This window comes from Gracilinanus agilis, chromosome 1 (assembly GCF_016433145.1).
Source record: "Gracilinanus agilis isolate LMUSP501 chromosome 1, AgileGrace, whole genome shotgun sequence".
In the NCBI taxonomy this organism is placed as follows: Eukaryota; Metazoa; Chordata; class Mammalia; order Didelphimorphia; family Didelphidae; genus Gracilinanus; species Gracilinanus agilis.
This window is the reverse complement of record NC_058130.1, coordinates 617,130,740-617,199,419: the sequence shown is the minus strand read 5'-3', so window position 1 is coordinate 617,199,419 and position 68,680 is coordinate 617,130,740. Positions and strand designations below refer to the sequence as shown.

The 68,680-nt window shown below is 35.8% G+C and overlaps 2 protein-coding genes across 6 annotated transcripts in view; one reads left to right on the top strand and one right to left on the bottom strand.

The window, feature by feature from the left end:
- Window positions 1-10,434: 10,434 nt before the first annotated feature.
- Window positions 10,435-61,695, bottom strand: LOC123231863 (oocyte zinc finger protein XlCOF6-like). Of its 2 annotated transcripts, XM_044658167.1 has the most exons (7): window positions 61,583-61,695; window positions 45,845-46,993; window positions 43,635-43,734; window positions 41,782-42,027; window positions 25,049-25,182; window positions 13,465-13,588; window positions 10,445-11,476 (listed from the first exon to the last, which is right to left on the bottom strand). In XM_044658167.1, the coding sequence occupies exons 2-7, from the start codon at window positions 46,965-46,967 to the stop codon at window positions 11,317-11,319; spliced, it is 1,887 nt and encodes a 628-aa protein (XP_044514102.1). In that variant the 5' UTR covers window positions 46,968-46,993; window positions 61,583-61,695; the 3' UTR covers window positions 10,445-11,316. The 2 variants fall into 2 exon arrangements, with proteins under 2 accessions (XP_044514104.1, XP_044514102.1); XM_044658169.1 differs by lacking the exon at window positions 43,635-43,734 and having other exon boundaries at window positions 10,435-11,476; window positions 41,782-42,022.
- A 4,582-nt stretch (window positions 61,696-66,277) lies between these two features.
- The window catches only part of PRPF4B (pre-mRNA processing factor 4B), a 66,583-nt gene continuing 64,180 nt past the window's right edge, over window positions 66,278-68,680 (top strand). For 3 of the 4 annotated variants that reach the window (XM_044668003.1, XM_044668012.1, XM_044668029.1), the window contains exon 1: window positions 66,278-66,435. In XM_044668003.1, coding sequence (XP_044523938.1) covers window positions 66,311-66,435 — 125 coding nt within the window. In that variant the 5' untranslated portion in view covers window positions 66,278-66,310. Of the gene's footprint in view, window positions 66,436-67,030; window positions 67,074-68,680 lie in introns of all 4 variants that reach the window. The other variant, XM_044668021.1, reaches the window with a different exon arrangement.

Below are 68,680 nucleotides of genomic sequence, written 5' to 3'. Positions count from 1 at the left end.
GTAATAGAATATCCTATTTTTCTTATTCACTCAAGTTTCTCTTGGTGTCCCCTACTATTCACCCCCCTCTTTCCCACCCCCCCATGTCATCTTAGACCATTTAGTATTCTGTCCTCTCCCTATGAATTATTCTTCTGATTGCTATAATAGTGAATAGAGTTCACTACAGAAAATTATACATAGCATTTCTCCACATAGGAATACAGATAATTAGATCTTATTGAAGCCCTTAAAGAGTCAAATTTTAAAAATTATGAGTTTTCTTTCTTTCCCCTCTGTTTCTTATTTACCTTTTCATGTTTCTCTTGATTTTTGTGGTTGAATATCAAACTTTTCATTTAGTCCTGGTCTTTTCTGTGCAAATATTTGGAAATCTTCAATTTTGTTGAATGTCCATACTTTCCCCTGGAAGTATATAGTCAGTTTTGATGGGTAGTTGATCCATGGTTGAAGACCCAGCTCTCTTGCCTTTCTGAATATCATATTCCAAGCTTTGCGGTCTTTTAGCGTGGAGGCTGCCAGATCCTGTGTGATCCTGATTGGTGCTCCTTGATATTTGAATTGTCTCTTTCTGGCTTCTTGTAAGATTTTTTTCTTTTACTTGGAAGCTCTTGAATTTGGCTATTATATTCCTGGGTGTTTTCCTTTCTGGGTCTAGTGTAGAGGGTGATCTATGGATTCTTTCAATGTCTATATTGCCCTCTTGTAGAACTTCAGGGCAATTTTGCTGAATAATTTCTTTTAGTATGGAGTCCAAGTTTCTATTAATTTCTGCTTTTTCTGGAAGACCAATGATTCTCAAATTGTCTCTTCTAGACTGGTGGTTTTCTTGATCTGTCACTTTCTCATTGAGATAGTTCATGTTTCCTTCTATTTTATCATTTTTATTTAGCATTTTAGCATTTTATGCTCCTGCTGTCTTGAGAGATCATTAGCTTCTAATTGCTCTAATAGCCTTTAGGGACTGGTTTTCGGCTATGATCTTTTGGTTTTCCTTTCCAATCTGGTCATTTCTGGTGTTCAATTTGCTTATCAGTTCATTTGATTTCTGAGCCTCACTTTCCAATTCTGCCTTTTAAACTGTTATTTTCTTGCCAGATCTTTTCCATCTTTCTCAACATCTCAGACTTGAACTCTTCAATAGCTTGTGACCAGTTTTCATTGTTTTGGGAAGGTTTGGATATGATTACTTGTTTGTCCTCCTCTGTTGTCTGGATTTTCTCTGTGTAAAAGTTGTCGAGTGTTCCAGATTTCTTCCTGATGATCTTTCTCCCCTGACCTTCCCGATTTTGGCTTGCCATTGTTAGCCCAGTGCCTTCTGTGCTTTATTCTCACACTCAGGGTCTGTCTGAGCTCTCTAAGCTCTGGAGGTTTCAGGTCTCTTTGTTCTCGGGGTAGAGCCTCCTGGTCGTCCCTGGTCTGCCCCTCTGCCTGAGGCTTCTTCAGCAGTCTCAGGGCGCTGCTTCCACAGCTGTGCTTCCGTCTGCCCCGGGTCCCCACTCGAGGTCCAAGCCTGCGCTTGAGATCCTAGTCCGCGCCTAGGGCAATGCTTTCACCTGCGCAGATGCTCGGGAAAGTCCATGTGCGTTCTTTAGCCTCTTGGGGTCCTAAGTCTTGCTGCTCTCAGGAACAAGCCCTGGAGCTGCCAGTGACTTAATGGGTGCCCCAAACCTGCTTTACCTCTTGTGAGCTGGCCTCAGCGTTGTACGTGGTGTGGGGGTTGGGGGAGGGGCTTCTTCCTCTCGTGTTTTAGTGAGAGCTGTTTCACCCCTTTATAGCGTGGAAATGCCCCGATTCCACGTACCTTCAATGCTGTGCCCTGTTGTGGGGTCCCTTCATTCGTCTGGATTCATTTTTATGTCCCCTTGAGGAGTCCTGTATGCTTTGGTTAGGAGAGATCAAGCTGCTGCTCCTTACTCTGCCGCCATCTTCAACCCTCCAATTTTTTAAGAATGCTATATATTTTTTAAAAATACATTCTCACCCTAGAAATGACCACTCTCCTAGGATGCATAATTTCCCCAAGCCATCAGGGATCATGACTGAAAAATACTGCTAGTACATGTTTCTTCTCCTTTCTTTGTGTTCATCATTCTGTTTAGGTTTCAGTCCTTCAGTTTAGAAAAGATTCTTATTTCTCTGAGCCTTCATATCTACAATACTACTTCTTTTACATATGTACAATGCTTCCAAATTTTCAAAGAGTTTTGACATATATTTTGTCACTTGGTTTATTCATGAACAATCCTATAAGTTAGATAGGTCAGATGATCCTAGTTTTGTAGATGAGGAAAATGAGTCTCAATCTCACCCAGGAGCAGACAGTCAATCCATGGCAATGAAGTTGAAAATCCAGGTTTTTTTACTTCTATTGCATTGTCTTGGCCACTTCATGATGTTTCCTTTCATCAATACTCATAAATCATTGCATTATTTTAACTTTTGCTGAAGTATACTATTCTTGTTTTAAGCCATCTTCTATAAATGTGAGTCCTTTTTAATTTAAATATTTCTATTAATCACAAAGTAAGCACACTACATTGCGTATAATCTAGTTTCTGATATTGTCATTCCACTGGAACTGCTGTCTCCAAAGTTACTAAAGATCTCTTAGTTACCAAGTCTAATGGCCCTTTCTCATTCCTCATTCTCCTTGACCTCTCTGGAGCCCTTGACAATGCTGTTTTCTCTCTTTTCCTTGGTATTGTTTTTGCTCTGGGTTTTCAGGATCCTATTCTCTTCATAGTTTTTTTTTTCCTACCTACCTGACCATTCCTCTGTCTCCTTTGTTGGATCCTCTTCCACCACTGGAATAATTGTATAGCTTTTGAAGTCAATGAGGTTCATTTGTATTCATTCAAGTAAGTGCTGATATGTCTATTAAAATCCAGTCTTGTCTTTGTTAATTTAGTTGTTTCGGTGTCTGGTTCTTCCGGACCCTATTTGGGGGATTCTCTCGGCAAAGACACTGGAGTGGTTTGCTTTTTTCCTTCCCCAGCTCATTTTACAGATAAGAAAACTAAAGCAAACAAGATTAAAGTTACTTGTCCAGGGTCACAAAACTATCTGAGGCTGGATTTGAACTCAGGACTTCCTGACTCCAGGTCTGGCATTCTATCTACTGGCCACCTAACTGCCATTATGTACACAAATATTTAAAGCAGCTTATAGTAGCAAAAAATTAGAAACAAAAGGATTTCCCATCAATTGGGAAATGACTAAACAAATTATGGTATGTTTTGCCATATGGATGGTTTTCGAGAAACCTGGGTAGACTCCTAGGAACTGATGCAGAGCAAACAGAACAAGGAAAACAATTTATACAATAATAGCACTGAAAAATAAACAATTTTGTAATCAGTTAACAAACATTTAAGTATTTGCCATGTGCCAGGCAGATTTCTAAGATCTGAAAATACAAATGAAAAGATATTCCCTACCTTCAAGGAGCTTCCAATTGAATAAATAAAGACAACACATGTGTACACACATGCATACATACACACAAGCTGAAAATTAGGGAATGGGGGAGGCAGTGTACAGGAGCACGGAGAAATCCTGGTGAGAGATAAGGAGCTGACTATCCTGGGATTTCTCTTAAATGGAGATATTTGACCACAGAGAGTTATCCTTCTATCAAATGAAATGTAAGCACCAAGGCTAATTACCTTGAAGGACTAAACTCTGATGGTGGGGCAGCTAGGTTACTCTTTGGATTGAGAGTCAGGCCTAAAGATGGGAGATCTTGGGTTCAATTCTGTCCTTAGAGACTTCCTACCTGTGTAACCCTGGGCAAGTCATTTAACCCCCATTGCCAAGTCCTTCCCACTCTTCAGCTTTGGAACCAATACTTAGTGTTGATTCTAAGACGGAAGGTGAGAGTTTTAAAGAAAATAACTCTGATCAACCCAATAACCTAATATATTTCCAGAGGACTGATGATAAAACATAATACCCACATTCTAACAGGGATGGCAGATTCAATGCAAAATGAGACATTTCTTGCAAAAAGCAAACATGGGACTTTATTTTGCCTTGCTTTTTTTTTCTCCAAAGGGTAGGAATGTGTTGCAAGAAAAATAGATTTTCATTAATTGAAAATTTGAAAAATATAGAAAACATTTGCCAGGTCTTTTTAGATTTAATCAAAAAGGCTTCTAACCAAGAAGGATGAGTGTGGGGAGGGAAGAGTACCTATGTATCTCCTTTCGAGTTATGTACTATAGAATAGCCACAATTTCCCAAACCCAAATTTCAGTAGTAAAACCAATGGCCACAAAAATTAAGAAGACCTGGAGGTCCCACCCCAAGTAGACAAAAGTGTACTTCTTAGGCGATCTCTTAGACTTGGGATGACTGGGGCATGGTTCTAAATGGATATACTTCTTTTCAAAAGGAATAGCATAGGGGGCAGCTGGGTAGCTCAGTGGAATGAGAGTCAGGCCTAGAGACGGGAGGTCCTAGGTTCAAATCTGGCCTCGGCCACTTCTCAGCTGTGTGACCCTGGGCAAGTCACTTGACCCCCATTGCCTACCCTTACCAATCTTCTGCCTTGGAGCCAATACACAGTATTGACTCCAAGACGGAAGGTAAGGGTTAAAAAAAAAAAAAAAAAAAGGAATAGCATAGATAAAAGGAAGTGGGGGTGGCAGTAAGGAGTAGCTAGCATATATTCCTCATGTGAGGAAATCCAGTTGCCTTTATGTTTGGGTGAAGAACAAAGGAGGAAGAAACAGACAATTTTGTCATTTGTCAGACCACACCTGGACAGAAAGAATACATAAAGGATTTATATATTAAAAGAAACAAATCACACTGGGCACAGAGATATGATGTTATTAGTGACGGAAAATTTCAATAATCCAGAGCTAGATATCCAAATTATCCAGATCCAATTATCCAGATACTAGAGCTCTCTCTCCCCCCAAAACAAAGCAGTTAATAACTTCTCGATTTGCCTTAGTTATTTCATCCTCCAAAAGGTGGAGGAACAAAATGAAATTCTATTCTAGCTATGATTAACTGACTGTATTTTATTCAATAAATAGTTGATATTAAATCAAAGATCTAAAGACATAGTATTGATATTCTCCCCCTCCCACAGAGAGGAATATGTGTGAATAATATATAATAATGTATAATATTAGTAAACACAAACTTGCATTTATATTCATTAATCCCCCTGCCCCTATCAAAAAACCATGCCTTTATTTCTGTCAAACCCCAAAACCAGAAGACATAACTTTAAGCGTGTATTACATGGCGATAAGGATACAAATACTATAAAAGAAATTACAATTTTTTTCTAATATTTTTATAATTAAATTTAATTAATGCTGACATAGTATTTGCTTCTATTATTAGATTAATGATCACTACCCATTAATGTAGCTTAAATTTAAAGCAAAGCACTGAAAATGGACTCTAACATAGTGCCATGAACAAAAGGTTAGGTCCTAGCCTTACTATTCATTTCAATTAGACCTTTACATGCAAGTTTCTGCTGCTCAGTGAAAATGCCCCCAAAACTACCCCTGCTGGCTGAGAGGAGCTGGCATCAGGAACGCTATTAGTAGTCCACCACACTTTGCTTAACCATACCCCTATGGGATATAGCAGTGACCAACATTAAACCATAAACAAAAGTTTAACTAAATGATAATTATCTAGGGTTGATAAATTTTGTGCCAACCACTACAGTCATACAATTAACCCAAATGACAGAATACTGGCATAAAATTAATACTTAACTAAACTGTTCTATAATCAATAAACCTTGATAAACTCTACCCTTTCTTGCCAGTACAGCCCATATGCCACTATTATCAGCCCACATTAAAAGAGCCAAATAGTAAGTAAAATTATTTTTTCCACAAAAACATTAGATCAAGGTGTATAGCACATGAAAGAGGAAAAAAGGGGATACATTCTCTATATTAGAGAATAACAAATCACTTTTTGAAATCACAAGTGCTCAAAGGAGGATTTAGTAATAAATTAGGGATAGAGAACTTAATTGAAATAGGTAATAGGGTGCACACACACACTGCCTGTGACCCTCCTCGATCTAATCAACTTAAATTACTAATACATTTATACAAACCAAAAAGATGAAAAGTCGTAACATGGTGAGTGTACCGGAAAGTGCATTTAGAATATCAAAATGTAGCTTAATCAAAAGCACTTAGATTACACCTAAAAAATTTCAGTTAACTCCAACCATTTTGAGCTAATAATATCCCTAATAAACACCAAAACAATTATTATTAAATAAATCTCAAACCATTAAAACTATCCTAGTAGAGGTGATAATACAGACATCATAGGCACAATAACACTAGTTATACAAGGGGGAAATGAAAGACTATATTAACAGCATAAAAAAACAAATATTAATCCTTGCACCTTTTGCAGATGATTTAGCCAGTCAACCCAGACAAAAAGAAGTATGCCGCTTCCCCAAGATCGAGTGACCATAAGACAGCATACCAGAGCCAACATGTCTATATAGCAAAATAGTAAGATTTTATAGAAGTGAAAGCCCAATTGAACATAATGATAGCTGGTTATCCAAAACACGAATTTTAGTTCAACTTTAAGTTTAATCTAAGTACAACTATTTAAAACATAATTTAAACTCAAAAGCTAATCAAAAGGGGGACAACTCTTTTGACTCAGTAGACAGACTCAATTAGAGGGTGATGATAAATATAAACAACATCCCAGGCTTAAAAGTAATCCTCATTTAAGAAAGTGTCAAAGCTCAAATCCACTTATAATTTAATCTCACAAGCTAATCAAAACCCCTAATATTATATTGGATGATTCCATTAACTTTTAGAAGACACATTATCTAAAATTAGTAACAAGAATCTTATTCTCCTCACACAAGCTTATATTAGTGAACAGATAACCCACTAACAATGGACAAATTCATAATCATAAACAACTAGCTAATGACTAGTATAATTGTTAATCCAACACAGGCAAGCATCATTAAAGGAAAGATTAAAAAGAATAAAAGCAAGTTAACCTCAAACCCTGCCTATAGCATACCAAGTAGAGGCGGCACCGGCTGCCCAGGGAGTTCACTGCAGCAGCTGCGGGCTCATACCCTGCTCAGGTGGTGGAATCACTTGTCTCCTAAACAGACTCATAGGAATGGCATGAGGACAGTTTAACTGTAACCGACCCTCCTGTGCAGAGGCGGCAATAATTATATAAGACGAGAAGACGCCGCGGAGCTTAAGATTCATAGTTTAATTTATAATAATTAATTAACCTAAGGGAATAAACCCATCAACATTAAACCATAATCTCTGGGTGGGTCTAAAGCAGGGGTTGGCAACGTATGGCTCTCGAGCCATATCTGGCTCTTCTGAGGGTCAGATATGGCTCTTTCTGCAGGAACCATAAAGTCAATTTTTTTTCAGGCACTTTTACAGGAGTGCACAGTGTTACAGGAGCGCACTGTGAGCACTGTACGGCTCTCATGAAATTACATTTTAAAAAATGTGGCTTTCATGGCTCTCACGGCCAAAAAGGTTGCCGACCCCTGGTCTAAACGACGGCTAGACAGCGGCTGGATGTCTAGATGGCTAGCCTCGGTCTGGTCGTCTAGCCTACTGGCCTTCTAACCGCCGTCTAGTTATCTAGACTTTGAGTCCAGCCACCATCCAGCCTTCGATGTCCAGCTGCCATCTAGCTGCCATCTGGCCGTCTAGACCCTGTCTAGCTGAGGTCTAGCTATCAAGTTATTGTCTAGCCTTCTAGCCATCTAGCCACTCTCTAGACATTTGTATTCTATTCTATGTACATTTGTAAATATACTTGTATTCACTGATTGCTAAAAATTATAAATTATTCACACGCACTCTTCTCTCTATAAGGGGTGGGGGGAATATGTCTTCAGATCATTGGTTTAATATCAACTATTCACTGAATTAACTATAATTAATACTTAGTCTTCGGGGGGGCGTCTGGGGGGCTCAGTGGATGGGAGAGTCAGGCCTAGAGACAGGAGGTTCTAGGTTCAAATTTGGCCTTCCTAGCCGTGTGACCCTGTGCAAGTCACTTGAGCCTCATTGCCTAGCCCTTACTGCTCTTCTGCCTTGGAACCAATACACAGGATTGATTCTAAGATGGAAGGTAAGGGTTTAAAAAGTGTTTTTAAAAAATGCTTCATCTTAAAACCATGTATTATTTGTATTCTATGTCTTATTAGCATTCATTCATTCTCATTGACTCTGCATTGGCTGTTACTTCTTAGATGTTGGTGTTCCCAGGCACTGCCCAATGGATAAAGCTCACCCTAAAGAATCTCCCCCACGGCAGTTAGGCTCCATTATGCCGCATTATGGGCTGATTGGTAAGTTTAGCATCGCGATGCCTTATTTAATGCCAGTCTGGATGCAATGAGTGGCTATGTGGTTCTGAAGAGCGAGCCAGGAGCCAGCTGAAGGAGTGAGGTCTGTCCCCATTGATGGGCTTCCTCTGAAGAACTGGTGATCTCTGGTGAGGCGAGGATGGAGGCCCTCCTGATACTTGCGAGAGGCTAGAAATAGAAGGGTTTTTGATGCTGTGACCATGGATGTAATATATATTTCCATCTAATGTTTTATGTAAATACATGTGTGTTAAATGTATATATGTAATTATTTTTGTGTCCCCATTTGAGGCTTTCCTAGCAAAGAGACTACGGTGGTTTGCCATTTCTTTTTCTAGTTTGTTTTACAGATGAGGCAGGCAGTTAAGTGACTTACTCAGGGTCATATAGGTATTAAGTATCAGAGGCCAAATTTGAACACGGGAAGATTCTTCTGGACTCCAGGTCCAGCACTCTAACCATTGCACCACCAGTTGTGTCCCTTGTCAATACTGGATAAATAGTAAATAATTGAACCGGGGATGGCATTAGAATTTTTCTTTAATAACCCTTATCTTCTAAGTAAGTATTCTAAAAAGTATGTAAGGACTAGTCAGTTGGGGTCAAGTGACTTGCCCAGAATCACAAAGATAGTTAGTGTCTAAAGGTCAGATTTAAATCCAGGTCCTTTCAACTCCAGGTCTGGCTCTCTACCCATTATTCTATCTAGTTGCCCCTAAGGCATTAGAATTAATGGAGGTTGGGGAAAGGCTTCCTGTAGAATATGGGATTTTAGATGGAGCTTAAAGGCAGACTGAGAAGCCAGCAGGTGAAGATAGGGAGAGCATTGGAGGTTTAGAGGTCAGAGAAAATGCCTGAAGCTTAAAGATAAGAATGGTGTCTAGGGGGCAGCTGGATAGCTCAGTGGATTGAGAGCCAGGCCTAGAGATGGGAGGTCCTGGATTCAAATCTGACCTCAGACACTTCTTAGCTATGTGAGCCTGGTCAAGTCACTTAACCCCCATTGCCTAGCCCTTACCAAGTCAATCCACAGTATTGACTCTAAGATGGAAGGTTAGGGTTTAAGAAAAAGGGGGGTGGTGGTGGTCTTGTTCCTGAATAGAAAGAGAGCTGGTGTTACTAGATTGAAAAACATTTTATGTGGCAGGGAAAGAGTCTAAGAAGAATGGAAACACAGGAGGACACTAGGTTATGGAGGGGTTTGAATATCTGTTACTTAAATAAAACTTGATTCAAGAAATTCATGTCACAAGGATAATAAGGTAAAGGCATGGTTAGAACACATTCTGAAAAAGATCTGGTGGTTTTGGTGGACTATAAATTCAATGAGTCAGCAGTGTGTATGTCAAGCAAAAAAAATTAATAGGAACTTGGGCTGCACTTAGAGGGTCATGGCTTCTAGGAATCAGGTAGTGATAATTCTACTGTAATCTGCCCTCATCAGGAATTTTGAGTTCTGCTCTGGGCATCACAATTTAAGGACTTTGATTAATTGGAATATCCAGAGAAAACATCCAGGATTGGACCTTGAATCCATGACATAGGAGGCTTTAACTGGAGGAATGTTTAGCCAGTTGATAAGAAGACTTACAAGGAGAGGAAGAGGGAAAATTAAGATTGTAGTCAAGTATCTGAAAAGGAATATTGTTATCAAATAGTGATTAAACAGATTGTTTGGTCCAGAAGTCAAAATTAGGAGCCATAGGTGGAAGTTGCAGAAAGGCAAACTGAGATTTGACATCAAGAACAACTCAATAACAATTAGGGTTGCCTAGAAGTAGAATAGACAACCTTAAGGAGGTTGGCTTCCCCTCTTTGTAAGTTTTCCAGGAGAGGATGATACTGCTAGTTGGGTTATCTTATAATGGTGGTTTGTTTCATGTATGGGTTGGACTAGATAACTGCTAAGATTTTATATAACTCTAAAATTCTGTCATTCTGTGAATTAGGACAACCACAGAAACATGATCTTTTTGGCCACGTTGATGAATTTAATCTAAATGGATGGCTTTCCTAAGAGTTAAATTATACATATATCCAAGTTTTAAATATACCCAAAATATATAATGGAAGGAGACCACTTAGTTTGTTAAAGCAGATTTATTGGATGTTTCTGATAGCATGCTTTGGGCATTTACTATTTTACTACCTGAGCAAAGTGAATAATCTGCATATGATAAATTGGTTAGAACATAACTAATCAAGGGTTCTTATATATCTTTTTCACTCTGATAGGATGAGGAAGAAAATCATGCTAATAATAAATGTAGCCTGACCATTTATTACTTTAAATAACAGCCCTGGGAGGTTGATACTATCAAATTGGCATTTTGATTAGTTCCCATTTTACCTTTCAAACTACTCCACAAAGCAGCAGGAGGTATTAAAGGGGGAAGGGAAGCTACTTAATACTGTTCTACCATTTTCTTTAGAACTCAGAGCATGCTAAGATGCTAATAGCAGAGAATTACATATCATGAAGAAAACTCACATTTTATATATCAATCTAAGTTTTAAAAAGCAATTTCCTCACAATAACTCTGTGAGGCATATAGTGCAAGTATTAGCTCCATTTTACAGATAAGGAAACTGAGGCTCAGAGAGATTATAACTTGTTCAGGGTCCCAAAGCTATCAGACGTCAGAGCCTAAACTCAAAGTTAGATCTCTTCAGAGTCCAATTAGTAGTGTTCTTCCTCTATGCTGCACTCCCACTAAGCAATCTGTAAAGTCCACAGTTCAGTTGTATAATTAGTCATGAATCCTGATCTCTTCAGTGCCTTGACAAAGGTACTCCCTCTGGTCATAATGAAATTAGTAATGATTTGAGAGTGTTATAATGGCATCCCTTTTGGAAAGACTTCCACAAGGGAAATTATGGACTTAATGGATCCAGCGATCCACTGGAAATAGTTTGAGAGTCAGGTTTGGCTAAGTGTCAGCCATTGGAGTTTCCAAATTGAGGTGATACTTTTTAATGTGTTTCCGAAGGAGCTGCTTATCAGGAGAAGAATAACAGCAAAAACTACAGCCAAATGTCTCGCCCGTATGGTGTCGTCGTACGTGAAGGTCCAGGCTCTTCTTCTGGATGCTGAAATAAAAATAAAATGGCTAAGTATTGTGAAATTTTCTTAAAATGGTGGCAGGAGTATTTATGTTTCTGAAACAAGGAACTTTTTTATTTTAAATTTTATTTTATTTTTTAAAAAATATTTTTCCACATTTACATGATTCATTTTCTTTCTCTCTCAGGGCCAACAAGCTATTCTACTGGGTTGCACAAATATTATCATTTTATACCTATATTTCCACGTTATCCATTTTTACCACAGGGCAATCTTTTAAAGCCAAAATCTCAAGTCATAAACACATATAAACAAGGGATAAGTAATAAGTCTTTAAGTTTTGTATTTCTACTCCCATAGTTCTTTTTTTCAATGTAGATAGCATACTTTCTCTTAAGTCCCTCAGGAATGTCCTGGATTATTCTATTACTACTAGTAGTAAAGTCCATTACACTAGATAGTTCCACAATGTTTCACTTTCAGCGTACAATGTTCTCTTGGTTCTGCTCATTTCGCTCTGCATCAATTCTTGGAGGTCTTTCTAGTTCATATAGAAATCCTCCAGTTCATCACTCCTTACAGGACAATAGTATTCCCTCACCATCAGATCCCACAATTTGTCCAGCCACTCCCCAATTGAGGGATACTCCCTCATTTTCCAATTTTTTTGCCATCACAAAGAGTGTAGCTATGAAAAATTTTGTACAAACATTTTTCATTTATTTCCTTTGACCATTTGTCAATTGGGAAATGATTTGTAGGCTTATAAATTTGACCCTCTATATTTGAGAAGTGAGGCCTTTATCAGAAAAATTTGCTATAAAATTTTTCTCCCAATTTGTTGTTTCTCTTCTAATCTTGATTATATCGACTCTTTATGTTTTAAATTTTTGTTGTAAATTTATTGTTAGATGTTGCCTTCTAATTTATTCCGGTAACTTCACCTGCTTTATGGATGAGTACATCCACTTTACAATCATGGTTATGACTATTAATTGTGTATCTTACTCCATTAATATCTTTTTTAAAAAAAAACCCTTATCTTTTGTCTTAGAATCAATACTGTGTATTGGTTCTAAGGCAGAAGAATGGTATGGGATAGGCAATAGGGGTTAAGTGATTTGTCCAAGGTCACACAGTTAGGAGGTATCTTAGGCCAAATTTGAATTTAGAGTCTCCCATCTCTAGGTCAGGCTCTCAAACCACTGAGCCACCTAGCTGCTCCCCTACCTCCCATTTATATCTTTTTTTTCTTTCAAATTAAGGATAAAATTTCAACTACCTTCAAACACCTGGAATCATGACACATCTTAAAACCTGTATAAAAGGATAGAAATTCTGATTAAAAAATAATCTCAAGCCTCTTCTCTAGAAGACATTGGCTTTGCTTGGATATCAGATTAAGTAGTATAATATTTCATGTGTGTGTGTGTGTGTTTTCTGCCTATTGCAGGAGTTGACAAATATAATTAAAAAATTGTCTGACCTGTGAAAATGTTCTAAAGTTTCTGAAAAAATAAAACATTTTAAGGTAGAATTGGAAGAACTATCCTTGCAGGAAGTAAGTCAAATGCAGAAAACCTAAAAAAATTATCTTCTCCTGTTCATGAAAAAAAAGTCCTATAAAAATATGTTTTCCATATTGACTCATCCTACAGCAGGTAACATACTTATATAGTCAACCTCAAACATTTCATTTTATCTTATGAAAATCATAACCATCTAGTTACTCATCTCAGAATTTCTAGAGGACAGAACCTTAGAAGAAACAATGAGGATGATTATAACTGTGAAAACAAGAAAAAGGGTATCCTCTTGAAACAGAGAATTTTTAATAAACTCATTCATAGCATTAAACTAATAATTTTTCTATTAGTATATACATATACATGCACACATAGGTGTTTGAATGGCCTTATTTTTTCTTCATTTCTTGTCAGAAACAGCAGAGAGACTTGACTCCTACCTTATTTATTTTTTCCCTTGATAAGAAATGGGAAATTTGTAAACTTACCTACTATATGAACAAAGCTGGCATTTGTAGGGTCTCTCCCTTGTGTGAGTCCTAAAATGTCTTCGTAGGGAACTGGCATCAATTGAGGCATATGAGCAAATTTCACACTTAAAAGGTTTTTCACCTATCAAGATATGTAAAGTCACCATTGAGGAGGTCAATTGCATACAAAGGATCAGTTCTTTAACATGAAAGTAATATATTACATTATAGGATTTTATAGAATCAGAACTAGAAATTGATAGCATTTAAGAGAGCAGTAAAATCAAGAGTTTTTTAAGACATAAGGTAAGGAAGATCTGCATGTGTTAAAGACACAAGAGGAAAAGGAATAAAAATAGAGAGGGATAAAGGATGAAAAGGTTATTTATAGGTAGGAATGAATGAAATCTAGAGCAAAAGTGAGGTCAAGGGGGATTGTTTCTTATTACTTTAAATGATTCTATTCATCAATAAAATATTAAGTCTTTGGGGGCATCTGTGTAGCTCAGTGGATTCAGAACCAGGCCTAGAGACAGGAGGTCCTGGGTTCAAATCTGACCACAGATACTTCCTAGCTACGTGACCCTGAGCAAGTCACTTAACCCCCAATGCCTCACCCTTACCACTCTTCTGCCTTGGGACCAATATTCAGTACTGATCTAAGACAGAAGGTAAGGGTTTAAAACACACACACACACACACACACACACACACACACACACACAAAATTAAGCCTTTAAAACCATAAAATGGAATTTATTTCATGATTCATCATGGTCAAAAGAATTAATCACCATGTAATTAACCCACACAGTTTTTCCTTAATTAAATAAAATTATCATGCATACAAAATCAATAAGAAACATCACTTCATGGGATATTTGGTCATTGCATATTGCAGTGCTAATAAGTATTTACAAAAATACCACCATGAAAATAATAGAGGTCTATGTATTATTATCTGATAGAGGATGAAGCGGTAGACAAATTCTATAAAGAACTCAATAAAATCCTTCAAATTAAATCAATATATATCATGATAGTCAGTGACAGCAATACAAAAGTAAGGATGGTTAAATAACTTTTAAAAATAGGAATCTGAAATAAGAAATGAAAAAAGCCAGAGTGAAAATTACACAGAAAAATTTCACCTATATTATATGAATACTTTCTTTGAAAAAAAGAAAAGGTATTAGATAAAGTGAGCATCTAATAAAATCCCCCCCAAAAAGTGACATGATTGTACTTTGAAAGGAAACTACTCATTACAAATGTGCTAGTCATTTTTTAATAAGCTGTCATATAGATATATAAAAAGTCCACCAATTTGCTGTATAAAAAAATGGAGTAAGAAAATATAAAGTGACTTATGCAACAATTACAAAGCCTAAATGTCATTTCAAATAGTAACACATGACTTACTTGCCTAGCAGAGTAATAGAGCAGCTATTAGTAACAATTTAAAAGAGAATTCTACTCATCTTTAAAATCTTATGGTGACGGATAGCTAAAGATTTTCAGCAATATTATCTCATAAAGCAAAGAGAAGCAATAGTAGATTTAAAAAAAAAAATTAGGGCTGCATATAGAGCACTAAGCCTTAAGTCAGGAAGATCTGAGTTCAAATCCAGCTTCAGACACTTAACTATGTGATGGTGGGCAAGTCACTAAACCCTACATGCCTAATAAATAAATAAATAAACAATAAACAAATAAATGAATGAATAAATGAACAGGCAAGCAAATAGATAAATAAATAAACTTTATAAAGAAACCTGGCAAAAGACTCAATAAATCAGTTATACCAAGAACATTTAGGGAGAATGGTAGGGTGGTACCAAAATGATGGAATAAAAGTAACAATTAAGTTGAACTCTGCCAATATTGCCCTCCAAACAATTTTAAAATCATGTCTTAAAATTGAATTCTGGAGTGGCAGAGCAAACGAAATATTAGGGTGGGAAATTTTTCCAACCTAGAGAACTTAAGAGGCTGGTAGAAAAACCCTATGACACCAGGGTAGGGGCCAGTCTGAAGCACACTTGAGAGCAATCAGAGTGATAGACCTTGGAGACAACAATGATAGTAGCAGTTCTGAGAGCTCTTAGCCCAGAGATTTTAAAGGGGTTGGAGACAACCAGTTAGAAAGAGATGACTGGGGACCCTTTCCTGGTACTAGGTATAAGACATGGTGCTGTTTGTCAACTCTATTGCCCATTGGAGCTCTGAGTTTCAGTTCTTTGGTGCAGAGGAATGCTAGCACTTATAGCTGCAGGGAAGCAGGGGCACACCCTATGTAAAGACTTGAGCTGGAGAGTAGTAACCACACCTCTTACTAGATAACACCACTTTGGAAACAATGAAAACTTTCAGACTCCCCCTCTCCCCAGAACTAGTTCTGAAAATAGAAGCACACAAAAAAAGCCTACAGCTTGAGTCAGTGCCTGCCACCCCAAGGTGAACACAGCCCATTTTTAACATACAGTTCAAAGTCAAGAAAATAGGCTGGAAAACTGAGCCAACAACAAAAAATGAACTAGACCATAAAAAGCTGCTACAGTGGTAGGAAGACCAAGTTATAAACACAGAAGACAAAAATGTGAAAACATTTTCACATTAATCGGACCCAAACTCAACAAGACTGGCTAGAAATTAAACAAAGAGATAAGAGTGATAGAAGAAAAACTGGGAGAAGAAATTAGAGTAATGAAAGAAAATTTCAAAAAGAGAATTTAATGACATAATAAGAGGCATAAAAATTACTAAAGAAAATAATATCTTAAAAAGAATAGGCCAAATGGGAAAAAAAAATTCACCAAGAAGAACTTCTTAAAAAATAGAATTGGCCAAATAGAAAGAGGTAGAAAAGCTCATAGAAAAAAAATACTTAAAAGTTACAACAGGGCAAGTGGAAGCTAAGGAGTCTATGACATATCAAGAAACAATAAAATAAAGTCAATAGAAAAAAATAAAAAGGAAATGTGAAATAGCTCACTTTAAAAACAACTGACCTGGAAAATAGATTGAGGAGAAATAATTTAAGAATAACTAGACTACCCGAAGGTCAAAATCAAGAAAAGAGCCTAGACATTATATCTCAAGAAATTATGAAGAATTGTTCTGTTGTCTTGGATCTAGAGGATAAAATGGAAATCAAAGGAATCCACTAATCATCTAAGAGGCTCCAAAATAAAAACTCCTGGGAATGTTGTAAATAAATTCTAGAGCTCCCAGGTAAAAGAAAAAATGTTTCAAGTAAACAGAAGGAAACTATTTGAATATCATGGAGTCACAGTCAGGATCCCTTGAGATTTAGCAACTTCAGTGTTAAAGAAGCAGCTAGCTTGGAATATGATATTCTGGAAGGCAAAGGGGCTAGGATTATAACTAAGAATAACCTATCCAGCAAAACTGAGTATAATCCTTTTGGCAGGGGGAGGGGGGAGGAATGTATATTTAATGAAAAGACAAGAGCTGAATAGAAAATCTGACACTCAAACATAAGACTCAAGAGAAACATAAAAAGGTAAACATGAAAGAGGAACTTTAAGAGATTCCTAAGGTTAAACTGTTGATACTCCTATATGTAACTCCTAGTAGCTTTATCATTATTAGGACAACTAGAAAGAAACTACACAAAGGGCACAGGTACAAGTTGATTATTTTGGGAACAATCTCAGAAAAGAACAAAGGGGTGAGAGCAAAAGATGCACTTGGAAAAAAGGGAAGTGAGAAGAAGATTGGTGGAAATTATGCCTAATAAAAGATGTGTTCAAGGAAATGCTTTTACAGTAGAAGGGAAAATAGGAGGTGGGCAATGCCTGAACCACACTTGCATCAGTCTGGTACAAAGACAGAAAAATATATGTACACACTCACCCGAGTAGAGAAATCTATCTTACCAAACAGGGAAGTAAGAAGGGAAAAGGATATGAGATAAGTGTATGTTTGGGGTGGGAAAGGTGATTAAAAGAGGTGGGAGGTGGTAGTCAGAGGCAAAGCACACTTTTGTAGAAGGGCAGGGTAAAAGGAGAGAAGGATAAACAGAAAATGATGGAGAAAAATAAATAATAATCAAAACTATGAATGTGAATGGGATGAAGTCACCCATAAAGCTAAAGGGGATAAAAGAATGGATTAGAAACCAAAATCCAACAATATGATGTTTATAACAGATATACTTGAAACAGAAAGACAATTGTTTCTGGCCTTTTGTTTAAAGTTAAATGTAGAAACAGAAAAAGAAACTCATAGTTAAAATTAGGGGCAGAAGCAGATTCTATTATGTTTCAATTGAAGTAAAAAAAGGCAGGAGGAGCAATCATGACCTCAGACAAAGCAAAAGCAAGCATAGACCTAATTAGAAAAAAATAATCAAGTGGGATAGCTAAGTGGCTCAGTAGATGGAAAGTTAGGACTAGAGATGGAAGGTCCTGGATTCAAGTCTCAGACACTTCCTAGCTATGTGACCCTGAGCAAGTCACTTATCCCCCATTGCCTGGCCCTTATCATTCTTCTGACTTAGAACCAATACCCAGTATTGATTCTAATACAGAAGGTAAGGGCTTAAATAAAAAAAAGATAATCAGGGAAATAAAAGGTATCATAGAAAATTAAACAAATCGAAAATGTTTACAGATAATTTCTCTGATGAAGGCTTCACTGCTCAAATATATAGGAATATAAGGCAAATTTTTTAAAAATATAAGTCAAATTTTAAAAAAATCAATCCCCAATTGATAAATGGTTAAAGGATATGAACAGAGAGTTTCCAGAAGAGAAAATCAAAGCTACCTAGTCCTAAGAAAAAATGCTCTATTTCACTATGCAAAATAATGCAAATATAAATGCAAAATAAAACAACTCTGAATTGTTCTGGGATAGTCTTTGACCCAGAAATGTCAATACTAGGTCTGTGTCCCAAAGAGATAAAAGAAAAGAGGGAAGGACCTATATGTACAAAAATATTTATAGTAGGTCTTTTTGTGGTGGCAAAAAATTGGAAATTGAGGGGATATAGATGTCCACCATGAGGAAGAGCTAAACAACTTGTTTTACACGTTTTGATGGAATATAATTGTGCTGTAAAGAAATACCAAGTAGGATGGTTTCAAAAACCTGGATGTATATATAAATGAACTACTGCAATATGAAGTGAGCAGAGCCAGGAGATCATTGTACAAAGTAACAGCAATATTGTAATGATGATCAACTGTGAAAGACTTAAGTTACTCTAATTAATACAAAGATGCAAGGCCATGCTGAAGGACTCATGATAAAAAATGTTATCCACCTCCAGAGAATTATTGAACTCTGAGTGCAAACTGAAGCATAATCTCACTTTGTTTTTCTTGCTTTTTTTTGGTAATAGTTTAATAAAGAAATATTTTATATGATTTTATGTATATAATTCTTTTTACCTTTGCAGTGAGTGGGAGAAAGGCTAGGAAAACAGGGAGGGAATTTGGAACTAAAAAAAATTTTTTTTTAAAGAATGCTTGAAGGATAAAGTTGGAAGGAAGACAACAAAGAGATAAAAGCTATAAAAGATACAAATATTTTTTTAACAAACTTGTTTCACCATTTTTTTAAAAAGAAGAGCTACTACACTTGGACTCAATATCATTGTTCTGGATACATTCATCTGGAAAGTAAATATGGTGCTAGAGAAAACAAAAATGGGAAAAGTCACTAAATCAAGTATAAATAGATGGGATCAACTTACAAATTGTAGAATATTTATCAGAAGGCTGGTAATATTAGTCCCTAAATTTCTCCCTCAGCCAATTACCCAATCCCATTCTCTTACCCCTGGAAAGCAATGGGGACAATACCTATGGTCTTTGTTTAAGTTTATGAAACGGGAATATGGGCTGCCAGTGGAAAACTGCAATCTAGTTTGTGATCCTAAGGAAGAATCTGGCTGTTTTTAGCATCAATTATGGACAAAAGAATAGTACACAAACAACAGAATATTAAAAAGGGGAGTAACTGCATACTATCAACAGCAGCGTAGACTGTTCAGAATACCATCTTCAAATATGAGTTCTAGACCAAGAAAAAGGAGTTTGGGGATATTGTTTGGTCATTGTATTAAGAGAAGTAAGTATTTGTACGAGAACAAATCTCTCGAACTAGTGATGCCTTGAAATAACTGTCATAAAAAGATACTGATAAAGCCAGGTCTTAAAACAGTAACACTGTGGTCCACAACTATCACAGTTTTACCATCTTTCTTCTTGAAATTTGATTGGCATTTATTTTCATTGGATGCTTCATTGGATATAATGATGTGCCAACTGGGCAATGTGAACTGAATTCTAATATTGTTTTACTGTCTATAATATCTATGAGCATAGTTTGGTTTTCCTTTTTATTTTACCTATTTCTGTATTTGCTGTTGTTTTGTATGGGATCATAACTGTCATCTTTTTTCCCCCCTTAAAACTTCCTAGTTTTTTTTAGGTATGTAAACAGTTTACAGAATTCATCAGTATATACACAAGCCTATAATATATACCAAACAATGGAAATAGACAAGTTGAATCCATAATTAAAAAGAGAAAAAGCAAGCTTGAATATATGGAACTACAATACCTCTATTCTATCAGTATTGTATTACGTCATAGTAAAACACTTTATTTTCCAAAGAATGAAAATTGAGGATTTCTCAGAAGCCAATTGAGAAAGCAATAAGAGGTGTGAGTAGGCTGCAATGCATAACATATAAGGGATTTAACAAAAGTGCCTAGAGAACTACAGAGAAGATATGAGAAGAGCAAAGGAAAAACCAATGGATATCATATGTGTTTCACTGGCTACTCTTGATATTTGTAGAGAAATTAAGTATGGTTCCTAGTATACTAGGTGGAACCCTTGTGGCAAATTTATGGAAGGACATAGAGGAGTCATACAAAACGGGCAACATGGATGAAATGCAGTTTACATCACTAAAGAAAACATGCACGTCAGGGCAAGTAGGTAGCACAGTGGGTAGAGTGCCAGGCCTGGAGTCAGGAGAAACTGAGTTCAAATTTGCCATCAGATACTTCCTAGCCATGTGACCCTGGGCAAGTCACTTAAACCACCTTTTGCCTAGCCCTTGCCATTCTTCTGACTTAGAACTGATTCTAAGGCAGAAAGTCAGCGTTGGTTTTTTTTAAAGAAAAAGAAAATATTTACATCAAAGAGACAAGACTCATTGAGTATCTGAGCAAAAAAAAATTACTCTGGTAAGTTATCTAGATATTAACAATATGCATATCAAAAAGATTTTTAAAATGTGTTTATTAAAATAGAAGTCTAAAATGACCCCTGGAGTTGGTTGATCACCGGATCAGGGTAGAAAACATTGGTTATATCTTATCCTACCAATTTTCTGTATTGACACAACTACACTACCCTGCTCTTCTTACAATTGACTTATGGTTGCACCAGTCATGGGGTAGGGCAGAAATGATATGACCTATCTTGATCTAAGAATCATAAAGGACAGGCAAATTCCTGCCACTACATGTCCCTCTGTATAATATCTCTTTATGATCTATATATCCAACTCCAATTTCTCTCCAAACTATCTTTAACAACTTTCTCTTATATCCAATTAGTTAACAAATCTAGCCATTTCTATTTCCAAAGCATCTAGAAATCTGACCCCTTCTGTCCACTAACAGCCCCACACTCATTTGAGTCTTCATTACCTCTCACCTGGACTACTACAATAGCCAACAAGAACATGAAACATTAGGGAAAGAACACTCTCTTTGATAAGAATTTTTGGTAAAACTAAAAAGAAGTTTGGCAGAAGTTTGGTTTAGATTCTCAGCCTATATAACAATAAACTGCAAATGCTACCTAAATATAAAGTCTCCTAATTGATCTCTTACCACAAGTCCCTTCTTTCCAATCCATTCACCATATGGCCTGACAAAGTAATTTTCCTAAAGTCCATTTTGGCTATCACTTCCCTACAAAAATTTCAGTGCCTCCCTAATAACCCTAGGATCAATTATTATTTAATTTTAAATTTTCTATTGTAAAATTTTAATGTACATAATAACTGTTATAATATTCTGACATAATCAGAGCTAAGAAAACTGAATATACAGGGATTACAACAATGATAAGTGGAAATAATGAACAGTACAGAATAATAAAAGCGTATTTGCAAAATTATTCAGAACGAGCACAGCCCCAAAGAAGAAAAGAGAAGACAGTGCTTTACAGAGATGGATATAGAATATTGTATGTATTTTCATACTTTTTCAATGTATTGATCAATTTTGCTGATCTTTTTTCTTTTATTGCTTTTTTTCCTTTTAAAAAATCTGTTATGGGGGCAGCTGAGTAGCTTAGTAGGTTGAGAGCCAGGTCCAGAGATGGGAGGTCCTGTGTTCAAATCTGGCCTCAGACACTTCCTAGCTGTGTGACCCTGGGCAAGCCACTTCACCCTCATTGCCTAGCTCTTATTGTTCTTCTGTCTTGGAACCAATATATAGTATTGATTTTAAGGTGGAAGGTAAAGGTTTAAAAAAAATCTGTTATATTGAATGGTTTTCTAGGAGGGATTATGAAGATACTGGGTAAAATTCTGGTGATCTAAAAATAAAGGATATTAATAAAATGTATTTAAAATATAAAAGTATATTTGTTTACTATTCCCTAATAATATAAAACATTTTATTAACTGGGAAATATCTTGGCCAGGCCTTTTTCAAATAGCTTATTGATTCTCTCTGTGTATAAATATACAAAAAATGTTGCTTGAACCTGCCAATTAGTATTATATGTGTCAGAAAAGAACACAATATAAGGGATTTAAATTCACGGCATATTATAGCAATACTTATTCACATTAGGCTTAAGTCAGTCATTAATAGAAGACATCTGCCTGTTCATGTTATACCATCCAACTCCTTGGTTTTTAATTTCATAATACTCTTTAAAAGAGAAAAATAAAAATGAAAAGTGCCTGGAATATCCACAAATCCCAGATGAAACTAAATTGGAAAGACACTCTGTGGTAATCTAAGAACTCTAACACAAATCTCAGACAATCCACTCCCTCCAATACAGCAACACCAATGAAACAGAGTTCTAGATCTCTAACAGAGAACTTCAACATTTCCTGAAACAAAGCTCATGAAAAGAAAAAGGAAATGCTTCCTGAAATGAAATTTCAGGCTTGAAAGATCCAATCTCAGGCTTTTTTAGCTAACACAGATGCATTTTATTTAGGGAAATAAAATTTCTCCAAATGTCAGTAACTATAGAAAAAAGTATTTGTTTTTTAAAACACTAAACTATAAAATGGAACCTTTTCCAAAAATTTTTGCCTTAGTTATACTCTGATACTTCAGCTCTGGAGTGGATTTGGTCATTTTTGTTGTTTGCTGACATGGAAAAGTTAATAACATACCTTGATCTAAATCTACTTAGAAACATCTAGAACCTGGGCAAATTCATATAAGTTGGCACTTTCTTATGCCAAGGTGGTTGGTTGTCATGTTAGAACTTGCTTTTTATTTTCAACCAAACCACTAAGAAAAGAAAGAGAATAAGATGCTCTTTTCAGGACCAGGGAAAGATTATTCTTTGCCTTACAGCTCTAAATCAGAGCATACTCACAATGGGACCTAAAGAGTATTTCTCTGCCAGGAGGTGCCAAGAAATAGGTAAGGAGAATTCATAGCAAAAGGTGATTATGTAAATTAACCCATTCACTTTTTGAATCACTAAGGACTTTCCAAAAGACCTTGTTCTTTGAAGGCCTAGAATTGCTCTTTTCTTGTCATCAATCATGTCCAAATCTTTGTGAGTCCATAGACCATAAAACACCAGGCCCTTACATTCTCTATTATCTCTGGGAGTCTATTCCAAGCTCATTTTAGTTGCTTCTAAGACACTATACATCTCATCCTGTCACCCCCATTTCCTTTTGCTTTCAATCTTTCCTAACATTTAAATCAGAACACACCATCATATATATGAGTAAATGAACATTTAATAAATGCCTACTACTAATTATAATGCTCATACAAATTTTGAAATGCACTGTGGTATATTAGAAAAAGCACTGAGTGTGGAGTCAGGAAATAGAACTCTATTAACATGCTATCATTGGTAGGGGAAAGGAAGAAGAGATTATCTATCTATAATAGCTGCCAGAAACTGTCAGCACTAAAATTCTATGACTCCATATCTTCATAGAAACAAGTTTATTGGCTAAGCAACTGAAAATTTTTCAAAGACAGAAAAGATGAATAAAAAAATTAAATTATTAAGTGCTTATTATTCTAAAAAATTCTAAGCATACAAAATAATGAGCAAGATCTCATCACCTTACATATGTACAAATCATACGAGTTTTTCAATTTTCAAATGCATTATTTCTGATCGTAACAACTATGGTTATCCTACTTCATTTTAGACAGCAAGAAAGGGTCAGTTTTTCATGTAGTAGAAGGAAATAATTTGCTATCAAGGAAGAAATTTATTTTGGTAAAGGTTTGCCTATCATATGATCTATCCTAAATTATTGATATTTCCACTTTCGGCAGAAATATTTTAAAATATGCAACAATAAAATTCCCAGTTCTTCAAAACTAAAAAGGTCCTGGAAGAGCATGATGGAGCAGAAAGAGGAGCAGAATACTAGTAAGGAGCCTTAGTTCTACTTTTATGTAATTCACTTAACTATTCTAGACAACAACAAAATTATCACAACTTAATGCTTCAAAATTGTAATGATTGACCAAGCTCAGCCTTGAAAAAGAAATATGAGAAGGTACTTCCTCCTCCTTCTTTGCAGAATTGAGGAGAGATAATAGGTGTGGAACATCACATATATGTTTTTCAATATGTTGGTTAGTTTTGCTAGCCTTTTTTTCCGTCTTTTTTTATTCTTTATTTTATTAGATGACTTTCTTGAAAGGGGAGGGAAGAAGAACATATTGGAAATTATAAATAGCATAAAAACAAAAATAAATCAATCTTATTTTAAAAAGGCAATACAACCTTTCTGGGCCTCAGTGCCTTCATTTGTAAAATGAGTGGTTTGGATACAGGCTGCTAACAACACTCCTAGCACTAAAACAATGCTAATTTCCCCTGTGCAAGTAAAAGATAGGAGAAATAGAAGAGATAAAGAAGAAGAGACTGGCCATTAAAAAATAAACCTTTGGATTTATAGGCCTGTATGAAAAGAGAATGAAAGGCCCTTACTCCCAAGGATGTGGGGAAGAACTCAGCATTAGAACTTGGACACTTAAGTACTTAAGTAATTTAACTTGGGCTCCCATCTTTATCAAAGACAAGATTTAAATGGCTGTTTGAGGTAGAGGGATAGAAGAGAAAATACCCAGTAGTTACTCCCCTGGGCATATAAAAAACTAAACCATACTCTGCATTAAAAAGAGTGAATCCAAAAATAAAAAAAGAAGCAGCCTGGTCCAAGAGTTGCAAGCTAGCACAAGAGCACCACCTACTGTAAAAGGACCAGTTCTCTCTATAAAATTACAAATTGAGTATTTTTAAATCTACTGTTTAAAACTACTATAGTTCAAAGGCAGCTCAAGCGGGCAGATGAAAACTACTGGCTTACCAGTATGGATCCGCATGTGTTGTATCAATGAAGCCTTCAGTCTTGTTTTATAGTCACAGTGCTGGCAATGGAAGGGCTTAACTCCTGCGTGTATACCCATATGTCTCTGCAAGGCCAATTTGGAGGAACATTTCCTATTCAAAAGGAAGCAAGGTTTGTCATAACTTAGCAAAAGAGGGTCTTCGTTCCTCATCTGTAAAATGAAGTGACTAGACTAAGTGAAGTCAAAGGTATCTTCTAGTTCTAAATCTTAGGAATGTGAATCTAAAGATAAGACTACAATTTTTTTAATTACCTGGGAAAGTATACAAATATCACTATGGGTATTACTTTTCCAGTCCAAATGTCTAATAGGAGGACTCTTCAGTAAGAGCATAATGGAAAGTAGTAGGTGGTATTGTGAAGAGTGCACTGGGCTTGAAATCAGGAAGACTAGACTTCAAATATCACCTCTAGGACTTACTGTGTAACCCTGGGCAAGTCATTTTACTCTCAATGCTTCAGTTTTCTCACCTATAAAATTAGAAGGTTGGACTTAATAGCCACTACAGTCCCTTTCAGCTCTAAGTCTATGATCCTGTTTTCTAATGATTCTTAGCTTTCAAAAGTGAGTAAATATGGTCAGATTGCTAATTTTTCATGGAATCTTGTTCAAAATATTAACTCAGAGCAGATCCTATTATAGAAAACAACTTATTGACAAGCAAAGCACACTCAATTGAACAAGCCATTTGTGCTTAAAGCACCTACTTTGTGCTAGATAGCGAAGCATGGTGGATAATCTAGTGCCAGATTTAGACTCAGGTAGACTTGGTTCAAGTATTAACTCTGACACATACAACTACATGGCAATGGGCAAGTCACTTAATCTCTCCATATCTGAGGCACCTCACAGATGAGGGGTAGCTATGTGGCACAGTGGATAGAATTCCAGGTCTGAAGTTAGGAGGACCTGGGCTCAAATCTGGCCTTAGACATTTCCTAGCTATGTGACAATGGGCATATTCACTTAACCTCAACTGCCTAGCCCTTGCCCTTCTGTCTTAAGAGTTATTTCTAAGACAAAGTAAGCGTTAAAAAAGAAAGAATGGAAGAAAGAAAGAGAGAGAAAGGAAAAGAGAAAGGAAGAAAGAATAATTATAAATGAGTTCCTGATCTGTAACAATGAAGCTCTTACATCAATATTTATCAGAACAAAATTATAGATAACATACACCTGGAATTTTTTTCCCTCAGGCAGTTTATATTTGCATAAAGTGGTGAGAGTCAAAAGACTATATAAACAATGCAGTATTGTTGATTAGTTCTAAGTTTCAAATGTATTTATGTTTATAGAAGGAGATCAGGGAAATTACTGTCAAGAAGAGAATCAGAAACAATAAAAATTATGCTAAAAAACTTGTTATTGTTCAGTAGTTCAGTTGTATCTGACTCTTTTTGACCACATTTGGGGTTTCCTTGGCAAAAATACTGAAATGGTTTGCTATTTCCTTCTCCAGTGGTTTAAGGCAGATGGGGTTAAGTGACCTGTCCAGGATTACACAGTAAATGTCTGAAGCCATATTTGAATTCAGGTGTTTCTGACTGTAGGCTCAATGCTCTATCCTCTGAGCCACATATTAAACTTTAAATTGGAAAAGCTCAAAACTTTCCAGAATTTTTATGAAATTACATAGAACATAATTCTAGTGCTTACAAACTAAAAAAAGATAGCCAAAAAAATTCTACTAACTTAGCAAACTGACAAAATTTAAGAGCAAACAGTGAATACTAAAAGGAGCAGGTTTTTATATGACAATCTCAAAAGCTAAACTAGATATCCTTTAAGGTCCCTTCCAGTTCTATATCTATGATTCTCTCTCTCTCTCTCTCTCTCTCTCTCTCTCTCTCTCTCTCTCTCTCTCTCTCTCGATTTGAGAAATACTACTAATATGACTAGCCCCAGCTTTCTGTCCTATATGCCCCTCCTTTTTAAGTCAACTTCTGTTGTACATGGGGCAGCTAAGGGTGAAGCAGAACACAAGGCCTGATATCAGGAAAACCTGAGTTCAAATCCAAACTTAGGCAGTTACTGTGTAACCCTGGGCAAATCACTTAACCCTGTTTACTTTAGTTTCTACAACTGTAAAATAGCTGGAGAAGGAAATGTCAAACCTTTGGCAAAACTTTGTCAAGTGAATCCCAAATGGAGTCGCAAAGAGTCAGAAACAGCTGAAATGAACTTAACAACAACAATCTATTGTACATGATACTTTACAAATCACTGTTATGTGTGCTAACTGAAGTTACTAGGTCCCTCCATAAGATGGTTTTCCTGACCCATCACTAAATTCCTGTGCTTGGTTCTTCATCTGTAAAATGGAGATAATTTCCACAGCTTTGCACAGGAAAATCTTGACAAATTAACCTTTAAACATCTCTCTCATCGGTTTATTTCTTCTCACAGTTACTACCTAACTCATAGCCCAACCTATGTCTCACCTAGATTACTGTAACAGCATCCTTATCTTCTTCCCCCTCTCCAAATCCTATTTCACACAGTTGCCAAATTGGTCTTCCTAAAGCACAAATCAAACCACATCACTCCAGTACTCAAAACATTTCAGTGTCCCCTTTTCCTCTAGGAAAAAAAAACCAACCTTTTGTTTGGTTTTTCAAGTTCTCACTCCAGCCTACCTTTATAGACTTGTTGTACATCATTCTCTTTCATGTACATTTCATCACACAGATTGGCCTATTTGTTGTTCACTTTTTTTTTCATGTCTGGAATGCACTCACTCTTCAACTCCTCCTCAGAAAATTCCTACCTTCCTCCCCTGACTTCAGCACAAGTTCCATTTCCTATGGGAAGCTTGGTTCAAGCCTTACTCCTAACTCCCAGGACTAATGCCCTCCTTGCCTTAGAAATTATATGTTATATATGCTTATTGAACTGAAAATTGAATGTCAGAAATTACTTCAACTCTGACATTTTTAAAAGCTCCTATATTGAAACATTCTTACAATGAAGTTTCCTACAAGAAAATTGGAATATTCTCATAAACCATTTTTAAAGCAGACTTTTAACTTCCACTTTAAAAAAATAAATTAGTTTTACTTTTAAGTAACTAAAAAAGTTGGATTCAAATTTGTCATCAGTCAAATTTTATCATTCCCTACCTATTATCTTTGAGTACTCATCAAGGTGACAAGAACACAAAGCTATAGTAGATGAGTCATATTCAATTAAGGAGAAAGGAGTTCTTTGTTGGCACTTTTCTGAATAATCAAAATGAAATACTGAACTGCTAAGTGGTTCTGGTACTGAATGTATCATATTTTATTTGAGTTATCTACATTATTTACTGTACCATCAAAAAATACTGATGTTACAGCAGAAAAATGTCATGGTTCCTCTAGAGTTAGAAAACTCTAGAAAACAGTCATGAGGATGCTGAGAACATGAATTTCTTTTATCTGGGGAAAGCTTTGCTATCAAAAGGCACCAGAGTATTTGCTGACTATCTGCTGATACTTTCAAAGTGTAGGTTCTTGGCTTAGAGAGAGTTCATGTTACTTTGGAACTTTGCGTAAAAGATGAACATCTCTAATCACTTTAAGGTAGTATGTATGTATATACATACACACATGAACATGCCTACTTAAAAATAACTCTAAGTTTCCTAGGATATGTAAAATCTGTAAGATGATGTGTTACAGTCTATGGAATTTTGTTCTACTTAAGAAGAACAGTTGGCTATGTAAAACTAAAAAGAGTAAGGAGACACAGCTCCACATTTAGGAAATTAAAGTGCTACTTTGAGAAAGTAAAGTAGCAAGTGAACAATATGATATCTTCACAACTTAATTAACTTGTGACAAATATTTGTTCCTTAGTTCCCCAAGCCTACTATCTTCTGGTGAGAGAAATAAGGCATGTAAATAGCCATGATAAAAATAAAAATAAAGGGTATCTTAATCAAACTACATGTAAAATAGATGAAAAAATAGGCTTCTAGAACATATGCAGCTTTGGCAGGGGCAAGGGTTCCATTGAGAAAACAAAATTTAACATTTTACTACTCAGTGTCTTTTATGGGTAGTGACTCAGTAATCCATAGTTTTAGAATATTTTGCATAGCAACAGCACAAGTACCATTAAAACTTAGGCAAAGAAAAATTTAAATGATGAAAACTGTTAACACTGACTACATATTATTCTTTATACAAATAAGATTGATATTGAAAATGTGAAGAAATCGTAGTAATAAAAATAAGCTCAGCATGAAAATGTTATATGGTACAAAAGACTATTGGATTGAGAATTGTCATTACAGTATATAACTGAATGCTAGATTGTCATCAAAAGACAAGAGGTTCTTAGGATCACAGAAGGGTCTTCTGTGGGTTATCTAGTCCAATCCCTTCACATTTTATAGATGAGGAAATTGAGGTCAAGAAAGGTTAAGTAACTTGCTCAAGGCACACAGTAAGTAGCAGAACCATGATTTGAACCCATGCTCTCTGATTTCAAATCCAACATTCTTCCCCCATACCTCACCTCTGCCACTTTTAAGCTGTAAGACCCGAACAAGACATACAACCTAAGGCTTTGTCTTCATAAATGAGATAAATATTTATAATATTGATTTCTTTCAAAGAGTTGTGAAAATGCAAGTGAAAACACATTATAAGTATTAATTGCTACACAAATAGCTAATATAAGTTATGTATAATTTATACAACAGGATCACAGATGGCAATTAAAGAAAAAAGAAGCTCAAAATCAAAATCATAGTTTTTAGATTGTCTATAAATATTAACTTAGTTGTTGGTCCTCTAAATGATTAAAAGAAAGATGCAGACAAATGGAAGGATTGTGCACAAGATACCCTTGGGGAAACAATCAGAGATGCTGGCAAAGCTGGCTTCATTGTACATCAAAATACAAGAAGTATTTCACAAGACACTTGGTCACCTTATATTATAGAGCTTCTAATAATCATTTGCAAAAATTCTACCAAAAATAATCACATCTTATGCTCCAATATTTGTTGAAGATAACGTAAATAGAATTCTACAAAGAACTCAATTAAGCCCATCTAACCCTCCTCAAAATTATATGAATATTTATTGTGATATTTACTCACTTCAGTGCAATTGTGAGAACAGGTGGTTTAGAAGAAATGAAAGGCCAAAGGTATGTAGACTATACTGAAATCACACACCTATATATCATGATTATGAGGAGAAAGTCAGAAGGCACTGAACAGGGGAAACACCAAAAAAAAGAATAAAAAATTTAAATTATTATATTTTAAGATACAGCAAATTATAGTTAAAATAAAGTTTTTTTCCAAATAAGCAATGTACTATCAGAGCATTAATTTGTTAGTTCTAACAAGATCAATATTTAAAGATACTGAGTGACTGATTATGAAAGATAGCTGAAAAACAGGAGAATAATCAGTGCTTAGAGAAGGGGAAAAAAAAAAAAAGGCATGTGTATTCAATCAGGACAGCCCTGAAAGCCACTGGTTTATCTTATGTACTTATATAAGGGTATATGAGGATTTCAAGGAGGACTAGCACCTCTACTGTCAGGCCTTGCTGAGCTGTTTTTTGGGGCTGTTCACCTACCTTTGGTGTTTACCTTTCACTCAACTCTTACCTGTGGCTCCAAGAAGCTGTGGCATGTACAGTAGCTACTTCAGTAAAACCTCACCAGACAAGGCCACTAGGTTGAAGGTAACTGACAGGCCTCAAAATTGTCAATGAGTTAGTGGGGGATATCTATCTTAAATATGGGTAGACTTCCCCCAAGTGGAATAGGTGGATAACAATTTGTTCCAGGGGCTATGAAGGTAGCTGAAGCAGGCAATGTAGGGCACTTAGAGCCCTAGGTCAGACATAAAAAAATGCCAGTGTTGTTCATTGCATACCAGGCTATTGCCAATCATTTTGACTTCTGTCTTGCCATTGGACCTTGATGACTCTCAGAGCTACTGAGGCTGAGTTATAAAAACTGCGTGTACTTTTAGCCCGAGCAATACCATTGCTGAGTCTGCTTCTCAAGGAGATCAGGGAAAAAGGGAAAGAACCCATATATTCCAAAATATTTATAGTAACTCCCTTTCTGGTGGCAAAGAACTGGAAATTGAAGAGCTATCCATCAACTGAGGAATGACTAAACAAATTGTGGTACATGGTTGTGATGGAATACTACTGTGACATAAGAAATGATGAACAGATAAATTTTTAAAAAACGGGTAAAGAACTATATGAGATAATGAAAAGTGAAATGAGTAGAGCCAAGAGAACATTATATGCAGCTAAAGATTTTTTTTAAACATTTATTAACATTCATTTTTAACATGATTACATGATTCATGCTCCTACTGTCCCCTTCACCCTCCGCAATCCCCCCACCCATGGCCGATGCACATTTCCACTAGTTTTGTCATGTGTCCTTGATCAAGACCAATTTGCAGCTAAAGATTTAATATCTGAAGAATAACTTGTGAATGTTCACTGATGGAGAATGAACTGAAAAATGGAAACACAAAAGACATACCTATCTATTTGCTGGATGATATCTTCTATGGTATGGGGCTGAGATACTTATAAATAAATTACATTAACTAATTTTTTAAAAATGCATAACCAGCATACATCAGAGGTAAGACCTAAAACAAGGTTCTGCTGACTCTCAGACCATATCTCAACCCACTATATACCTTATTGCTTTCTCAATAAATATTTGTTGATTGAAAAAAAAAAAAAAGAAGATCCTATGGCCAAATAGGTGGCACTGTGGATAGAGTACCAGGCCTGGAAACAAATTCCTGAGTTCAAATATGGCCTCAGACACTTACTAGAGTCAATTAACTCTATTTGCCTCAGATTTTCAATTGTAAAATGGGCTGGAGAAGGAAATGGCAATCTACTCCATTATCTTTGAAAGAACAAATGAACTCCAAAGGAGGTCATGAAGAGTCATAAACAACTGTACAACAAAAAAAATAAAAGAACTTATGTTCCTAACTTGGAGTCTTTTGGCTTCTGAGTAGTCACTGACCCTTTTCACTGGCACATACCGACTTTGTTAATAAAGGGAACATGCTCAAAATTGTATTGCCTCAGTTTGCCTTACTTTTTATCATGACAAATGCTTTTTAATGATTCCTTAATTCCTGCCTAAAACAAAGATCCATTAAAAAAAACCATGAATAGTTTTCAGATTATGTTTTATATATTAAAGTCACAGCATATTAGTTTCTGAAGAATTAAGTTAAAGGTCTTTTGAAGGACTAGGCCAAGGGTTCTTAATCTGAAATCTAAAACTTATTTTTAAAAATATACTGATGGGGGCAGCTGGGTAGCTCAGTGGATTGAGAGTCAGGCCTAGAGACAGGAGGTCCTAGGTTCAAATCCGGCCTCAGCCACTTCCCAGCTGTGTGACCCTGGGCAAGTCACTTGACCCCCATTGCCCACCCTTACCACTCTTCCACCTATGAGACAATACATTGAAAGTCAAGGGTTTAAAAAAAAATAAAAAAAGTAAAAATATACTGATAACTGGATTTCAATATAATTGGTTTCCTTTGTAATCCCATGTGTGAGGATTACATAAATTCAACAAAGAGGTCTGTAAAATTCAACAGACTGCCAAAGGGGCACATAACATAAAAACAATTAAGAAACCCTAGGCTAGGTAAATAACTAAAGCTGACTTCATTTACCTTCCCCAACCCTTTAGAAGAAAAAGGAGAAGAAATATTGTGACAAGATTCAATGTGAGGAATAAACAAACTTTAATAGTCATGACTATGAATGGAATGAGGTGAACTCATCTATTAAATAGTTCAATAATTTGTTATTTACAAGTAATATTTAAAAAAATTCAAAAATATGAGGGTTGGCATATAATATAATGTCTCAGATAAATCTAAGAATCAGAGGTAGCACTAATTAGCTCGGACAAAGCAAGGATAAAAACTAATATAATTAAACAGGGAAACTTTACTATGCATAAGGGTGCCATAGTTAATGAAGCAACATGCTATTAAATATTTATGCACAAAAGATATAACATCTAAGTAATTAAAGGAAAAACTAACTGAATTATAGGACAGCACAGTAACAATAATTAGAAAATCCATGCCATTCTTTCAGATAGATACAATATATCAGAATGATAAAAATTGAGGTAAAAAAAGTTTTTTAAATTACAAAAATTCAATATGATAGAACTTTAGAGATTACTGATGGGTAAATTTTAAATACATAACTATTTTCATTATTGTTTATCACCTTTTCAAAAACTGACCAAACACTAGGGCAAACTAATATAGAAAGGCAGAAACAAAAAACACATAATACAAACTTTTCAAACTGTTAATAAAAACTAAAACCAAAAAAGGAGAAATGAACAAGTTTCATAATTGATAAAAAAATTCAATCCTAAACAATCAGTGGGGTGTCATTGAAAAAAATTATTATAGCAAAGAAAATGCCAAGACAACAAGCCTAAATTTTTTGGCAGCTGAGGGTTGCAGCTAACACAGTCCTTAAGGGAAAATTCCATTTTCTATACATTTATAACAACAGGGAGAAAAAAAATCTATGAATTAAGCCTACAATAAAAATCTAAATAAAAACCTAGATGAATCAAGAAATGAATAATCCTCTCTATACCAATTAAATTATAACTGCACAAAAAAAGATTTTTAAAAATTAAATAAAATACAAAGAAAGCAGAGTAACATATTTAAAAACCAATTCACTATAACCAGTTTAAATTTGTACCAGAAACATAAGGGCCATTCAACCTTAGGAAACTATGAATATTGTTGAGCTATTTGGTAGGGAGGAGAGGGAAAGTGAACCTCTAATTTCACCAGTATAGAACTGTTGTTTTTAAACTACTTCTATTCGGAACAGCTGGTTGGATCAGTGGATAGAAAGCCAAGCTTGGAGACAAAGTCCTGGATTCAAATTTGACCTAAGACACTTCCCAGCTGTGTGATCCTGAGCAAGTCACTTAATTCCTAGTTACCAAGGCCTTGCCATTCTTCTGCCTTGTATTGATTCTAAGACAAAGATAAGGGTTTTAAAAGACAAAAACTTTTTTCCAATAATACAGATTAGAAACTCATCTGTAATCTGTAATTTTTAGAACTATCTAAAACAAAGGTTAAATGATTTTACCAAGGTCTTCCAACATCATAGAACTGGGGGCCAATAGTATGTTAGATGTAGGATTTGAACCCAGCTCTTTTTTTACTTCATAGGTGGTCCTCTCTCCAGTATGCTAATCTGCCTCCATTGTTATTTAATAATAAATCGTTAACAAAAATTAAGATCATATATATAGATAGAAAGGGCTTTCAACATAACGTAGTACTCTTATTTAAAACAATGTGAGAAATTGGGGAAAACATTGAGGGTGAAGCAAAGGGGAAGAATAATTATCTCTATTTATAGATCATGATATTTTACTTAAAGAACACCAGAGATTAAATAACAAGAAATTTAAACTCTTTTAGTAAAGTTTATTTAATAAAGTGATAGGTTATAAAAGAAAATCACAGTCAATAGACAGTATTATTAACATAAACAAGGAGGAGCTAGGAAGAAAAATTCTATCCAAAATAACTATGAAATACAGCAAATGTCTAGTAGTTAATCTACTAAAGACAAACTTGAGACTTGATATAAAGTAATCTTAATAGAAATGATTCAAATAAATGGAGAGAAATTCATTGCTTTATGCCCAGGTTGTGCCAATATAATTTTTTTCTTTTCTTATTTAAAAAAACAAAACACCTTTACCTTCTGTCTTGGAATCAATACTAAGTATTGGTTGCAAGGCAGAAGAGTAGTTAAGGGTTGGGCAATTGGGGTTAATTGACTTGCTCAGGGTCACATGGCTAGGAAGTATCTAGGCCAGATTTGAAACCAAGAACTCCTTTCTCCAGGCCTGACATCCTTTCTACTGAGTGAGTTACCTAGCTGCCTCTGCCAATATTTTTTTAATGGTAATTTTATCTAAATTGGCTTACATAGTTTAATACTATATCAACCAAACTATCAAAGGTCTGCCAAGAGGAAACCAACACAAAACAAAAAACAATCTTTTTTTAAAAAAATTTTTTGAAATTAACTTAAAAGTGTTTTTGAAATAAAATGTCAAGAATTTCAAAGGAATTAATGAGAAAATAAAAAAAAAATACAGAGTCTAATGCAACAGGATCTTATGCTGTATTACAGTGATGGCAAACCTATTAGAGATGGAGTTCTGGGCCCACCCCTTCCCCCACACTACGTGCCATGCCTCTTCCCCCTACGAGTGCCAGGCATGTCCTTTTACCCCTTTGTCCCACAGAGAGGAGGGAGAAAGCACTCCCATTGAGCTGCTGAGTAGAGGGGTGGGTGAAGTGAGGAATGTCCTCAGCAAGTGTAGAGAGGGGAAAGGGAGTGACCAGAGCACTCCACTCACCTCCAGTTCTGCCACCTGTAGGCTGCCCACCTTATCCCCTGCAAGCTCTCACTGGACTGCTGGACAGAAGGGCAAGTGACGTGAAAAAATGTTGTCAGGCATCGTGGAGAGAAGGAGGGGAGCAGCTCCACCCAAGTCCCTCTGTCTTTCTAGTAATGAACTCTGGGGTGGGGTGGGAGGGCGGAGCACATGCCTACAGAGAGTGCTGAGTGTGCCATCTTTGGCATCTGTGCCATTGGTTCATCATCATTGCTATATTACAAAGTACTAGTAATCGAAAAAAGTTTGTAATGGGAGAAGTAGGACCAGGAATTAGATTAGATGAACAAGGTCTACAAACAAATTAACAATACTTCATAATCCCAAGAACAAACTACTGAAATGAAAGTACTCCCTGTTTCACAAGAATGACTAGCAAAACTAGAAAGTAGTTCAACAGAAAATAGATTTAGAATAGTATCTTATGCTTCTATCATGACCAGATGAAGTATGACCACTCCAATTCAATTGTTAAAGTTGTGTTTGTAGGTACAAAAATCTTTCTCACAATGATACTTTGCTATGTAGGATTATTACAATAGCAAGTACCCTCCTCCTTTCCTTACTGGCATGTAAGTAAACTGACAAGCCAAATGAGTAAATTATGTACAGTAAAAATATACAATAAGAAGGAAAACATGATGTTCTTTGCTGCCCTCTTAAAGAAGATCAAGCAAGTATGCCTAAGTTAAGTCAAGGGTGATTAAGACAGAATGTATGATCCTTGAAAAAAAGGTTTATTTCACTTTTTGTCTTTGTATACCCCACATACACAAACATAGTGTCTGGCATATAATGGGTGCTTAATAATTATTGCCATGTCTTTTGACTCCAGAGATACCACTTTTTCTATGATAATTGACATCATTGAAAATGTCATATAAGTAAGCATAGTTTTATTTTTTTAATTATAAACTTAGTAATAATTTGAACATATGCAAATTAACAATATAGAGCCATAAAATATCAACTATTTATATATTGATAAAAGTACTTTTAAACCACAATAACTATTTAGTTGCAGTGTCTTCTTGAGATCTTTTTAGACTGTATTTAAAGTTTTATACATATATGAATATTTTACATAATGTATATCATTTTTGAATCTTGCATCTACTCTCTGCCTCATTTCCCATATCTTCATATCTGTATTTATCATTTTTGTTATGTGACAGGCTATTATACTGTTATGCCACAATTAGTAGCCATATCCCAATTGTTAGGCATATTCTTTCCAGTTTTAAACAACTACATAGAAAGCATGTATTAATATTTAGGTACAAGTAGGTCTTATTTACCCCTTTTAATAACAACTTATCACTGAAAGAAGGAAGGACTATGCAATTGAAGGCATGATGGATTTGGAGTCAGAGGAACTAGCTTTGATTCCTGATTTTGCAAGTCAAAACCTCTATGGGCCTCAATTTCCATGTTTATAAAATGAGGGAGCTAGACAGGAAAGTTTCTTTTGAATCAAAAGCCATGACTCAATGAGGATCATAGAATCAGAGTTCACAGTCCAGAAGTATTTAACCTTATTTGTGTTGTGGACCTCTGGGGCAGGTGATAAAAAACATCAATCCATTCTCAGAATAATGTTTTAAATGAATAAAATACATAGGATTGCCAAGGAAACTAATTATATCAGAAGAGAAAGTTGTCAAAATGTTTATTTAAAAAAGTACATTCTGGAAAACACAAATTACCAAGGGAAAAAATTCTTATTTGATAAAAACCACTAGGAAAACTGAAAAGCATTCTAACAGAAACTTGGGTTTAGAGTAATACCTTACACCAGACTCCACAAAACATTCAAAATGGATATGTGACCTTAACATTAATTATCATACTATAAAAATAATTTGAAAAGAAACAGATTATCTATCTCTAACAGTTCTGGTTAGGAAATGTATTCTTAAACAAACAAGAAAGGCAATTAAAAAGATAAGAAATAACTCTGATTACTTGAAATTGAAAAGCTTCTGAATGGACAAAATTAATGCATCTAAGATAAGAATGGAAGTGGTTGAATGGGAAAAAAGTTAGTATTAAATTTCTGTGATAAAGGTTTAGTATCCAATAAAAATTACACAGACATGACTATGCATTTCCTAATAAATAAAAAATATGAATTGCTTACAAAACAAGAATTAAAAAGTATTCACAACCACATTTTTAAAATGCTTGAAATCATTAATAATAATAGAGGTGCCTGTAAAAATAAACCTGAGATTTCACCATCCTTTCTCTGAAATGAGGCTGAGTGAAGTCAACAGTACCAAGGAAATAATAAACAGAACTACTGCAAACAGAAAGAATAATTGTGCACACACGCACCCCCCCACACACACACACTAAATGTAGCAAACATTTATAAAGATTAGCCAGGGCTCAAATAAAGAGATGAGAGGACTTCTCCAACCCACCCCTTCATGAAGGTAGGATATCCACAAGTGTTACATATTGTACATGCTTTCATAATTTTTCTGTGTATTGATCAGTTTTGCTGATTTTTTTCCTCTCTAAAAGATACAAAGTTTACTATTTGTCATATGGGATGGCTCTGGTGCAAGTTAGAGGATGAAGGCAATGAAGATGATGATGTAAGAAATAGAATATAGCAATAAAAACTTTTAAAAGTCAGGGATAGATAAATTATAGGAAGAAAGATAGGCAGGAAGAAAAGAAGAAAAAAAAACCAAAAAAAGTAATTTCCCTGAACCCAGGTTAAGAACCTCTGCTGTAGTCTATTCTGGGGAGATTCTCAGTTCAGAATTTTGCCTTATATTTTATTGATAAAATTGAGATCATTCACTGAGGGGCCTTCTCCTTCCTTTTCATCTCATATTACTCAGGTGCCTCCTTCACCACTATTTTTCTCCTTCATTCCTGTTTCACCTAGAGGTTGCTGTACTCCTTGCTAAGGCTAATGAAATCTTCTGTCAGAACAAGTGAACCCATTCTATCCCATCTCTTCCAGCCAACTGCCCCTTCTCTTATCCCCATTCTTTCATTTACCTTTAATCTCTCCCTATCTATATGACTATTTCCCTGCTGTCTACAAATATATCCATATCTTCCACATTCTCAAATAACCTTCACTTGATCCTTCCAACCCTATTAACTATCATCCCATTAGTCTTCTGCCTTTTGTGGCTAAACTTCAGAAGGCTATCTCTTAATGGGTGTCTCTTTCCATCTCTAATAGGTGCCTTCCACATTCTCCATAATCTGGTTTCTGACCACAATATTCAACCAAAATTGCTCTCTCCAAAGTTTTTTGACTGTCAAATCCTCAGATTTCATCCCTTGACCTCTCTGCAGCTTTTGACATTGCTGAATATTGGGGGTTTTTTTGCTCATTACTCTCCCTGAAATTTTAGGTTCACAGTCTCCTTTACTGAATCTTCATCCAGATCATGCCTACATGGGTCTCTCCTGGGCCTTCTTTTCTCCTTCTATACTACTACTACAATTGCTTCATTTTATAACCTCATCAGTTTCCAAAGATGTAATTATCATCTTTGTGTTGATGATTCTCAAATCTACTTAAACTTCCCTTTTACTATCTAAGGTATGGCACCTCTATCCTCTCATGTGATACTTCATCTTCCTTCTACATGCTTTTCTACTAGTTGTCATACACACACACACACACACACACACACACACACACACACACACACACACACACACTATAATGCTCTGCTTCTTCATCTCAAGTCTCTTGGTTTTTCTCAGGTTTCCTTTAAAATTTAGCCTAAATCTCACCTTTTGCTGGAGGCACTTCCTAACAACCCTTTGTCCACCCCAATACTGAACTAGTGTTCTCCCTCTGTGATTATGTCTTCTCTAGTCTGTATATATCCTTTATGTTCATATTTGTTTGTATGCTGTCTTCCCCATCAGATTGTGAGCTCCTTGAAGGCAGAGACAGTATTTTTATTTTATTATGTATCCCCCAATACTTTGTATATCACTTGGCACATAAGTGTTTAATAAATGCTTTTTGATTCAGTGAAGTAAGAATGAGAAAGCCAAGCACATAGTAGAATGAAATATATTCCCCTGCAGCCCAAAAGCTTAAAATTTACTGAGAAGTTAATACCCACCTAAAGCAAATATTTATGAAAAAGTATAAAATAATGTAGTAAAAATTACATCTTGATGCAAAAAAAAATAGACTGGTAGAAAAGAAATAATTAAAGTTTAATTAAAATCAACATCAATGAAATCCCAAAATATTGAATTGGCAAATTACAACACAGACTGGAAAGCAAACTGCCAGATGAAATTATGCTGGGTAACAGAAGAAAATAGATCTGAAAGACAGATTAGGGAGTTAATTTTGTTATCTGAAACTAGAATTGGTGAGAAACTAGAATGCTTGAGGGCACACAATGATATATTTTATATGATCTTTATTCTGAATTTAAGTTTTCAAAATCTAAAATTTCATATGAAGAAAAGAAGACATACCACAGATTCTTGAATAGAGGTAAGTTTTTCATCTACACCCATAGCATTGGTCAAGTACAATAAGATGGGGAAAGATTGGTTATATCACTGCCTATAATGACTGCCTGCTTTTATAATAGTCCAAGCATATCTTAGGAAGAGCTTATACTAGGTTGGCCACTGTAAAAATGAAGGTCAAATCTGAGAGATATCACTGATGAAATATGGTAAATAAAGATAAGAAAAAATGTAAAGATGTCAAGACTATAATCTTGGAAAACAAAAAAATGAAGTAATCCTAAATGGCAACTAAGAAGTTGAGAAGCAGTATATATTTAGGGAAGGTAAGAAGTAAAAATACATTTTTTCTAACATATTCAGTGGATAATTGATTATTATACTCTTTTCTTCTATTTTTCCAACATAAGTCACCAATGACATACTCTTTCTATTTCAGACATTAGGCATAGTTAATGGGTTATAGGGTCAGTGCTTGTGCTAATCTGTATATATATTTTTTTAAACCCTTAACTTCTGTGTATTGGCTCCTAGGTGGAAGAGTGGTAAGGGTGGGCAATGGGGGTCAAGTGACTTGCCCAGGGTCACACAGCTGGGAAGTGTCTGAGGCCGGATTTGAACCTAGGACCTCCCGTCTCTAGGCCTGACTCACTCCACTGAGCTACCCAGCTGCCCCCCTAATCTGTATATTAAAAGGTTATTTATAAATGTAAAATGTTACTAAATCCCAGAAGTTAATACTAAAAAAAAATCTTTATATAAACAACAAAAATGCCTAAATAAATTATAATTCTATTACGGACAACAAATTTGTATATAACAAAATGTCTAATATCAAGCCAATATATGAAACAAGTAGCATATGTTATACTCAAGTGTAACACATGCAAGATTTAAAAAAAAACCCTTACCTTCAGTCTTAGAATTAATGCTAAGTATTGGTTCCAAGGCATAAGAGTGGTAAGGGTTAGGCAACAGGTGTTAAGTGACTTGATTTGAACCCAGGAACTCCCATCTCCAGGCCCAATTCTCTATCCACAGGGCCAGCCATTGCCCACCAATTTTTTTAAGGGCTTATAATTTGGCTATTTGGAATTTCAAAAATGATAACACTAAGGCACTAGGTGGCTGAGTGGATTGAGCACAAACTTAAGAGAATTCCAGGGTTCAAATCTGGCCTCAGACACTTCCTAGCTGTGTGACTCTGGGCAAGTCACTTAATACCCATTGCCTAGCCCTTACCACTCCACCAATATTGATTCTAAGATGGAAAGTAAGAGTTTAAAAAAAAAAAAAAGAGTAAAAATTATAATACTGGGTGAGACATTAGTTCAACCATAGCAATTCAGTCTTGAACCATATACAAGCTCACAAATTATTTCCTGAAATGTATGAACAAATGAGCTTTTACAACTCAGAAAATATTGAAGATCGAAAGGATCCTGAACAAGAAATGATTTATACAGTACTTTTAATCATCTGTCAAGTGATTAAAAATAGTATTCTTTTTGCCCAGAAAACTCCTACTCAACATGCATAAAATCCCATTTTCATGTGAAACATTATCTCACTACAGATCTGAAGATAAAATTTAACACAGATACAAAATAGCTAATGTAGCATTAGATGAGCAACAATTAAATTTTAAAATAGATAAAAAATATCAAGAAATAATTGCCTCAATGCTGGTGATCATTACCATGTTCATCAATAGTTATCTAACTTTAACAAATCATACCTGTTGCAAATTTTGCAGGTAAATTCATCAGCATTTTTCCTGGTTCTGGCTGTGGCTTCTGTGCCTGAATAAATGAGGCTAACCTCTGCTTTCTTTCTTTTTTTTCTCTCTTTTATATTCAGTTTCTGATGTACATGCTTATGATGCCTGCTCATCTGACGTCTGTATTTGAATGTCTGGTCACATAATGAACAAAGAAAGGGCCTGGCTTTCTTGTGTTTGGACATATGCTTCTTCAAATCTGTTCTATACAAATGGGAAGGAAAAAACCAATAATCAAAATAGAAGAATTCATGGCTAAAATAAATTTCAACAAAAAGTGTAGTTTCATTTTCACAAAAAACTGCTCTAAAATAATACCTTATGCTGGATATAAGATAACAAACCCACTAAATAGTCCATATCCAAACTAATAGGAGTTTAATTTTAATATCTAGCATATTTATGCTAAACAAAATTCAATTAAAAAGATTCTCTAAGACAGCTTCAAACAATCAAAAGAATGCTAAAATAAGACACCACACTTTATTATAGAATGCTTTTTACTCGAAAGGCTTAGAACACTTTATAATTAGATTTATTTTTCATAAATATCAAAACCAAATTATAAAGCAGTTTAGTAATAATAAACAAAATTATTGATTTAAAAACTATAAGAGACTCCTTTTACATTCTGTATTCTAAAGAGCATAAACTCAATCTGAAGTTAATCATGTTTAAATAACTATGTGCTAGGTAATTTTATTAACCAGAGAAGATAATTTTAAAAACTAGTTAAGCAATGAAAAATATCATGTCCAATTGCACTGCTATTAAAATTCTACAAGGAGCAGCAGTTTCAAGTTAACCAAAAATGTAGGAAGTAGAATAAAATCCCTCCTGCTAAGGTGTTCCTTTCACTGCAAACACAGCTAGATAGGGAATAAGACTAGGTTAGGTTATGTTGTTAGACTCATAGCTACAAAGAGACTATATCCCTTGTCTGCTGGATAATTATAGTACTACATCATATTATACCAAATCATGAAATACTACTCCAACTTCCTGAAATAAAAGGACCAGAAAAGATTAGACAATGTTCATTTAGAGAATCACCTTCTTAAGGTCCAAAACTCCTTTAAATATTTTAGCTTGGAAAAACAAAAATTCAAGATGCTTTATATTAATGGCTCCTTTAACATAAAATATTGGCCCTCCCACTGTGTAGACTGTCAAATATTAGAAAGAAAAAGAAAAAAATGAGGTTAATAAAATGTCTCTCTGGAAAAACCCTGAAAGTCCAAAGTAATTCCATGAAAAAGGGATGAGAAGGTAGCTTTTGAAAACTAACTGATTAAATGAGTATATGAATCATTTATATAGTTTTCAGGGTTTCCCAAAGATGAGAGAATTTTTCTGGCGAAATTAAATTACCATCATAAAGAAGAATATAAAAGACTCTGTGATACCACATGTGACATCAATTATTATCTACATCATCTGAAAGACAACCATAGTAATTATATAAAAAGCATTTCTTAGCTTTTGCCAAAAATAAGATGATTTACACTAAATTCTTTGCATTATTGGGAGTTTAGCATATTGTCAATCACCTACCTATAAAAAACATTCTAACCAAGACACAGGTTACTAAGTTGTTTTTTTTAAGGTCTGGTTTTTGGGCTTTATCCTAAATTGAATCTGAATTTGCTTAAAACACATCTTCCCTCTCCACCCCCACACCCTTTTCCCAGGATTCCCAGTATACTATCATCTCACTCTGCTAGTCTATTCTCAATTTCCCCATCTGCTCTTAACCGTTGAAATTTCGAATACATTAATTTTGCAAAACAGTTGTGATAAAGGTTACCTACATTCTGAAGAACTTTTTTTCACACTCAGTACATGGATGTGGTTTGGCATTATACTCATGGGTACTATTCAGATGTTTGTGGACCTTAGGCCAATCGCTATCTGTTTTAAAGATTTAAAAAACAAAAACAAACAAATATATGTATTTAGAGGAACTAATAAATTAAACTTTTTTTGACATGTCTTAATATTAGTAACTTCCAGAAAACTGTGACTATATTCAGTACATATGCTTTAAGTATAATTTTAAAATTATATTATAGATTATCTTCACTAAAGTCTTCCTTGGATGCCACATAATGACATGGAATGGACTCTGAATTCTCAAGACCTATGCTAGTAGGAGGGGAGCAAGTTCTAGGAGGTTGTAACAAGCAGGAAATTTTCAAATATGGTCTTGATAAGAATTTTATATGTCTTATTTAAAGACAACCCTGGCTGAGTTCAGAGAAATCACCAGGAAACTGGTCACCAAATGAAGTTTTTTTGGCAACAGCAATTCATGAAAACTGCCTGAGACATGAAGGGGTAGTAATCTGAAAAGATAGAGAGGAAATCAAATCCTCAATCTTTTCTGCTATATTTACATAGCTACATTACTAGGTACCAAGTAGTTTAGTGCTACTAAAAATAAAGTATAGTTCAAGCAACAAAACATTATAAATGGAATTGAAGCTTCAAATGTTAGCAAAGCATTTGCCCTGAAATTTCCATAATCTGTCTGGAACAATCTCCTAGCATGTTAGCTTTGCTCCAATGCTATTCTGCTTACCTTCAACCTATACGTTTCTTTTTTAGGAAAGTAGTTCATTTCATCTAGATATGATCATTAACACATACAATAGTACCATGGTTTGTTTTTCAGGTATTTAAGGTGATCTGTGGCTAATTTCTTATGGTATTAAAATGACAATGTCTGAATTTTTGTTCCTGGAAAATTTACTGATAGAAACTTTTTAACAAATTAGAAATTCCTGAATGTTCATTCAAAAGTTGAATTCTCATTCATTTCAGCGAAATCATAGAATCAAAGCTCTAGAGCAGGAAGGTATCTCAAAAGCCAGTGAATTCTTTTATAGCAGTGACTCCCAAAGTGGGCACCACTGCCCCCTGGTGGGGTGCTGCAGCAATCCAGGGGAGCGGTGATGGCCACAGGTGCATTTATCTTTCCTATTAATTGCTATTAAAATTATAAAAAAAATTAATTTCCAGGGGGCTAAGTAATATTTTTTCTGGAAAGGGGGTGGTAGGCCAAAAAAGTTTGGGAACCACTGTTTTATAGGAACAAACAGGTTAAGTAGTCATCAGGGGCAACATATACTACAGAAAAGGGAAAAAAGCTAACTTGACAGAAATAGCAACAAGGAAGGAACACTACCAGAAACTATAAAATGCACTTTCCCCAAATATAAAAACATTTGTTTGGGATTTTTTATTTAACTTTGTCTTTGGGTTCTAAGTAAAGATAGCATTGCAAATACTGCATAGAAATCAACCATACAGTATTTATCATCTAAACTCACTGCTATGGAATTTATTGTTTTATTAAATTTTATCACTCTAAGAACCAAAAAAAGAAACTTAAAAGCATTTTTACAATTTAACTGTCCATATTTCTTAAAGGAAAAGAACTAATTACTCCATAATATTTATCTATAAGATCTAAAAATGCAAAGAAAGAGAAGTGCATCAAACTGGACAGTGGCAGCAGAATCACTGAAAAATAGTGCAAATATCAGTTTACAAGTAGAGGTGAAACTGCTCTAAATCCTTTATCTCAGAGGCAAATTTATGGCAGAAAACCAAAAAAAAAAGGTCACTAAAATCGCAAAACTAGATTTTAAAAATCAACACTTAACTTAAAAGGTTCATAAGTTTAACATCATGTTTTTCAAATGACCACAAATTGAAAAACATGAACATGGAGAGAAGAAAATAAAATGCATTTAAGTTGTGAAAGTTACAGATTAGTAGAAAATGTAAACTGCACTAAAAAAAAATTTCCTACACACACATTTCCATAATAATTTATTTACATGAAATTGCCCTGTAATTACCAGAAGCTATGAGAAGCTGACAGTAAAATCAGGTCTATTAAAAAAAATCAAGAGTGCCACACTATCAACCCCTAAAGGTTAATGATGAGTCTAAGTGATAAAGGGAACTTTTCAAAACTCACCAGTACAATAACAATGTGGGCACTTATACGAACCTTCATGATGGCAGGCCAAGGGGAGGTTTTCCACTAGTTCAGTCTCATAAAGGGTTGTGCTCTCTGGATGCTGAAGACTGCCTTGCCTCCTGTGGTGGCTCTCTTTGTGCACTTTCCAGGCACTTTGAGTCATAAAAACTTTTTCACATGTTAGGCACCGGTAGTTCCTTTTCCTCCCCCTCTTATGAGATTTTAAGTGTTTCTCCATTAAACTCCACTCAGTCACACTGAAATTACAGTAAAGACATTGGAATCCTTGATTTCCATTATGACATTTGGCATGTGTTTCAAGGGCATCTTTGGACACAAACTTCTGGTCACAAGAGGCGCATAGATGTCTTTTATCACTGCTTTTTAGGGAATAAATATCTTTCAGTGGTTGAGACAAGTTATTTTTGTCAGTTGTCTCTCTTTTCTGACTTCTACCCATTTCCTGTTTTGGGCCTAGTTTGGGCACTTTTTGTTCCATGACTAGAGATTTCACACTAGAAATGCGGCACAAACCAAGAGACAATAGATGTTCAGACTGAGCTTCTTCATCCTCCTTGCTTTTTTTAGATTCTGTGAGGTCTGATGAATAGGCAGACAGTTGATTAGATACCATAGGACAGGATTCCTCCAGATGGAATTGTCCAGATTCTTCTTCAAACAGTGTATTTACATCGCATGCATTGGGTGCATGGGTACTGACACTATGATTATCTAGGTTTATATCACAGCATTCAGGACTCATGTTATGAAGCATTCTGTACATGGGCAATAGGAAAGACATTTTCTCCAGATTCTCTTCATTCTCTTTGTTTTCTTGACTTATTTCATCTCCAATACTATAGGAATCATTTTCATCTGGATCTGTACTAATTTCCTGGCATTCAGAACTAGGGTGGCATCCATCCTGTTCATGAATGTTAAATACATGTGTCTTGATTTTGTTTTTTATGCTGCTGGTGAATTGGCAAAGCTTACACCTGTAGACCTCTACAAGAAACATTTCTACTAGACTTGCAATTTGAGCTTCAAAGCCCTCCACAGAGGAGGAAGATAGCTTGGATGTGGTGATTTCCTCAGGTAAATGCACAGTCACTGGTGGTATATATTGATATTTAAATTTAAGTTCATTCATTTTCTAAAAGTTTAGTTTGTATAGACCTACAAATAAAAAGAGAGTAATTAAAAGATGTTACACAATTTTGTAAAAATTAGTCTAATAAGGGTTCAAGTAGGCTATGATTTAGCATTCATACCAGAAGTAGGCAAATTATCAATATTAATGAGATTATAAGTAAAACAGAACATATTAATGACACAAAATGAAAAATAACATTTATACTTGTCAATATGACAAAAATGACATTACCCAAATTAATTTATTCAGTACTATACCAAATGATTACTTTATAGAATTAGGCTAATACTAAAATTCATCTAGCAGATTCTCAAATGGAATAATGAAAAACAAAGGGAGAGGGTTGTGATAATGAGATTAAATCTACCTTGCCCATTCTCAAATCTAATCACCAAAAGTGTAAACAACTCCACTTAACTCACAAGTTGGGAAGTCAGTGACCCACGTGTGCTAGAGTGAGTGATGAATAAGAATTTACTGACAGCCTCTTGGGCAGTCCTAAGAAAAGCGTCTGTTGTGATTGGACACATAAACTAGGAGGAAGGCACAGGAAGTGACACAAAAGAAGCCCCTTTAAAAGAGAGTTCAGTGAGTTCAGCTGGTTCTTCTAGTTCGTGTCTTGAATCTGAAGGACCTCTTCTTGTTCATTGCTTGGACGTGGAGGAGCTCTGGCTGGGACCCTGAGACCTTGGTGAGACTCTTCTTAAATCTTTCCCTTAGAACTACACGTGTTGAGTGAAGAAGGCTGACTGACTACCTTAAATTCCCTAGAGGTACTAGCATCAGGGAGGCTCCCTTGATTGGGAGAAGCCCTAGTGGCTAAACCCCTTGTAATTGACTTTTAGGCTCTCTAGCTGGACCTCTGCGGGAGTAAAGCTCAGACTTGAATACAAATCTAGTTCTGAGATCTCTTACTCTAGCCTCTTCTCATCTCTCTACTTCCACTCTCTCCTGTATTTTGTAAATAAATTACTAAAATCATTTTAGGAATTGGTATTTATTCAGTTCCTTGGCGACCACACCTTTTAATATTAATATCTAATTTAAAAAAACCCTTTTTCCCTCTTATAGGGTGCAATAGTACCAGAGTTGAAACTACACTACAAAATAATAATCATAAAAATTATTTGTCAGCAGTTAAAAATAGAAAAATTGATCAATGGTACAGACAAGGTACATAAGAACCAGAGGTAAACTGAATATAATAATAGCAGAGTTCAATAAACACAAGGACACGGACTATAAAGATGAGGACTTGCTATATGATACAAACTGCTGAGAAATCTGAAAAAAGTCCAGGAGAGACTCAGTTTATGACCACAAATCACATCATATGTCTTAAAAGTCTTCAAATAAATAACAGTCTAGATACAAAAAGTCAGTGAAGTCTTCTGCACAAACAAGATCAATGAGTCAAAATGGGAAGAGAAACAATTAACTGGGAAAAATTCTCTTTGCAGCAAGTTACTCTAATAAAAGTCTGATATTGTACTAAAAGTATTAGTTCACTTAGTTTCAAATATAAAGGTGTCCTATATGAAGCTTTACCACAAAGCTTTATTAGTTTAAAATTGAACCAAAGCTTTTGGGACATCCTTACAAATATATAAGGACGAGAACCATTTCCCTCCCCAAAAAACAACTTTAGGATATAACATGTCATTCGCAAAGGAAGAAATCAAAATATCAACAATCATATAAAAAACACAAATTAAAAGAATTCTTTAGATATTATCTCAGAACCATCATCAGACTGCCAAAGATGACAAAGAAAGAAAAAATGGTAATCAATGGAGGAATTCTGGGAGGGCAGACACACTGATGTACTCACTTTTAGTAGACATGTAAAGTGGTCCAATAATTCTAGAAATTTATTTGAAATTATAACCACCAAATCATTAAACTGTTTCATATCCTTTGACTCAAGTATACTACCTATACTGCAAAGAAATCAAAAACAGAGGAAAAGGATCCATATGTGCAAAAATATTGACAGTTCTTTTAATTGTAGCAATAGGAAACTAAAGAGATGGCTCAATGGCTGAACAAATTATTTCATATGAATACAACAGAATGCCAATGTGCTTTAAGAGATAATTAATTCAGAGGAACCTGGGAGAACTTACATAAAAGCAAATGCAGAGTGAAGAGAGGGAAGAAAATAATGAAAACACTGACTATAACACTAAAAGAAAAGAATGCTGAAACACTAAAAGAACTCTGATCAATGAAAGAGCCAGTCACCACCTTCAGCAAGCTGATGGTAAAGCATGCTCCCCAATTCTTAACAATGAAGTGATAAAACTGTAAATTAGGTATAGCATAAGACATACATATTTTCAGCACAAGCAACACAATGCAATTGTTTCGCTTGACTATATTTGCTATAAAGAAAGGCTTTTATATGGGGATGAAGGGATTGTAAGGAGTAGGTAATAGTGGCAGTGATGGGTAGAAAAGAGGAGTCAAAAACTTTTCAAATACAGAGAAGAAAGCAGAAGGAATTTCAGAAGGGACCAAATACTGCCATTGAATTACTACTTTAAAATGTAATATATACTTTAAAAAACAAGCTATACATGGTAAATTTAGTTTCATATGTAATACATTTTTGGTCCTATGTATAATGTTAATGTTTATTGACTGCTATTATGTTCATAATAAAAAAGTTTTGTTTTATGACGCAACTGTAAGCATAGAGGAATTGTGATATTTTATCAGTGGAGAGAATACTCAAGCCAAAAAATTCACAGAATTTTTTTACATACTATACCCTTAATAAGCAAAATATTTTTAAAAGGTTCCACTTTAATAAAAAAAGATACAAATGTAGTTTGTAACAAGAATTAACTATCACTTATTTATGTTCTTTTAAAAAACACTGAAAACATGGCCTTGAAAATCTTTCTGGGACTCACATTAACAAATCCTTTTGCAAGAAAAACAATCACTGACTATCAAGGGAAATCATTTTTAAAGGTAGGAATGGAGGGGAAATAGCACTTATAGGCCTCAAACTATATTATAAAGCAGCAATCATGAAAAAAAAATGTGGAAACCAAAGTATATAAACTGAAATAAAAAAATAAAAACCATACTTGAATATGTAAATGCTCAAAGGATATGAATGAATAGTTCATGAAATATCTGCAAATAATTTTTAATCATATAAAAGAATATTCCAAATCATTAATAATGAAATCCTAATATATGGATCAAAGAACAAATCACAATTATATTATATTATAACAGTAATTATGAGACAACACACCAAATTTCTGTGACACTACTAAAACATCCCTAAAGGAAAATTACCTCCCTAATAACATGTTAACAAAATAGAAAGAATATCAATATACTGAACACATATCTTTAAAAACTTAGACATCTAACAAATGAAGCTAAAAACAAACAAACAAAAAAACCAAGGGATAAGGGTGTTGGAAAATTGAATAAATGGAGAAACTTGGACATCAAAATACTAGAACTAATGAAAAGTAATAGTCAGTTCACTGAAAAGTCCAACAAAATTAGTAAACCTTCAGTGGAACTGATTTAAATGAAGAGGGCAGAAAAGAAAATCAACAAAATAAAATGAAAAAAAGTAAAACAAAACCAGGAGAAATTAAAAGAATGATCAGTAACTACTAGTCAGCAAAGTGGCACACACCTGTAAAACCCTGCTACTAGGGGAAGTGGAGCCTCATGTATTTCTTGACTTTTTTTAGTTCAAAGCTGCAGTAGGACTAGCCTAAACCAGTGCTTTTAGGGGGCACCAATATGGTGAGCTCCTCTGGAGTGGGAGTCCCAAGGTTGTTTAATGAGGGATAAAATGACTAAGGACAGAAACAGGCAGGTCAAAGCTTCTATGGCAATCAGTACTGGGCCCATGAATAGCTTTTGCACTTTCTGGGGAGTGACAGGAAGAACTACCATAAGGAAAAAGAAAAAAGGAAACTACTATGCATTTATGCCAAACAAAATTGAAAACATGAAATAGATTAACTTCAAAAATATAAAATAGTCATATAGTACACCAGATAAAAATCTTAAATGATCCTTTTCTTCAAAAAAGGGAACAAAATTAGCCACAAAGGAACAATCAAGGAATAAATTCTGATCTTGATGCATTTAGAAGACCATTCATTGTATCAACCTTTTAAAGAACAATTAATACCTATACTACACACATTATTCCCCAAAGCTGAGAAACAACTGGACCAAATGCCTTTTACAAGACAAATCCAGGCTCATATATAAAACAGGGAAGAATGAACCAAAGTAGGACTACTAAATGATATCATTAATGATTATCAATTCAAAATTTTGAAACATAATCCTGTCAGACTATAACAATATATCCAATATAAGAAATCATTTATCATGACCAAGTTCGATTTGTATAAGCAAGGCATGGATGGTTCACTATTAGTAAAACAATATTCTTGATCTTATTAAAAATAAAAATTATCTAAAACCATAAGGTATCGATACATGCTGAAAGAACCTTTAATAAAAATCCAACTCAATTCATGTAGACAAGTAGTAAACTCAAAAATGCCTTCCAATTTGGTAACCAGTTATTTTTCCACCTCTCAAAAAAAAAATGAGTTTTATTTTTGTAATGTTATTGAGGGCTACCCATGGGTCAATGATGCCTCACCCTGTTCATGAAAAGAATATTTGTTATTTATAAGGATGAGGCTTCTTTGTAGTCTGTAATATGAGGATTGGCCATTCTTTTTGTATATTCCTGAACATATTTTCTAATTTATTTTTCTTCCTCTACCCTTATCTATGCCTGCCTTTGTGTTGATGGTATAATGCATTAAAATATATAATGATTTGGCTTCTGGTGAAGAGGGTGGCTGATGAAGGAGTTCTTCTGATCCATGAAGGAGTGTTGAGACCTTGATGAATGGGGAGCACAGTCAGCAGGAAACTATAGCAAGGAGTGAAGAGTAAGCCAAGAACACCCACACTCCCTCACCTCACATCTGCTGTACCAGGTTTTGAACCTGAGCCTAAGCCAATATCTAGACCCTGAGACCCTGCCTGGGCAAATAGAAGTCCAAGCCAAACACACCCCTTGAAATTCCAAGCAAACCAGCAGTGAAGTCCAGAATTCCAGTCCAGGGCAGTCTGTACTGAAGCAGCCTGATTTGTGTGGGCACAGAGCTAAGCCAGGAGTCCCAGCCTGGGCCTGTGGTGAGGACATAGATCCTAATTTGGGTTAGTTGGTAGACCCAAAGGGGTACAGGAGCTCTGATCCTTTTGCCAAAAACTCAAAGCAGAGCCCCAGGGCAGGGCAATCTACTGTGTGCCTGACCAGATCAAATCCAGAGACCAAAAACTTCACCCAAACCTGAGGCAAGAATTTCAGCAATCAGCTATCAAGGGTTAATCGAATCAGCACTGGGAGGTGATTGTCAGAGCTCCCAGGCCTCAGGCGATCAAAGCATCTTGGAAGAACTGAAACTGGCAGAAACCCAGAAGTAAAGCTAAGGGTAGCATCAAGGAAGGACTGAAGTTTAAGAATGTACTCTTGGGGGCAGGTGGGTAGCTCAGTGGATTAAGAGCCAGTCCTAGAGACAGGAGGTGTCCTAGGTTCAAATCTGGCCTCAGCCACTTACTAGCTGTGTGACCCTTAAGTCACTTAACCCCCACATTGCCTAGCCTTTACCACTCTTCTGCCTTGGAGCCAATTCACAGTATTGACTCCAAGATGGAAGGTAAGGGTTTAAATTTAAAAAAAAAAAAAAAAAGTATACTCTTAAGAAGTTAGTAAACTTCTCAGAGAACAGAGCCTACCTATAAAAAGGTTGGAAAACTGAGCAGACGACAATAAAAGCACCTAAATATAGAGAATTTTATGGAGACAAAGAACAAGGTACAGACACAGAAGGCAAAAGTGAAAGCAAAGCAAACACGCAAAGACCAAAAGAAAAATGTGAATTGGACACAAATTCTGGAAGAGCTCAAAAAGGACTTAAAAAAACAAGAGAGGCAGAGGAAAAATAGGGAAAAGAAATGAAAGCAATGCAAGAAGAAATGAAAAAGGAGGCTCAAAAGCTGAAGGAGGAAAATCAGGCCTTAAAAATTAGAATTGAGCAACTAGAAGCTAATGATTTCATGAGATATCAAGAAACAAAACAAAATCAAAAGAATCAAATAATATTTTTGAATGCATAAAAATAGTATTACAAAGGAAACCAGTTATATTGTAACATTTTAATTAAGAAAAATCTATCTTATCTCCCACCTTCCTATCCCATTGAAAAGGAAAGAAAACCAACCACCATGTTAAAGATGGTCATATTCAAGCAAAAGAAATTCTTGCATAGTATATGTCTCAGTTTGTATGCTGAATCCAGAAGGTGGGTAATGTTTTATCATGAGTCCTTTGGAATCACGGCTGGACCTTGCATTAATCAGAGTTTCTAAGTCTTTCAAAGTCATTTGTCTTTACAAAGTTGCTATTATAATATAATTATAAATTATATAAATATATATATATATATATATATATATATAATGATTTAAAAAATAAAGTAAAACTCATTTATAATAAAACCCCTACAAAGTACAAACAGAGAGGGAACTTTTTTAATATGATTTTTTAAAAAATCTTCCTAAAACCAATTATCATATGCAATGGGTATACATTAGCTTTCTCAATAATTTTAGAAGTAGAATAGGAATGCCTTCTCTTATTTGATATAGTACTAGAAATAAGACAAGAGAAGAAATGAAAGACAAATAAAAGGCAAAGAGGAGACCAAATTATTCTACTTGTTGACTGCATGATGGTACAGACTCCTCATCTCCCTACAAGTCTACTAAAGCCTAAAGGCCCCCTTCCCAGAATAATGTGGTTTTTAAAAACTTTTTATTATCATGCAAAACACATTTTCATTGAATAATGTTTTTAAATGCATAATTTTTTTAATAATAAGGTAAAAAATATTTTAAAGGAAAGTAATTATATTGAAGTAGGGCTATCAAAATATTTTTTAAAAAACATTTTAAGAGCCTCTAACTTGGAAAACCCTAGGGTAAATAAGCAAGGAAAACTAATTGGAGCGATTAATAGCCTTAGCAAAGTTAGAGGCTATAAAATAAATTCATAAAACATTGAGTAACACTTTTATTCAACAAATTCTAAAAGGCAATAACAGGAAGAGAAATCTTATTCTAAAAAACTAAAAGATGCTAAAATATTTAGCTGTAAATCTATAAAAGCATACTCAATACCTGATTCTACTTAACTGGTTATAAAATTTGATAACCGATTCAATTACAAAGTACTCCTTTAAAAAATAAAGAACTTAAATAGAAGAATATTCAGTACAGCTAGAAAACTTCAGTGCTCATTTGTGGGCTATGATAATAAAATAAAAATGACAATGCTTCTAACAGTAATTGGTAAGATTTAATTCTATGCCCAACTACCAGCAGAATACTTTTTTAAAAGCAAGAAAAAAATAACAAAATTCAGTGGGAGAAAAATATAAAATGTTACGGGAAATAATGAAAAAAGGTAGGAATGAAAAAGGAATCTCTCATGCTATGTTATAATAAAGTAGCATCAAAATCAATTAACTTTTTTTTAGAAAAGTAGATTAATGGAACATACTATTTAAGGGAGAATCAATAATAATGAAACTTAATAACTGAGTGTTTGATAAACCCCAAAACATAAATTACCTAGGAAGTACTCCTTACCTGTTAAGAACTTTTGGGAAAAATTAGAAAACAGGCAGGCAGAAATTAGGCTTTGATCAATATATTACAACATAATCTATAATAATTCAAAATGGATATATATCCAAAATATTAAAGATCATACTGTTACCAAATCAGAAAAGAATTAGATCATGTGCAGCTATAACTAGAAGAGGCTAGGTTGTACAATGAAGAGTGCTTGACCTTGAGTAGGAAGACTGGAGTTCAAATCCATAGTGAGAAGCTTATTAGCTGTATGATAACACCAGGTGAGTCATATAACCTCTCTCTAATTCAATTTCATCACCTATAAAAGGAGGATAATAACAGTACACCTCTTTTGGTTATTAAATACTAAAATTAGATATTTGAAAAGTGTTTTTTAGATCTTAAAGTGCTTTATAGATGCTAGCTGAATTAGAAGATAAATTCTTAACCAAAGGATATAGACAATTATAAAACATAATTTGATTACATGAAACTGACATGCTTTTGTACCCACAAAAGTAATACATCTAGAATAAAAAGGGAAGTGGTTGAGTGGAGGGAAAATTTGCATCAGATTTCTCAGATAAGAGGTTGGTATCATATATATGGGCAACTAACATAATACATACACATATATGTACACACATGTTCACAGATACATACTCCAAAAGCCTTTCCTCAATAGATAACTGGACAAAGAATATAAACAGTTTTTAAAAGAATTACAAATGATTAGCAACCATATTTTTAAAATTCAAATCACTAATAAGACATGCAAATCAAAACAACCATGAGGTTAAATCTTACACCCAGCAAATTTGCAAAGATGACAAGAGGAGAGAATAGTTAGTATCAGAGAGGCAAGGGAAAAGATAGGCATACTAGTACATTATTAGTTAATATGTAAATCAGCACAACCAATTTTGGAAAGAAACTTGGAATTATGCAAATAAAATGATCAAAATGTTCATACCCTTTTTGTTTGGGGAATGGCTGAACAAATGGTGATAAAATATCATTGTGCTAAAAGGAATAATAAACTGGAGAAATGAGAAATTTCATGTGAACTGGAATGACCTCCAGGAATTGATGCAGAGTGAAAGGAGCTGAGCCAGAAGAACATTGTACAAAGAGACTGATACACTGTGGCACAATCGAACATAATGGACTTCTCTACTTGCGCAATGCAATGATACAGAACAATTGTGAGAGACTTATGAGAAAGAACACTATCCACATCCAGAGAAAGAAGGCTATCAATGACATCTAGAGAAAGAACTGTGGGAGTAGAAAGAAATGCAGGAGAAAAAAAAAAACATTTCCTTGATCACATGATTCAATGGGGATATGACTGGGGATGTAGACTCTATTGCAAACTAATAATATGGAAATAGGTCTTGATCAATAATATATGTAAAACCCAGTTGAATTACTTGCTGGCCAAGGGAGGGGGGACTAAAGAGGGGAGGGAAAGAACACGAATCATATCACTATGGAAAAATATTCTAAATTAATTAATTAGTTAATTAATTAACTAAAAATAAATAAAATGTTCATGCCCTTTTCCCACAGAGATACTAGTACCAGATACCTCAAAGTCATCAATAAAAAGAAATATACCAAAATATTTACAGTAGCATTTTTGTAGTAGTAAAGAATGGGAAACAAAGAAGATACTCATCAATTGGGAAATGACTAAGCAAATTGTAATATATGGATGAAATGGAATATTACTGTGCTATGAGAAATTATTAATATGATTAATATAGAGAAAAATATAAAGTAAATATTGCAAAATTATGAAGACTAACATGGCCCCAAAGAAGAAAAATAAAAAGACATGCCTATTCCTAACTCCTTTCCAGGGATAGGAGGTGGTACTACACAGGTGTGGAGCAATACATATATTTTAGAACTTTTGGAATATATTCATCAGCTTTACCAATTTTTCCCTTTTTTTCTTAAAAAATATTTTTAGTTATATGGGATGGCTTTTGGAGAGGGGAAGGGAAATTCTGGTGATAGAAAAACAAAATATATCAATAAAAACTCATTTAAAATAAGAAAAGCAAAAAAGATCAAGGGGAAGAAGTCAGCTGAGAAAGAAATCTTTTTGTTAAATATCTCTTATGAGGGGTTGATAACCAAGATATAGAGACAACTAACAAATATATGTCCAAAAACCATTTTTAATAGGCAAATGGTCAAAGGATATGAACAGTCCTCATATGAAGATTTACAAATTACAACAATAGGAATACTTAAAATCACTAATAAGAGAAATGAAAATCAAAACAATCTTGAGGTTTTACCTCATGCCCAACCAATTAATAAACAAAATGAGACTAGACAACATTAGAGGGGTCGTGGAAAGAAAGGCACACTAATGTATTATTGGTGAGAGCGTGAACAAAAATAAATCTTCTAAAAAAGCAATTTTGATGTAAATAAAGTAGCAAAAATGCCCAAACCCAGCAATTCCAATATTAGGCATGTGCTCTCCCAAAATAACAGTGACCAAAAAAGGCTCTATTTAGAGCAAAATTTGTCATCACTCTTTAAGGTAGAAAACAACTGAAAAGAAAATAGATTCCCATTTTTTTAAGGAATGGATCAACAAATACAAACATCCATAAATGTGACAGAGTGTTACTCTGCTATAACAAATGACAATAAAAGATGAATACAGAGAATCAAGGAAAGATTTATGTGAACTGATGCAAACTGAACAAAGTAGAACCAGGTACAGACATATACCTGGAAACAACATAAATAAAAATAACATGAACTACATACACACAAAAAATAAAAAATAAATGTTTCAAATTTGTAAAGAACAAGCTTGAACACAAAAAAGAAATGAGAAGACATTTCTCTCTATTGTAAAGTCAAAAGGGACCACAAATCTGGAAGACTTCATATAATATAATGTACATATAATAAAAATAGAAAATACATTTAATATGCATATAATATAATAAAAATTCATAGAATTTTTTTTTAATTTTAAACCCTTAACTTCAGTGTATTGACTTATAGGTGGAAGATTGGTAAGGGTAGGCAATGGGGGTCAAGTGACTTGCACAGGGTCACACAGCTGGGAAGTGGCTGAGGCCGGATTTGAACCTAGGACCTCCTGTCTCTAGGCCTGGCTCTCAATCCACTGAGCTACCCAGCTGCCCCCATAGAATTTTTTTCTGATGTACTGAGTTATGTGGATTTTTTTTTCTCTTCCTTTCCCTTGCCCTTTAAATTCTTTGTTATAAGGGACAGTTCTCTGAGAGTGGGTATTGGGTGAGATATAGTACAGGATGACATCAAGAAAGTTTACTTTCAATTTAAAAAAATTTTAATGTTAAAATATGGCCACTAAAATCTTATTGGCTAAGTAGTCTCACAAACAAATCCTTTTATTTTATAACAAAACACAGTCCAACTAGTCCTAATTACCACAAATACCAAATTATTACAATCTAGCTAAGTTAGCAGGGTGTAATGGAAGGACATGTAATCTTGGCTAAAGTAATAGGCTGAGGCTGACATTGTTTTAAACTCAGGAATTTTGAGCTATACTAGTACTAAACCAATCAGATGTGCACACTAAATACAGAATCAATTTAAGCCTCTAGGGAAGAGGGATTGGGTAAGTCACCAAGCAGTCTAAGGAGGGGAAGAGCAGGCTAAGTGAGAAACAGAGAAGGTCATAGTTTCCATAGCAATGGATCAGGGTCACAAATGGCTATTGCAGTCCTAGCTGAGGGGAGCTCAAAATGAGAAAAAGTCTAATTGAAGTTTTAGTATGAAAGGTGTTCTATGATATTAAACTAGGTTTGTTGGACACTTTATACACATGGTATCCCTCCCCCTGCCATCCCATGGAAAATCTTTGGAATTAACTCAAAACCTTAGGAGCAAGCAGAGATTTTTTCTTAACTACTGATGATTAAAGGCAGGTGCTTCAGAAAGAGGTCGGGGAGGCAGATTTGGTAAGCAAACAGCTAGTGGTTAAGAACAAAGTATCTAAGAATGGAATTTAGATTTGTAGCTAAAAGCTTATGACTTAGGAATGAAAGGTTTTTGGCCAAAAACAGTGTATATATAAAAATGAGCTGATAAGACTATTTGCTAGTTTCAGAAATCGAAAGTCCTTTAATAAACTGAAAAAGGAAGATGAAGAAAATGACCCATACTATCAAGATACCATGGAGAGCAGCTACAGTGTAGGAAGATTGTTAGTAGACTCCCACAACTTCACAGTAAAAAATTCCAAAAAATACCTGGGGGGGCAGCTGGGTAGCTCAGTGGAGTGAGAGTCAGGCCTAGAGACAGGAGGTCCTAGGTTCAAACCCAGCCTCAGCCACTTCCCAGCTGTGTGACCCTGGGCAAGTCACTTGACCCCCATTGCCCGCCCTTACCAATCTTCCACCTATGAGACAATACACCGAAGTACAAGGGTTTAAAAAAAAATACAAAAAAAAATAACTGGGAAACAAAATCGTCTTGCCCCAAATGTATACAGTAGAAGTTACTAAAGCAAGAATGCAAATATGACATTAAGGGTAACCCTAGTGCTCAGTGGGATGGGTCTCATGAATGGAATATGGGTCTGGAAGGATATACCTTAACTAACTGCAAATGGACAGGTAAAATGGCAGGGACGGTCATAACAATAGCACTAGATAATAAGTTATATTTATGTGAAGAAACCCAGAAGGTAGATGTGAAAAGAAGAAAGGCACTAGGATGATATTCAACTTTGGGCTTGACAGTAGAACTGGAGAAGAGTAGTTTGGGAAAACAGATCACAACTCTGGTATAAAACCATAATACAGAAATGATTGGGGGGAAGGGGTAGGTTAATCACCCAGATATCTGCTAGAGTTCTTTACCAAAGGCAGAGCAGCTAAATAAATAATCTTCATGATCATTTCATCCTTCAAAAAATGGAGGAAGCAATAAAAGGAACCTTCTGTTTTGAAGGTAAAATAATGTGGTGAGTGAAGATTTGAAGTCAGAAGAATTGAGTTTAAATCCCACCTCAGATCATTAATAGCTACAAAGCTCTCTGAAAGTTTCCTCATATGTAAAATGAGAGGCTAAGCTAACCAACTTCTAAGATCCTTTCCAGTTCTAAACTATGATCCTGCTGACCCATTTCTCACCACGAGGAACTGGTTGCTGAGATGTAAATTACAGGAATAGTTGGAAATGTCAATTCTACTGTAGAAATGGGATAAAGCAGATGAAAGCCAGTCATAGTTTTAACCATAATTTGGGATGTAATCCCATAACCTAAAATTTTAGTTATCAATGTGTTAGTACAGCAAACAACATATAAAGCATTTTTTTTAAGATCTGTACAGTAGCAGTAAGAACAAGTTATAGAAAATGAATATAAAAGAGTTCAAAGTCCTGAAGGAAATGTTGGGAAGTTCAAGATGTTCAATAGTTCCGAGATGAACTGAAGCAGTTCAATACAATAAACATTTATTAAGCACTTACTATGTGCCAAGCACTGTATTAAGCTCTGAGGTTACAAATAAAAAATAAAAAGACAGTCCCTGCTCCAAAGAGCTTACAATCTAATGGGTGAAGACAACGCAAAAAAATGAAGCTGGGACTGGTGAGAAAAGGGTTTGGTGAAAGATAGCACTTGTTCCAAGGTGTTGAAAGCAAGCAGAGCTGCAGATGGAAAGTAGAGTGAGTTTAAAGCCTAAACCTTTCCCATTTATAATAGAAAAATTTGAAAGGGTTCAATGCTCTACTCACAAGCCATCTAAGCAGAGGTTCTGGAGAAGAGGCAGAAGAGTCCTATCCTTTAAAGAGGACAGAAATCAGACTTTCAGCTCATTCCACTCTCCAACTGCTCCTCTGCTGAACAAGGCGCCCCTCTCAAGATAAGCCCCATCACCTCTGATCTCATCACCATACATAGCTATGTTGCCTTCCCAACAATTCACTCAGCCTCTTCTCTGGAGATCAGTTTTTGTTTGGAGGTGGTGACTGAATGTACGATGTTTCAGATCTTTTCTACTGAAGAGGGCAAAGGCTTTATCGAGGGCTAGATTCTAATTCAAATAATAGGAACTCTAAATCTGGTCCTGTGGGATCTGGAGGTTATTTCCTCTCTTTGGTCTTCATCTGAAAAATGGGGGGGGGGGGAGTGTTGTTGGTGTCTAAGGTGCTAGGAGGGTTTATGTACCATACCTATCTTTATACCCTCACTTTTATGTAGTTGACAGTTAAATGATATCTGCTGGTTGCAAGGAACTAAAATAAACGCTTCCCTATTTCTGCTTGGATTTTGCCTTACAATAAGGTATCAAAATTATAAGCATTGATAGTTAAGGGGAAATAATAAAACAAGATATGACATAAAATCCCCCAAGAAACAAAGTCTTAATCCTTTGAAATGATTTCACTCAGCCACTCAACCAGGAGGAGGAAGCCAAGAATTCCTTCGAGGTAAGAAACAGAGGCCCAGTCGGACATGCCTCATTCAATTTAATTCGCATTTATTGCGCACCTCCTTGGGCTAAGTCTGTAGCGATTAATTAAAAAAAAAAATACGAACAACAAAAAAACAAGCTTTCACCTGTCCTCAGGAGGTTGGCGTCTATCCCACTGCCCCGGTCACACGACCAGGTAAGTGGCAGAGCCAGGACACTACGTCTGCACAACGACAATCCAGAGCCCTCCCTAGGGCAGAGCTCGGAGAAGGGGAAGAGGTGCCCCTAAAACAATCAGATCAAATCAAACAACGGCGCGTGCTTCCCAGAGTGGCCAAGGGGCCGCCCGCGGAGGCCGCTCCACCCAGGCGAGCCGCCAGCCGATCTGCGTCACCCGCTCTGGGCCCCGGGCTCTCCACCTGTAGGCACTGGAGCCCAAGCCAAACTCACCTAGCAGATTGGCGGGGCGGGCGCGGCGGGCTGCAGCCACCGGCCGTTAACGGTAAAACCCGCCGCGGGGTCCGCGCGGGGCGCGCAACGTGGGCTCCCGCAAGAGCCGGCTGGGACGGAAGCCGTGACAGGAATCTCTCCGCTGGCCTCGGCCGGAGGGAGCCGAGCCCGTCCCGCTCTAGGAGACCTGAGGCGGGGCCGCGCGGTTACCCTTCCGAGGCTGGTCCGGCTGCCTCTTCCTCCCCTAGTCCACCTGTTCCTTCCTTCCGCGCAGCCTCTCCGACCCGCCCCCACGTGCCCAGCTAGGCCGGCGCCTCCAGGCTGCAGCGACAGCGGAGGACTCCCCCTCCCGCCTGAGTGGATGGTTTACTTAGCTCCGCCCCGCCGCTCTGACTGCTCTAGGAGCTCCACCTTCCTCACCCGCCCCTTTCCTCGGCCACGCCTTTCAATGTCTCTCTCCTGCAGGGCCTCCTTTCACCCCACCTCCCCCAGATCTCCAACTGCAGAACTTCCGGGGCCTCGTGGGAGTTCCCGCGCTCCCGCAGCTCCTCCGTTTAACTCTTACTAACCCTGTTCAAGGGAGTGCTAAAGAAAGAAGCTATTCATCCGCGGTGTCTAAAAGCGGTGAGAGACAAGAACCAAATGTGGAAATAGAGAGTATAGAACTATTAACCATGTCATAGCAAAACCTTTATTTTCAATTTACAATTGAGATTGTACCTGCTCTCAAGGCAAAGTCTCCTTGAGGCCTAAAACCCAAAGATATCCTCACTTTCCTGGCTTCTTTCAAATCTCAGATAAAGCCCTGCCTCCTGTAGAGAGTCTTTTGGGGGCCTCCTTGATGTTTTAGTGCCTTCCCTCATAAATTACCTCCAATTGATCCCATTTTTATCATGTTCCTGCATAATTGTTTGCATTATCATGCTGTCAGGCTTTTGAGTTCCTTGGGAGCTCAGACTTTTCCAGTAATCTATAAAATGCCTATTGATTCAAATAAAGAGGAAAAGTGCTCATGTATTCATTATTTCTCTTTTCCCTGCTGCTAACCTTCTCCCCTCACCCCCACTTCCCTTTTACTGAAGACTGCAGTATCAATCCTCTCACTTTCAAGCTAACAACCAAGTATTTATCTCTTTTCTTTCAGTCCAAATTATTTATTGCCAAGGCCTGTTGATTTCACCTTTGTAACATCTCTCAAATATGCCTCCTCCAATTTGGAAGTATGGGGAAAGGACTTTAAAATAATGCATACCCTTTGACCTAGCAATTCCACTACTAGGTAAACAAGGAAAAATACCTGTACAAAAATATTCATACCTGTACTCTTTGTGGTAGAAAAAAAAAAAGAAAAAGAAAAATGAAAGATTATCCCTCCATTGGGGAATGGCTGAACAAATTGTGGGATCTGATGGTGAGGGAATACTATTATGCTATGTGGGATGATGACCTAGATTTCTGTATGAACTGGGAGAATCTCAATGAAGGGATGCAGTAATAAATGAGCAGAACAAGGAGAACATTATACACAGAAAATAAAACATCGTGGAACAATCCAATGTAATGGACTTTGCTACTAGAAGCAATGCAACAAGCCAGGACACTCCTGAAGGACTTATAGGAAAGAATGCTAACCACATTGAGAGAAAGAACTATGGGAGTAGAAATGCAAAAGCAAAACATATGACTTATCACTTATCATGTATATATGGGTATGTGATTTGGGGTTTAGGCTTTTAAAAATTGCTCTATAGCAAAAATGAATAATATAGAAATAGGTATCAAGTGATAACATTTGTACAACAAGGGGGAAGAAAAGAGGAGAAGGAAAGAAAATGAATCATGTAAACATGGAAAAATATTTTAAAATAAAAATTTTTTTAAATCAAATATGTTTCCTCTCCTCTGACACTGTCAAGATTGGAGCAGGCTTTCATTATCTTCCATCGAACTTCTATAATACCTTGCTGGTTGTGGCTTTTTGCCTCAAGTCTTGATCCTCTCCAATCTATCCTCCATTTAAAGCCATTAAAGTGATTTTCCAAAAGCATAAGTTTTACCTTGTCACACATCTCCAACCCTAATCAATAAACTCCAGTGACTTCATATGGCCTCCAAGGATCATATGCAAAATCCTGTTTAACATCCAAAGCCCTTCATAAGAGGCCTCTCCAACTTTTCCAGCCTTCTTTTATATTACTCCCTAACCTCTACTCTTCCATCCAGTGACTCTGGTCTCACTTGATCTCCCCACTACTGATATTTTCTTAGGCTATCAGAATGTTTTTGCCTCTCATCTCTGCCTATTAGTTTAGTTGGTTTCCTTTAAATCCCAAATAAAATCCCATCTTCTAGAGAAAATCTTTCCCAATCCACTCAGTGCCTTCTCTCTTTTAATTATTTCCTTATATTGTATATAGGTTGTTTCCCCCCCTTAGAATGTAAGCTCCTTGAAGGCAAGGACTATTGAGTGCTTATCTCAGCCCCTGACTCATTAAAAGCACTTAATAAATGTACCTACTTGGTGTTGATGCTCTTTGGCTAGCATTGGAACCCTTTTTATAGTTGGAAAAAAATGGAAACTAAAGGGGTACTCATCAACTGGGGAATGGTTGGACAAATTATAGTATATTAATGTGATGGAATATAATTGGGCTATAAGTAATGGCAAAAGGATGAAAGGATTTCCAGACAAACCTGGAAAGACTTGTAGGAACTAATACATCAAAGTGTGCAGAACCAGAACTATTTACACTATAACAAAAATGCAAAGAAAAGTAACTTTGAAAGACTGACTCCAATTAATGTAATTGTATATGCATATATTCCACCTATAGCGATGAAGCAGACTACCTACCTGTTAAGAGGTAATTTTCTCAGGATACAGAATGGCATGTTAATAGATTAGATTTTGTTTTGCTTGACTATCAATATTTCTTAAAAAATTTTTTTCAATGGGAAAGTAGAATGGTGGAACATAGCAAAAAAAAAAAAAAAAGGAAAGGAAAAGAAAGGTTCAATTAAGTGTCAATTTTTTAAAATTGTAGCACAGAAGAAAACACAAGTACCTCCTACACACATATTTTCAGCTTCCCCAATTTGGAATATAAACTACTTGAGTAGTATATGTATAGTAAGCACTTAATAAATGTGTATTCACTTGATACATTGAATTTATTACATATATATTTTTAAAAAAGAAATATTGTTTCATGTACAATACTCTGTTATACTATGTATATGAAAATACCTGTTTTGTTTCTTAATTTCAAAATAAAAAAGATCACATAAAAAAGACTGAATTGGAATATTAAGCCATACACGTGAATTCACATAATCAACTTCAATAGCACAAATATGGGGAAAAACATTCCTCGATAGAAATTCATCTGAAAAAATATGGGTAGAAGAGAGGTTTGTATAGACTACAATATCAAATATGAGACAATAGTGTGATACAGTAGCCATAAATGCTATGAAAGAGGTGCCAGGAGAGGGGGAACCAAGAAAGACCAGTATAAAGATAAGTATATAATTTCATTTTTTGGGTTTCATAAAATATGTCCCTCATCTCTAGACCACCCTTTTTATCTTCTTCCAAATAAACATTCCTCTTTTGCTTGTTCAAAGAGCAGACCTAAGAAGTACTAAACTAGGTCTTATTCAAACCAGTGGCCTATTCAATGGTTTCTTCTTTATCTGATAGAGATACCAAAGAACTCAGTGGATGAGCACAGTAGCCATTAAACTAAAAAACAAAACAAAAAACAGAGTACTTTAAAAATCCCTACTTTGCCTTTATTCCTTTTTGGATCTATAGGATTACCTAAAGCTTTCCCTGACTTTTTTCTTTAAGCTTGAATGACTCTAAGATAAGGTTTTTCCATTGTCAAATACACAGATATCCTAAATGTACAGTACTCAAGTTTTAAGAGCTGTTCTTCATTTCTCCCCTTCTCCCCCCATCTTTTTTATTCTAGGATTTGTTGTTTTTTTTAAGTCATCTTCCTACACATACCTTTCAAGATTTCATGGGCATCTTAGTCATATTTTCAGTACCCTAAGAAAGGAAATTTTTGTCCTTCCAACAATAAATTGTTAATTGTGAAAACAACTTTACTTTATAAGCTTAGAGTCGAGAGGTTTACTCGGTGGAGAGACTAGGTACAAATTTTGTCACTGAAACTTATTAGCTTTATGGCTTTGTAGTAGTAGTTGGTTTATCTTCTAAGTAAGAATTTCACAAGTTTTAGAGGTATTAGGGACAGAAAGAGTAGAAATCTTCGCAGTTGCCCTCATAGGACACCCACAAAATCACAGGTCCTTGATAAGATACTTGGAATTGGGTATTTTGATTTTTTGTTTCAAATCTATGCCCAAACTTAGGATTTAAATTCTTACTTTGTAGCCATAACTTCGAGGTGGAAGGGAAAAGAGACAAAGAGAAAGGATGCAAACCGTACGCTCCCTGTACACTTTTCTGTAAAACAAAACCCATCAAGAACCTTTAGAACATTGGTTCTTTTTTAATACTACTTATATACAACCCCAACAAAAAAAATCTGGGAACTTTAACTTCCTCGGGAGAATAAGGAAGCATATCCCTCAGCCCCTAAACTCGCCGGAAGTGCGTGTAGACGCCTTTACGCTCCACCCTCCGGATGAAGGGTTTCATATCCGGATTGTTATTGAGGACTCATTCCTCCTTTCGTTCTTCTCTGAGCGGAGCGCATGCGCGACGATTCCCTTCTAACTACTACCTTCCCCTGTCCCGGCAGCCGCAGCCGCTGCCGCCAAGGAGTCGGGAAGTTCAAAATGGCCGCCGTCGAGTCTCAGCCGCCGCGGGAAGCGCCTGAGTAAGTGAATATTCTTGGTAGCATAACGGCGGGGAGACCAAGGCCCGGGATAGGAACCCGAGGGCTGATGTGGGTGAACTGCATAGGGGGAAGGGAAGTTGAGGCCTAAGAGCAAGAACCAAACTTTGCCTCTCCTTCTGTTATGGTGTGGGGAGTGAGGGGACGCAGTGGTAGTGGCAGTGGCAGGAGGACGGCGGTGAGTCGGAGGGCCGCTCGCGAGCCTCGTAGTGCGCCTCTGTTGCTCTGGCAGTGGCTGTTAGAGCCCGAGGTGGCTGGGGCCTGACGCGCGTCGTTGCCCCGGGAGGCGCAGGCGCGAGCGGCCTCTACAGGTCCGGTGCGCGTGGCCGGCGCCTGCGTCGCCCCTCCCAGTAGTCCCTCCGGAAGCCGGCTGGTGACCGAGCTGCTGGGGCCTCGCGCTGGGCTTTACCGGGAATGGGTTCCAGGAGCATACGTGTGGCTTTTTCCTTGTGTATGCTGCCTTGCTTTTATTAGCCTAACCCCGTGTAATGAGATTTAGGATCGGGAAGGGGAGGGCGACACAGGCACTTTTGGATCGCTCAGTTTAAAACTTAAATCACAGACTATTTTTTGGCAGATGGCGGCGGGGAGGAAGACCACCCAACTCCTTGTGCCACCAAGTACGTTTCCCTGCATTTATTGGCATTCTGATCACCGACGATTAAACTTAAGGTAGCAAGATAGTTGTATCCTACCGTTTCAAGGCCGTGAAGTTTGGCTACAGATTATACTTCTTGTAAGAATGGGAGGAGGAAGCAGTTAATCCAGTGAAAAATGAGGTTTATCTCCAAAAGTTAAAAAGATAATGCACTCAGGAGCTAAAGAGATACAAGAGAGAAATATAACAAAAATAATATTGCCCTACTGTGCAAAAAGGATTTTGGTTTTAGTCCATCGACTAAAAATAGTTCCCGGTTCCCACTCATCAAAAGCTGCAAATAAGAAATGTGTAAATTTACCTTAAAAAAAATTTTTGGTATTTTTAGCATTTGTAAATTGGAAACAAGTTTTTCCACCTGGAAGGACTAAAACTGAAGTGTGCTTCATTCAGTGTCCCAGATCTGAGACCCTAAAAGTAAGCTTTTGATTTTTGCCAACTATAAAATTAAAGTATTTTTATTGTTACATTCTTTTAAAACTGCCACTAATCTAACACAGAAATCAGTTTTCAAAATTGATGCCAAACCTATTAACTAGTGACAACTGAAATAAAAAGACTTTGGGGCTGGGGAAGTTTATTTTTCTTTTAATCAATCCAAAAGCTTGCAATCAAACTATTTAAGGAAATGGATACTCAAGTTTTGCAACTGCTGTGAGATCTTTAGATTATTTTTGAGTTGATTTCTGTTGAAAAAATTCAACAATTATTTGAATACCAATCAATCTACAAGCATTTATTAAATGCACCTCTGTGGGGTACAAAGAAAAACTGTCACAGTTCCTGCCCTCAAGGAACTATTATTCTAAAGCAAATGATGTATTTACAATGTGTAAGTCATTATGTGCATACATGTAATAATAGTTAGAAAGTAATCTTACTGGGAAGTTTAAAGATTTAGGGAGACCATTTGCATAAAGTGGATTTTGAGCACCCTCTTGAAGGAATCTAGGAAACCTAAGAGGCAGAAATAAAAAGGGAGAGTATTTCAGGGTTGGAACACATAGAGTGCAATGGTTTGAGGGTACTGTGGGAGGTGCTGTAGAGAATAATAGGGATTGTATAAAGATGGAATAAGTTTTGTTCCTGCCCTGTAAGACTTTAATGTAAAATAAAGATAGGAGGGCATCTAGGAGGTGGCTCATTGGATAGAAAACCAGGGCTGAAGGGAGGAGGTCCTGTGTTAAAATATGTCCTGAGGCATTTCCTATCTATATGATTCTGGGTAATTCACAATTGCTCCCATTTGCCTAGTTCTTATTTCTCTTTTGCCTTGGAACCAATACTTAGTATGATTCTAAGACAGAAGGTGTTAAAGGTTTAAAAAAAAAAATAAAAGTGGGACAAAAGCCTATGTCCTACTTTTTTAAAGCATTTTAGTGGGAAATTATTACCTAGTGAACCATCAAATATTGTAAGTATTTAATTTAGTAATAATAGTAAGTACTAGCATTATAGCATCTAATAAATTCTAAGGGTTGCACAAATGTCATCAGAACTTGAACTCAGGTCTTCCGACTAAGACAAAATTTCTCTCCACTTTATGGAGAATAACTCTCCTCAAAATTG

Bases quoted from the DNA above. Each gene is read 5' to 3' on its own strand.
- LOC123231863 (XM_044658167.1), bottom strand. From the start codon at position 46,967: ATGAATGAACTTAAATTTAAATATCAATATATACCACCAGTGACTGTG. The intron at 43,735-45,844 runs GTTCGTATAAGT...TCTTTAAAACAG, and splicing joins CTTGGCCTGCCATCATGAAG to ATAGCGATTGGCCTAAGGTC. The intron at 13,589-25,048 runs GTAAGCCAGTAG...ATATCTTGATAG, and splicing joins ACACATGCGGATCCATACTG to GTGAAAAACCTTTTAAGTGT.